The 70424-nt window shown below is 52.1% G+C and overlaps 2 protein-coding genes and 1 pseudogene across 4 annotated transcripts; 1 reads left to right on the top strand and 2 right to left on the bottom strand.

Moving 5' to 3' along the window:
• The first annotated feature begins 465 nt into the window (after nt 1-465).
• CSNK1G2 (casein kinase 1 gamma 2) lies at nt 466-25469 on the top strand. Of its 2 annotated transcripts, none has more exons than XM_081092236.1 (12): nt 466-764; nt 16454-16888; nt 22457-22497; nt 22608-22677; nt 22771-22919; nt 23054-23288; nt 23375-23460; nt 23533-23617; nt 23751-23899; nt 24187-24270; nt 24364-24470; nt 24593-25469. In XM_081092236.1, exons 2-12 carry the CDS (start codon nt 16705-16707, stop codon nt 24645-24647), a joined length of 1245 nt encoding a protein of 414 aa, XP_080948362.1. In that variant the 5' UTR covers nt 466-764; nt 16454-16704; the 3' UTR covers nt 24648-25469. The 2 variants fall into 2 exon arrangements, with proteins under 2 accessions (XP_080948362.1, XP_080948363.1); XM_081092237.1 differs by lacking the exon at nt 466-764 and adding an exon at nt 2531-2685.
• Nucleotides 25470-37430: 11961 nt separating this feature from the next.
• On the bottom strand, nt 37431-54783 carry BTBD2 (BTB domain containing 2; the record flags this gene model as incomplete). Its single annotated transcript, XM_081092235.1, has 9 exons — nt 37431-38504; nt 39163-39309; nt 39699-39786; nt 40043-40235; nt 42201-42398; nt 42681-42786; nt 43710-43866; nt 44987-45106; nt 54413-54783. The coding sequence occupies 9 exons, from the start codon at nt 54781-54783 to the stop codon at nt 38343-38345; spliced, it is 1542 nt and encodes a 513-aa protein (XP_080948361.1). The 3' UTR covers nt 37431-38342.
• Nucleotides 54784-63441: 8658 nt separating this feature from the next.
• Nucleotides 63442-64175, bottom strand: LOC308520202 (RNA transcription, translation and transport factor protein-like; annotated as a pseudogene). Its single transcript has one exon. The product of its transcript is annotated as an RNA transcription, translation and transport factor protein-like (transcript).
• Nucleotides 64176-70424: the final 6249 nt, after the last annotated feature.

Genomic DNA, 70424 nt, shown 5'->3' with positions numbered 1-70424 from the left:
CTGACGTCACCACTTACTAGGACCCTGGGAAGCCCGACCACACCGCGGCCCAACGCCCTGGCGTCCTTTACCCTTCCTGGCCCCACCCAGGCCGTCTCCCGCGGCCTCCCAGCAGTCAGCCAGAACCAGCGCTGACCACGCCCCCGGCGCCGCCCGGCCGTGACATCAGGTGGCGAGACCGTGACGTTACAGAAGCGCGGCGGGGCGGCCAGCCACGCCTTGCCATGGCAACGGCGGGGTGAGCCGGGGCGGGCGGCGAGAGAACCATCCCCCAAAGGCGAACGCGGCACGGCTCCCTCCCAGCTCGCGCGGGCCTCTGCAGCCGCGAGCCTTCGTTGACCCCCGCGGGCGGCGGCCTACCAACCCCGGAGCGGCCGCAAAGCGCGGCGGCCGTAGTTGGGCGCTACCTGCTGCCGCAAAACGGCGGGCGCGCCGCGGGTCCCCACCCCGCGCTGTGACGTCGACGCGCGCCCAGCGGTGGCGGCGGCTGCGCAGTGGGCGCCGCGCCCTGCCCGCGACGCTGGTGGCGTAAGTGAGGTCCGCGGCGACGCTGCGAGCCGGGCGAGCCGGGCGCCCGCGCGGCGGGGACGGCCCGCGCCCAACATGCGGAGGCCAGCAGTGTGGGAGCGGTGGCTCGAGCGGGCGCCGGAGCCGGAACGAGAGCCGGGTCCGTAGCGGGGGTTCGCGTCGCGTTGCTGAGGGAGCCCGGGCCACCCAGCTCGGCCGGTCGGCCACTGGGCCACGGCCACGGCGGAGGCCGAGAGGTAACGACGCGCGCGCCCTCGCCGGCTGCCGCGGCCACGCGCCCGGCCCTGCGGCCCCACCCCCGCGGCCCGGGACCCGACACCCAGCGGACCCCCGCACCCCGTCCACCCCCGCACCTCAGAGCTCGCTATCCCTACAACCCTCCCTCTGAACCCCCGCACCCCAGATTCTTGTGCCCGTACAACCCGCGACCCTCGCACTCTGAACCCTGTAACCCAGACCGCCACTGATCCCACAACCCGGACCCGGCTGCTCCAACATTTCCCTGACCCCCGCACTCTGACTCTCATACGCTCCTAGACTCTTCTTACCCCTCTTTCTCTGCATTCCAGGCCGGGCCCCCCCAGTGACCCCCAAATTTAGGCCCCGTCACCTTTACACTCACTGATCCCCAGATTCCAGGCCCAGCTGCTCACAGTGATCCCTCACTCCAGACCCCCACTGTCCACTTAGCGTCCCCCACACACCCTCCGCCTCTCCCCCCTGCTCAAGCTCACTGCCTACCCGCCTTGACACCCACTCCTCCAGCTCTCGCCCATCATCCCTCCCTGCAGTGGCATACATATTTCCACTCCCCTTTGTGGTCCAGCCGGGAGGGGGGGCGGCTTTGAGTAGGGAATGGGTGTGCAGCAAGGAGGGGCCTCATCTGGGGTAACCTGTTGCGGGGTGTCGCTCAGGAACTCCTGGTTTTCCGCCTGGCTTTGTCCTCCGCCGTCTGCCCTCACCACTGGCTTTGTTTTCTGGAAACACTTCAGATCCCGCCCGGAGGGGTGGTGGGAGGTCTGTGTGCCTAGCCTGATCCCACCATGATCCCTTCCCTGCCTGGGACAGCACTTCCCCTGCCCCCTCTGCCCCAACCCCCTTTCCGGGGTTAGGGGCTGGGGGTCTAAGAGAAAGCCTTTCGGTGGGGTCCTGGGCAGGGATTGTTTGCAGAAAATGGCCCTGGAGCGTTTCCTGCTAGTAGGTGGAATCCGGTGTTTTTTCCCCAGTCCCATCCACAGGGGCACCCGGGTTGGCTGCAATTCATCCAGTGGTACTCCTCCCATCTGGTGGGGCTCCAGCTCTCTGTCTCTGCTGGGGGGTGTGGTGGGGGGGCTCCATTGGCATTTGCAGACCCCAGGCTCACGGGTGTGAGATGAGTGGGGAAGCATAAAGGCTCCCATCCAGGGAAAACCACCCGCCAGGAGCTGCTCAGGTCAGGGAAGGGGTGGCCCCTGCAGGGCATGGATCACCTCTGTGAAGAGCAGATTGTGAGCCAAACCCACAGGTTTGAAAAGGGGAAGTTTGCTGTGGTTGCCAGTAGTTAGTTTCTGTTTTTCACTGTGTCTCCACCAAATTGTACTCGGAGATGGGAACTGGTCTGGACTCTTTAGGCTGATGGGCAGGGGCTGGGTGCAGTGTCCCAGGTTCTCACACTGGCCTCCCAGGCCTCCCTGGAGTCTCCAGGACCCCATTGTTTGTCCCCCACCCCCCACGCCTCTGCCCTGTGGATTCCGTGGCCTTGTCTCTCAGGAATGGAATGGGGGGGGCCGCTTGGGTCCCAGGGGATGGGCCCAATCCCACGTTAGAGAGCCAGTTGTGTCTGCTGCATGTGGAGGTATGTGTGTGCAGGAGTGGGGAGGCTCCAAGGAGCTGACTGGATTCTCCACCACAGCAGCAGGCGACAGCAGGCACAGGTCTGGTTTTTCCGTGCACCATTGGCAGTCAGCCCCTCTCTTGTGAAGTGGCTTCTTGTCTGGTTCCAATCCCTCTAATTTCTCTGAAGCAGATGGTGACGGGCATCTCATTACCTGGCTCTGGGCGTCCCTGCGCTGTGACAACCACCCTGTGCAGACTGACTTCTTTGAACCGCTGGTCTGGTTCCATCTGACTCTCCTTCTGATTATACAGTAATTACCACTGGGTGGCAAGAGGAAGCAGGTGAGGTTTTTAAAAACTGAAAAATCTTCCTCTGTGCTCATCCCAGCTTGGGGAGCTAGCATGCCAGCCAGTAATTTGGGAAGCAAGGCATCTGAGAGGAGTCAGTTGTGTTGTGGGGATTTACTGGTGGTGGTTTGAGCAAGGTCCCTGCAAGGCCAAACTTAGGGACCGTGGCATCTCCCTGGGATACCACTTGTCCCGTGGTTAATGTTGCCATCATTTCTGGGCCCCCACAAGCTGCCCTAGGCCACCTTAGGAACAGCAGGGTTCCTCATTGTCGTGGTTGTGGTGGGGGTGGGGTCCCTGTCTTGGCATATCTTTTCTGTGCCCTGAAAACCCAGAGGTGAGTAGGCAGGACAAGGAGTTGGGCTAGGAAGATGGGGCTGCCAGCCTTTAGGCCTCGGTGACATTGGGTGGGCTGGCCACCTCTGTTTTAACCCTGAAGGGGAAGGCAGGTCCTTGTGAAGGAGCCCAGCATGTGGTTAGTTTCTGGTTCTGGTGATGGAGCAGTCACGGGCTTCGTCCTCTGTCAGTGGCCACTGTCATGCCCAGTGGAGGCCTGTAGTCATGAGCTCTGGCTGCCCTGTGGGACTGTCCCTGTGGTGTCTCTCCATGCTGGCACAGCTCTGGATTCCTAAGCTGAGACCTGATTGGTCTAGAAGACTCCTGCTTTGGGCAGCTCCGCATCTGTCCCCTCCCATTTCGAGAGCTTTGTGGAGCCTTGCTGGGCCACTTCCTGAGTCCCCACTGCTCAGATGAGGAAGTCGAGGCTTGAGTAGCCTGCTGGAGTCAGGAGGATCTGGCTTTGACGAGGCTCCTTGGTAAATAGGGTGCTACAGTTCTGGGACCCACCCAAGTTGGGCCTTCACCCTGGCTCTCCTGTCACCCAGCCCCTCTTTGGATCTTGTCTTGGGTCCCCTCCCTTAGAATGCCTTAGGGCAGTGTGAGGTCCCTCATAGCCTTCCCCCGTTCAAGACAGCCTACTTGGGACGGATCCTTTCTCATCCAGCAATTTAGTGGCATCCACAGTTGGAGGCCATGTCATGGTAAAAAGCAGTCTTATTTGCTGTCAGTTCTTGTCAGCCTGTGTCCAAAGACAAATGGAGTAGCGCACCAGACACAGGGTGCAGTCTGCTTCTAGGTTATATCTCAAACTCCACGGAAGCATGTTGCCGTGGAGGAGGGAGGACTGAGGCTGGCAGATCACGTGCAGGCTTGAGAAGGCTCCCATTAAGGGCAGGGCAAGTACTGCTCACTTGGGGTACAGCCACCCCAGTTGACAAGGACCGGAGGACACAGGACTCGCTGTGCTTGACCCTGCAGGGCAGGGCAGGGCAGGGCAGGACTGGACTTCTGTCCTTTTGTCAGCTCCACCTCTGGAAGCAAGAGTCTGGCATAATGTTTTCAGAAGATTGGAGGAGCTGCCCGAGGACTTGCTATTGCAGGGCAGCATCGCTGTAGGGCCCCAGCACCACAGGGACCTTTTCTTGGAGGTAATTCTGAGATGGCGAGTGTGACTTGTTTCTCTGCTTGCTGTGGTCCCGCCAAAGGCAGGCTGGCAGGCACATGATGAGGCTCTGCTGGGCTAGACAGTGGGCATCCAGTGGCTGCCCTGAGGAGTAGGCCTTACCTCCAGGCAGAGAGAGAGGCCTGTGGGTAGGATGCTAGACCTCAATCCACAGGTCAGCCAGTACCTCTCAAGTTTTCCCAAGTTCACCTGGGCACCTGGGGGACTAGGAATCCCACACAGATGATTATGGGCTGGGAGCTCACAGAGACTAGCAAAGACCCCTGGGGTCTGATGGCTTCTAGAAAGGTTCCTGGACAGGTTTTTACAGAGCCTTTCCTCTGTGGTGTGTGAGGTCACCCTGGGTCTCAAGGACCTCCTAGGGCAGTGATGGTGAACCTTTTGAGCTCGGCGTGTCAGCATTTTGAAAAACCCTAATTTAACTCTGGTGCCGTGTCATATATAGAAATTTTTTGATATTTGCAACCATAGTAAAACAAAGATTTATATTTTTGATATTTATTTTATATATTTAAATGCCATTTAACAAAGAAAAATCAACCAAAAAAATGAGTTTGCGTGTCACCTCTGACGTGTGTCATAGGTTCGCCATCACTGTCCTAGGGACAGGGCTTTCCTCAAAGCAGCCCCAGTTTGACAACCATAGATGTCCCAAGGTCTCAGGCCCTGGGCCCAGAAAAGATATCCCGCTTTTGGGCCCAGATATTGGAAGTTTAAGGAAGAAGGTGGAGAGGGGACTGGGCTCCTCTGCACCCTTCTTGTCTTGTCCCCAACTTTAGGCTGTCAGGGGTGAAGTTATACCTGAGGCCCTGCTTTCTCTGGCTTCCTATACAGCAGCGGTTCTCAACCTGTGGGTCGCGACCCCTTTGTGGGTAGAATGACCCTTTCCGAGGGGTCACCTAAGACCATCGGAAAACACATACATAATTACACATTGTTTTTGTGATTAATCACTATGCTTTAATTATGTTCAATTTGTAACAATGAAATTGGGGGTCACCACAACATGAGGAACTGTATTAAAGGGTCATGGCATTAGGAAGGTTGAGAACCACTGCTATGCAGGCTGGGCACTGCATCCCACGTCCCATAGGACATCTGCTAGATGGGAGACAGCTGGAGAACTGATTGGAGGACTGCCCTCCCTATTCTAGGAGAGCAAAGATCATAATGGACAGGGCAGCTGCTCTGCTGTCCATCTCCAAAGCTGGGAGTTCAGCCCCACGGCTCTAATGTACTTTGTGGCTTGTGCCCCTTGCTTGGCAGGCTGCAGGGGGACTCCAGGTGTCTCCCAGCCCTGGGCCTCAGCTTCCCCATCTGATATGGTCACGATGGTACCTGGCTCGTGAGCAGTGACAGTTGCTTGGGTGGGACAGGTACTCAAGACCTTCAGCAATGCTGGTAGCTTGGGATGTGAACTGTGTGGGTAGTTGTATGCCACTAGCCACGTTAAAAAAACAAAAACCAACGGGTGAAACTTATTTTAACTAACCCAGTCAATCAATTTTTTATAATCCTCATCCAAGGATATGTATTTTTTAATATATTTTTACTGATTTCAGATAGGAAGGGAGAGGGAGAGAGATAGAAACATCAATGGTGCCAAAACCGGTTTGGCTCAGTGGATAGAGCGTCAGCCTGCGGACTGAGGGGTCCCGGGTTCGATTCCGGTCAAGGGCATGTACCTGGGTTGCGGGCACATCCCCGGTGGGGGATGTGCAGGAGGCAGCTGATCGATGTTTCTCTCTCATCGAGGTTTCTAACTCTCTATCTCTCTCCCTTCCTCTCTGTGAAAAATCAATAAAATATGTTTAAAAAAAAGAAAAAAAAGAAAAAGAAACATCAATGGTGAGAGAGAATCATTGATTGGCTGCCTCCTGCACACCCCCTACTGGGGATCAAGCCCACAACCGGGCATGTACCCTTGACTGAATTGAACCCGGGACCCTTCAGTCTGCAGGCCAATGTTCTATCCACTGAGCTAAACCAGCTAGGGCCTGAGGATATTTTTCCCACTGATATTTAGAGACAGTAGAAGGGTGAGGGGTAGGGGGAAAGAGTGAGAAACATCAATGTGAGAGAGCCCAGGGCCAGGGATCGAATCTGCAACCCAGGTATGTGCCCTTGACCAGAGTCAAACTCGCCTCCCTTTGGTGTTCCAGGAGTTGCTCTAACCTCTGAACAACACAGGCCAGGGCTTAACTCAATATATTTAAACATGTAATGGGTGAGAGACAGCTTATTCTTCATTGATTGTGTATTTTACACTGAGGGTTCATCACTATTTGGACAGTAAATATTCATTGGAATGCTTGGCTTTAAGAAATACACAGATTTGGCCCTGGCCATTGTTAACATAAAAAGCATTCAGACCTGTAAAGAATTTTGTGAGTTTATTTGAGCCAAACTGTCGACATATGCTGGGAAGCAGAACCTCAGCGAATTGAGATAATGCTCCGGAGAATGGGGAGTTCATACCTTGTTTTTATAAATTTACCATCAAAAGGAAAATATTTAAGTGGGTTACATGAAATTCACTGGTGATAGATTAGGGAGGTGGGATAAAGCAAAGCGGGAAACCTCTGGGATAGGATAAAAAGTGAAATGGGGGACATACACTTCTTTTACATAGATGGATACAGGATAGTTTAACATAATTAAAAGTTGGTGACTAACTTGATAACAATAACAATGAGGGAATGTCCTGGTGCCATTTGTTGTGCCCTGAGGAGTCTAGAAAAAAAAAAAGGGAAGTTACAAGTTACCCAGACATTTCACAGATATGTTATCTTAGAAGCAAAAAGACAAATGGGCTCAGTAAAGATCTAAGTTGATCTTTGTCAGGGAAAATACTGGCCTAGGACATGACTACCCACTATAACCTGTTTGTAGTTACATATTTAATTTTCAGACCATCTTTTGTGATTATTTTAGGTCTTTGAGTTTGCACAACCGCCATGCAGGCCTTCCCTGAACTAGTCAGGTTAGCATATGGCCCCTTTCGTCCACACCATGGTGGCTCAGTTGGTTGGAGCATTGTCCCATACATGAAAAGGTGGCAGGTTTGATTTCTGGTCAGGGCACATACCCAGGTTGCAGGTTCCATCCCTGGTTGGGTGCATGTGGGAGACATCTGATCAATGTTTTTCTCTCCCTCTCTCTCTCTTTTCCTTTCTCTAAAAAACCGACAATTTAAAAAAACAAACAGATTTGAGTGGAAAATGGCACCTCCCGAGAAGTCTGTCAGCCCTGCCATGGGTTCTACACTCCCCGCATAAGCTTCAGCTCGAGTATGCTGGGAGCAAAACAGCTTTGTAGAGGTGTGGCCAGATGTAGCAGTGTAGGTGCTCAGCCAAATTTAGTTTCAGACAAACAACCCAAAATGGCTTGATATAGATATATTTCAAATACTGCATGGGATACACTTACATTAAAAGCTATTCGTTGCTTATTAGGCTTTAGTGGTAACAGGGAGCCTGCATGTTTATGCCTGGGTGGCTGTGCTGAGTGTGCTGGGTCTGGGTTTTGATTTGGGGTGGGTGGCTGGCCGGCCAGCCAGGTGGGAGGTAAAACCCTTACAACTGAATGGTGGCTCCTAGCCCAACTGCTGGGTGTTCGCTGGGCATAGGTCCTCAGGCCACATCCAGCTACCGGCCCTCGCATCTTGAGGGGGGGCTGGAAATCTGGGTTTTTAAGTACCACCTCAGGTGACTCTGATGCAGCCTTCTTGGTATTGGTGACTGTTCCACCCCAGGGCTGATCTTAGGGAACCAAAGTCAAGGTGCTGCCTGTTCAACAGTATGGGAAAGCTGCATTGCCGCATCTGTGGCCAGAGACAGGGCTAGGCAGCTCCGGGGTCTCCAGGTTTTTATCTGGTCACAGTGTGCCTTGGCCCTCAATGTGAGGAGGGTGTGCCCTAAGGGGTTGGCTCTCTGAGTCTCCTGATATGTGAGCCCTATGTGTGCACAGGTGAACAGGAGCCCTGTGTGTTTACAGGTGTGTATAAGCCCCAGGTGAGTGGGAGCTGTGAGTCATCTTGACCAGGTTTAAAGCACTTGGGTATACTGTGTGAGCTCATGCCCCCTGGACCTGGGGGCTAAACCTGTCCTGGGTGGTTGTGGGAGCTCTCTGCGTACCCTCAGGCTTCACCCAGGGCCTCTGGGAAGGGTTGAGGCTGGCAGGTTGGTGTCAAATACTCACACAACCACGGCTCAGCCCCTCCTCCTCTCCCCACTGTCTTGCCAGTTTCTGTGCTTGTTACTTTCTATGGGTACACACCTCTGATTCCTTTCTGACAGAAGCTTGTTCAACATGGACCCAAGGGCAGGAGGTGTGGCTCTGGCAGTCACCCTGCGTGCCCGCTGAACTTCGATCTATATAGGGACAGGCCCTATTCTTCAGGCGGCCAGCCAGAGCCACACTCACTATGACTTATTATTGTTTTTTAATTGATTTCAGAGAGAGAGAGAGACATCAATGTGAAACATCAATCGGTTCCCTCCCACACTCGCCGGAACCTGGAATCGATCTGGGTCGTCACTCTCCATCCCATCCCCAGCCCCTTGGCAACCATGAATCCACTTTCTGTCTCTGGATTTGCTTGTCCTGGACAGTTCACATAAATGGAATCACATGCTGTGTGGCCTTTTAAAAAAATATATTTTCATTGATTTCAGAGAGAAAGGGAGAGGGAGAGAGAGATAGAAACATCAATGAGAGAGAATCATTGGCCGTTGTCTCAGCACGGCCCCCTCCTGGGGATCGAGCCCACAACCCAGGCATGTGCCCTTGACTAGAATTGAACGTGGGTCTTTTCAGTCCACAGGCCAACACTCTATTAACTGAGCCAAACTGGCTAGTGCCGTGTGGCCTCCTGTGTCTGGCTTCTCTCACTGAGCATCATGTGTCCAAGGTCCATTCATTCACACCATAGCAAGTGTCAGTGCTCACTTCCTTTCATGGCTGAGTATATTCCAATGGATAAAGCACACTCTTTATCTGTTTATTAGGTGACGGACTTTCAAGCGGTATCTGCCTTTTGGCCTCTGTGAGTCATGTTGTGTGAATACTGTGCACAGGTTTGTGGAGATGTGTCTTCGGTTCTCTTGGGTGTGCACTGAGTAGCTGGGTTTCCGGGTCATGTCGCGGTGTTGAACTGTTTGAGGAACTGCAGACCATTTCCCACAGTCACTGCCCCATTTTATGCCCCGCCCACCATGGATGAGGGTCCACTTCTCCATATCCCTCAAACCCCTCCCCTTCCCAACTCACATTTCAGTGGCTTCCTTCAGCCCGTTCTGTCCTGGACTCTGACCCTTTAGCATGGCATCTCTGCCTTCTCAAAGTCTGGGGACCCTGACCAGTTTCCAGAATCCTGCCTGTCCTCTGCCCTGCACTTTCCAGAAAACCAGAAGTTATGAGCAGGTGCCAGTGCCCCAGTCACTGTGGTGGCGCTGGCTAGGTCCTGCACTTTGAGACTTTCACAGACAGACAGACAGACAACATGCCAGCCTTTGGCCTTCGGTCGTGATGAGTACTGCAGCTGGGCACCCTTGACCGCTCTCCCAAGGAGGTGTGTCTTTAAGTGACCGAAAGAAGCAGGACCTGGTCCTGTAAGTAAGCAAAAGCAGAACCAGCAAGAAAGACCACAGAACCAGCGTCCTGTTCTTGGTGGTTGTTTTTTTTTGTTTGTTTGTTTTTTTAATTTTATTGATTTCAGAGAGGAAGGAAGAGGGAGAGAGAGATAGAAACATCCATGATGAGAAAGAATCATGGTGGATCGGCTTCCTCCTGCACGTCCCTCACTGGGGATCGAGCCCACAACCTGGGCATGTGCCCTTGACTGGAATCGAACCTAGGACCTTTCAGTTCGCAGGCTGATGCTCTATCCACTGAGCCAAACCGGCTAAGGCTGTTCTTGGTATTTTTTAAGTAGCGAAAACAAAGTGTGTATATTGAAGAAAACGATCCTTACAGCAAAGCATAAACACTGCTTTTGAAAAACCACTCAACAGCCAAGAGGTGGGTGCCATTCACACTTGAGATCCCTGAAAACACAAGTGTGTTTATAAATGGGACTTGGCATATTGTAGATCTTCATCCCCTGGGGCGTGGCCGTTAGGGCCTCTGTCACAGACTGTGCCCACTCTTGCCTATCAGCTTCCAGCCGGGTCGCAGTCCAATCCTGAGTGGCGCTTCCAGGGGCTCTGGGTGAGTTCTGGGAGGGAGGCTCCTAAGGAGAGTGCTGGTGTGAGGTCCCCAGCAGGTGTGCTGGGCCTGGGCTGAGCTGCCCTTCCGGGAAGACAGCTACTCAGCATCTTCTGTGTTGACTCAGTGGCCACCCTCCTGGCTTGGTCCTCAGTCCAGTGACTTGCCCAGTTCTGGGGGACATGTATGATTTGAAGGGTGTCTTACCCCAAGAGAGCTGGCTGGCCCTGTCTTCCTCCTATATATGGTCAGGTCCCTTGAGCGGGACTGGCCCCTAGAGGTGATGTGGGCCCACTCCAATAGATCAGGGAGCTCTGGGCAGGGTCACTTTCCATTTGTTCTGACCAGTTTGCAGGTGCCTTAGGGGCCCTTTTATTTCCTCCAGCGTAGGTTCCACCAGAACTCCTGGCAATGAGGATCTCCAACCCTGCATGTTCCTGAGCTTTGCACCTGCCAGGTGGGAAGCCGAGAGCATCCTCCTCACCCACCTTTTCCTACCAAGGCTGATTTGAGGAAATGCAAAAGCATTGTTTTCATTGTGCTCACTGGGAGGGAGGAAAGTAGAACTTGGGGAAGGCAGTAAGGTGGGTCCTGCCCTGGAGCCCCGCCCCAGGGACCATTTCCTGGGCTCTTGCCCACTTGTAGGGACAGCTTTGTGAGGGTGCACTCTTTGCTACTTTCTGTGCAGGGATTGTTTCCTGTCCTGCAGAGGGTGGGGACAGGGCTACACCTACATGGCTGTCACTGGTACTGCTTTGGCCATTCCTCTGGGTCCGTGGTCAGCAAACTGCGGCTCGTGAGCCACATGCGGCTCTTTGACCCCTTGAGTGTGGCTCTTCTACAAAATACCGACTAATGCGCATGGGCCACAAAATTTCAATCGCACTGTACGTGCGCGCCTGCACATGTTATTTTGTGGAAGAGCCACACTCAAGGGGCCAAAGAGCCTCAGTTTGCCGACCACTGCTCTGGGTTATGTGTCCTGGATAGAGAACCTCATTTACCTAAAATGTCAGTGTTTTCTTTTAAATCAAAGTCCACATTTCCCATGCTGTCAGCACTACTGAATGTTACTTCTTTTCTAACCCCAACAGGCTGAGAAGTGAGAGCCTTTCTGTTAATCTGAATGTCGTACTGGAAAGGCAGAGCGATGTGCATCTGTGAGGCCATCTATACCTCCTCTGCAGCTTTGCCTACTTTCTCTTGGATCTTTTGGTCTATTTTTTATCATTTGTTCACCAGTCTCTTATGAACTCAGTATGAGTTCCTGCATACTGCCCGCACAAAAGGCTGCTGTGTCTTTGAGGAGCTTATGGTTTGGGGGCAGGTACACAGTGACTGCATACGTGCTGCCCCATGGCAGAGGGGTTCAGGGTTGGGGTGGCTTCAGTGGTGACATTTGCATAGGGACAATGAGTGGGCACCACACTTGAGCTTGAGGGAGGGGCAGGAAGAAGTTGCTGAAGATGGAAGTTTGAAATTTTTGTTGTTGTTAATCCTCACCCTAGCATATGTTTTTATTGATTTTTAGAAAGAAAAAAAAACATAAATGTGAGAAATATCAATTGGTTGCCTCCCATATGCGCCTTAAGGATCAAACCCGAAACCTAGGCATTGGCTGGGAATCGAACCTGTTACTTTTTGGTGTATGGGACGACGCTCCAACAAATGGAGCCCCCGGCCAGGTCCGAGGTTTAGGTTTTAAAAAATAAACTTTATTTTAGAACAGTCTTAGATTTACAGAATTACTGTGAAGCTGATGCCGATTGCTGAGTCCCCCCATCTTCTGTCAGTGTGGTACCTGTGTCATAGCTGATGAGCCAGGATGAGATGTCATTAATAACTAAAGTCCATTCTTACTCAGATTTCCTCAGTTTCCCCTGATGGCCCCTCTGCCCCAGGGCTCCATCAGGATCCCACGGGACCATCAGTTGTCACATCCCTTAGGCCCCTCTAATTGGCATGGTTTCCCCTCTTCCCAGTGTGGGTGCCCTGGACCGTCGTGTCCTGCAGGACGTCCCCAGTCTGGGTTTTCTGGTGTGGTTTTTTTCTTCATTGCACTGAAGGGTGTGCCCTGGTTATCTGTCACCTCAGGGTCTCTGCTGTCCCCATGGCTCCCCACTGCTGACCCTGATCTTATCTCCCTGCCAAGGTGCTGGTCAGGTGTCTCCACTGAGAAGTTCTTTGAGGCCAGAAGTCCGAAATCGAGGTGTCGCAGGGCTGCGCTTCCTCCTAAGGCTGCGGGGTAGGGGTGTCCTTCTGCCTCCCAGCTTCCAGTGACTGCCCGAGTTTCTTGGCTTGTGGCGCATCTCTGCCTCCATTGTCACGTGCTCCTCCTTTCCTGTGTGTGTCTATCTCCTTTTCAGAAGGACACCAGTCACGGATTAGGACCCACCCTAATTTGTAAATAAGGTCACATGCCCAGATACCCAGGGTTAGGACCTATTTTGTTGGGGACACATCTCAGCTCACATCAAGGACTGATACGGTGCTGGAACCATAGTTACTCTGGGTAGCAGAAGTGCCCAGGATGGGCCTGGCCTGACCAGGACGAGGGGCCCACAGGTACCGTCAAATGAGATAGGACACCTCTGTCCCCTTGATGGACAGTTAGCTTAGAACCAGGTGTGAATGAGGGCTTGATCACGTCTCTGTGGGGAGAGGCCAGTGCTGTCAGCACCCTCTGAGATGCTGGAATGTGGCACACATGCTCTGTCCGGGCCCATGTGTGCCAGCCCCAGGCAGCACCACCAGTGTCTGTCTTCAAGCCTCATATCCCTTGGTGCTTCCAAGGCTACACTCACAACTGGGTCCACTGTGCACTGTGGGGCCAGGCGGCCTGTCAGCAGCCACCCCCAGCTTCCTTCCTCCCCCAGCCCTCATTTTCCTTTCAGCTTTTTAGGTAGAAATTTTCAGATGTACCCAAATGTGGAGAGGGTACAGTACTACCCATCCCACCCCCCAGGCCCCGACCCAGTCCAAGTTACCAGCATTTTCCCAGCAAACTCAGTCCCCTCCCTTTCTCTGCAGCAGGTTCTCTGGAGCCAGTACCTGCTGTCAGTATAGTTCCAGAGCTGCCACACCAAGACTGTTGCTTGACTTTGATTGCTGTGGTCTGAGTTTGCAGAGTTTGTAGCAGCAACCTTGCCTTTTTGTAATCTTAATTTTGAAAACATTTCAAGTCTGTTGAAAGCATGCAAGAAAAGTACCTGATGCCCTGTGCTCCTTGTGGGCTCACTGCCACCTGTGGCTGTGTTTGCTTTTCCTGAACTGTGTGAGAGCATCCTGCCACCTCGTGACCATCCCCTGTGATCTCTGGCCCTCTCCCAAGAACATCGATGTGTCTTGTCCACCTTTCCATGATGGGTGCAGTGATAGCTGTCCCTTCTCACAGGGGGACAGCTCCTTCCTCCATCGGGTCCTAGTCAGGACTTCAGGCAGGAACTCTGCATGCCCTCTGGGGCGGCACTGACTGGTGCTCACACCCCAGATCACTGATCGGACCACCTGCTTGGCACACTCAGTTCCGTGTCCATCTGCTTGCTGATGGCACTTCTCCCAGGTTCGGCTGTCTCTTCTCCCTTCGTCTGTAACTTGATGTTTAAAGACCCATTTCTGCTTAATCCTTTTTGACACTGGCCTTGTCCCCAGGGGCTGCGTGGCTGGTTCCTGTGCAATCATTGTGGGGTACTTCCTTCCTCTCTGCCATGACACGATGTTGCAGGTGCCTTGGGACTTCTCAGCTATAGCCCCAGGGTGGGCAGGTCTCCCGGGTCCCTCGAGTTTTGATGTTTAGATGCCAGGACGTGACACACTGGGTGCTCATGGCTCCTGGGGTGCCGTGTTCCTGGGCCCAGGTGAATCCTGGGGAGGAGGCCCTGCCTCTCCATGTCACTGAGTCCCCGGGCAGAGGTAGGTTCCTGATGTGGGGGAACATGGGGACATGTGTGTCCGGAGTTGCCGAGAAGGGGCTGTAGCCAGGATCATCTGAGTCTTGGTGCTTCCAAGGCTACACTCACCACAGGGCCCACTGCACTGTGGGAAGGAGGCTCCTGTACCTTCCTTAGACTTGCTCTGGCTCTGCTCTGGGCTGTGCTAGTGATGTCAGCCGGGGACTGTGACATCACTGACTGGAGATGGTCAGGGAAGGGGCCCCTGCAGGGGTCCCAGCCCCTGGCCCTGACAAGATGGAGGACCCCAAAAAGAACAGGGCAGGTAACTCACCTGAGGTGCGCATTGGTGGAGAAGCAGGGCCCTGACGTGGAGCATGAATGTATGAGACCCACTCAGTGTGGACACAGGCAGGACAGCAGCTTCCAGGGGCTGCCTGGGGATTGTGTCAGCGTGGAATTGAATTTGGCCATGCGGGTCACACGGAGCCCACACCGGTGAAGGGCTGTTGGGAAGCTGGGGGGTGGAATTGGGGGCCACTCTAGTGTGGTTGAGGATGAAGGAGGAATGAGGGGTCCCTTCCTCCAGGATAATTGCTTTTAACACCTGGGCCTGGACTGAGGTCAGACACTCCATTCTCCTGAGGCTTTAGGTCACCTGCTTTGTCCAGGTGTGTGCTGGGCTGGGCATTCAGCTCTGGTCCTAGCCCTGACTCAGACTCTCTTCCCTCAGGCAGGTGCTTGACTCACTTTGCTATCCCCCTGCAGGTCCCATCTGGCTCAGAGCATCCGGGAGAGGACCCAGAATGCCCCCATGTGGCTGGTGGGTGGGGTGAGCTCTTGTTTGTGGGGTGAGCAGGGGCTGGTGCCCTGGGGGAAGGATCAGGCCCCTCACCTGCCTTCCTATGCCCATTGTCCCCTGCAGGCAGTGTCTGCATATCTGCCCTGTGTAAGAGTGCTGCGTGGGGCCCAGACACACTGCGGTAGGGGTCACTGGGGTAATGTTGGGGACTCAGGGAGGGCAGCATGTGTACTGGACTCTGTAGTCCTGGCTGGCTGCTGTCTCCCCATAGCCAGCTGGGGCCAGGTGGGTTTGGCACATACAGAGTCTCCATGCTTGTGGGGCTGTGACCCTCCTCCTGTTGGTTGTGCTCAGGTCCAAGGGTCACATGCAGGTTAGGCACCTCCTTGTGCCTGGTTATGCGTGTGGTCCCTCTTGAGAGGACTGCCAAGCATGGGAGGGCGTGGACATGTGTGAGTTATGCACATGTGTGAGCATGGGGAGGGGTGTGCATGCATGTGGATGTGTAAGCACAGAAGGGAGTGTGCACATGTGTGTGAGAGCACGGGAAGGTGTGTGTGTTCACTGCACTCTGAGTCCCTGCTGTCTTGTAGTCTATGAACACGTGGCTGGGATTCCCCTCTATGAGGTGCCTGCTCCTTCTGGCTCTGAGGCTTGGGCCAGCTGTTCCCAGAACCAAAGCCAAGGGCTGACAGAGGGCTCTGTCCTTGGCCTGGTTCTCAGAGGCCCCCACTCTTGTTCCCTTTCATCATCCCCAGGGCCCTGTTCTGGCCTCAGGGTGAGGGAGCCCCAGGTCATGGGTTGAGATCCCCCTGGGGTCCTTGCCCCCAAGGCCTCATGGTGTCACCATGTCCAAGTCACTACTACTCCCATCAGCAGCTGGCCAGATCCTCAGTCAGTGGCGAGGAGGGGGCTCTGCGGTCTCTCCTCTTCCTTCTTCAGAGGAATGACCCCTTGGCTTGGGGGAGGGGCTGTGGGCAGGGTGGCCCTTGCTCCTTTCTGCATCCAAGTTGGGGCTCCCTGCCTGGTTCTGGGGCCTCTGTCACTTGATTAGACTTCACCCTTCCCAGTGCAATTGTCTTTGAGCTGTGTTGTGGGCCAGCACTCAACAATGTGCATCTTATACGACCTTGATACATGAATTCACAGTGGCCTCTGCCTCTCAAAAAGTCACAGGTCCCGCTTGTGCCTTCAGAGGTCTTTCCAGAATGCCATACTGCTGTGCCAGCTCTGTTAGTTAATGCCACCGTGCCAGGCTGTGCGCTGGACCCTGGGCTGTATTATGGGCAGGTGGGTAGGTGGGTCTCAATCTTTTAACCTGTGTCTCTGTTTTCCCCCCAGCTGGGAGCCACAAGATTTGAGGTGGCGGGACCTGTCAGCAGAATGTGTCCTCCCCCTGCGTGCAACTTTGAGGCGACCGAGATGAGTTCCACGGCCTGGCCCTTGCGAGTACCCACATCTCATTAGCCAGGAGTCCGCCAGGTGCCATGGTGTGCTAGCCCCAAAGAGCCGCCCGTGACCTCAGGTCTCCATAGACCCGGGATTTGTACAGCAGCAGAGTCACCGTGGAGAGGCCAGGGTACCACAAACTTATGGATTTTGACAAGAAAGGAGGGAAAGGGGAGTCAGAGGAGGGCCGGAGAATGTCCAAGTCCGGTGGCCGGACCAGCCACAGCGTCCGGAACTCGGGGACCAGTTCGGGGGTCCTGATGGTGGGCCCCAACTTCCGGGTCGGGAAGAAGATAGGCTGTGGCAACTTCGGGGAGCTCCGGCTAGGTGAGCCCCGCTCATTTGCATTCAGGGGATGGGGTGGGGGAAGGCTGCCCAATGAGTTCGCAGTCACTTGCAGATGACCTCCCTGATTATTGCGATCAGGACACAGGTAAGTGTGTGTGTGTGTGTTTCTGTTCCCCGAGGAGGAGGTTGGGAAGAGGGGTAGACTCCCGACCTCTCCCCTTTGTGTCTGAGGAACAGCTCTGTTGGGGATCCAAGTCCACATATGGGAGAGCTGACATAGAAGCCTCCAGTGTCTAAGCTGGTGCACTGTTTAGCATTTGGTTGTCAGGAGCTGTGGGCAGCCCCAGGTTTGGGGTTTCTGAGTCCATGTACCGTCAGGGGCTGGGGCCCAACTCTGCTGGTGGGAAGGGCATGCAGGATAGGCACTGGGCTAAGACTGTGGTGGGTAAGGAGAGACAAACACCTTCCCAGAGCATGGGCCCCACATGCTCACTCAGCCTGCACAGAGGGACCTGGGCAGCATGGTGGCCAACTCTTCAGCTTCCCCTGACAGTGCTACCCTGCTGCCCTGTTAGGGTGTACATGTGTGTGCACATACATGTCCCTGGGCCCAGTCTTGATCTGAAGTCTGTGGGGCTGGGGAGGGCTATACACTTTATGGACTCAGACACCGTCATGGGTTCTGTTCTTTGGTGTTTGGAGCAGCAGCCTAAACAGTCCAGGTCTGCACAGAAAGATGCGTGGGCATATATAAGGGTCTGGAGAGGCGTAGCGGCTTTTGGCTTGAAACTTTTTTTAAAATGGAGTATATGTTCTTTTCTGCCTGGCTTCTTTTGCTCAGTGCGTTTTTGAGAATATCCATGTTGTCATGTGTGTCTGTAGCTAGTTGCTCTTTGTTACTCTGTCCATTTGTATGATTGTTCGCCATTTTGTTCATCCGTTCTCCTGCTCAGGGATATTTGGCTGTGCCCAGATTTTGGCTATTATGAATAAAACTGTCCTGAGCATCCTTCTCCAAATCTTGTGTATGAGTGTTTTTGTTAAAAGCACTGGGTCACGGGGGACGTATGTCTTAAGAGAAACTGCCAGACCGATTTCCAGAGTGCTTGTACACTTTATTCTCCTTCAGGCGGCATATGGGAGTCTGGTTATCCCACATCCTCACCAACACTTGGGGTTGTCAGGCTTTTTTCCTTGTTAGTGGGTGTGAAGTGCTGTCTCTGGGATTTATTTGCATTTTCTCGATAACTAATGTTGAGCATTGTTCTCAGATATGTGTCTTTTTCTCTGTTGTGAAGATATTCTTTGGTTTCAAATTTGATTCTGTGTCGTTTAGGTGTGGTTTTCTTTGTATTTATCCTGCTTGGGATTCATTGGGATTTTTGGATCTGTATATTGACACTGTTTAATTAAATTTGGAAAAACTTAGGCCATTATTTCATCGTGTTTTTGCTGCCTCAGTTTACTGTCTTCTCAGACTCCAATGACATGTATGTTAGGAGTGTTGGATGCTGTCTCATAGTCCCTTAAGGTCTTTTCCATGTTCTTCCTTTTTCTCTCTTTGCTTCAGTCTAGATAGTTTTTATTGCCCTGCTGTAAGTTCACCCTTCTTTTTCTCTGCAGTGTCCAATCTTTTGTTGGGGCCATCTAGTGAATATTTTATTTCATTCACAGTATTTTTCACTTCCATTTGACTCCCCTCCTGTTCTCTTGAGACTTCCCATCTGCTTGTTTATTTTGCCCATTCTTTCTTTAAATCCTTGAACATACTTGTAACTGTTATAAATGCCTACGTATATGGTGCATTTCATTTTGTTTTTCCTTTTTGCAGTCCTATTTTTCTCGTGTCTGGTAATGTTTTACTGTATGTTGGACATTGTGGATGCCACATGTCACAGACTTTTAAGTCTGGGTTGAGGTTCGTCTTAAGACTTATCTTGACTCCATCAGGGACTGATTTTGGTTTTGTTAGGATGGGCTGAGAGAGCAGACATTACTCAAGGGCTGGAGTTGCCCCTCTTTCCACATGTGGGCTTTCTGGGTTCTTAGCCTAAGGTCGGGGAAGTTCAGGGAGGCCTCTCTGCTCTGGATGACTGCATCTCTAGCTCTTCCCATCCTGTGTGGCCTCTGGAATTTTCTTCCTGTTCATAGCCCCGTAGGAGTTGTTCTCTGCTAGGCCTTGCAGACTCGCTCGCCTTCTGCATGCATAGGTAAAACTGATAACATGAGCATTGGTGAGGCTCTCAGAGCCCGAGCACCTGAACTCCCCCAGGAGTCTATACACCCACAGACTTCAGATGCCGACGTGTGTGCACAAACACGTGTGCGTGCTCACGTTAAGCTCAGGCTGGACTCCAAGGACGTTGGCTCTCCTAGAACTCATATGCAGTCAAAACATGAAGTTTCAACAGGACAGAATAAAATGACCTTTTACCATAAAGGATTGGTTAGACTTCATGAATGTGTAAAATATCTTTCACAAAGCGTTGTGAGCTGGAACAGGCAAACCACAGACTGGGAAGAAATATTTTCAGAGCACCATTTGACAAAGCGCTGATGTTCAGGATACGTGAAAGGACGACAACTTGATAATAAAAGGACAGACATTCCAATTAAAAATGGGCAAGAGATTTGAACAGACACTTTGCATAAGCAGACAAATGGCCGGGAAGCACAGAAGGCACCCACATTGGCAGTACAAGCCAGCAAACCTACTAGAGGAGTGACTAGCCTGCCCACAGGAAGGCCCATAGGCAACGTTCACTACAGCTCTGCTTATAACAGAAAACGAAACAACCTACGTGTCCCCCGTGCTGACCAGGTGGGTCCCCTTGATGGGGTAAGGCTTCATTCAGCTGTCACCAGGAACCATGGACATGCCTCAACACAGGAATTCATCATGCCATGTGAAAGGAACCAGGAGGAGAGAACACACCAGATGATTCTGTCTTGGTGCAGGTGGGGGTGGACCAAGAAGGGGTATGAGTGGTGGGGACATTCTGTGCTTTGATAAGGGTAGGGGCTGCCGCGGGACATGCATTGGTCAAAGCTCATCAGATGGCACCCTTCGGATGTGTGCATTTCTTGGTAAATGTCACCTCCCACAGGGTAAACAAGAACTATATGTACACGCTAGAGGCCCAGTGCACGAAATTTGTGCAAGGGGCTCGGCTCCCCGCTGTGGCGGCTACCTCTGCCTCAGCCCCACCTCAGCCCCGCCGCTTCGGCTTCGGCTTCAGCTTCGTCTGGAAGGTCGTCCGGTCTAATTATCATATTGTGCTTTTATTGTTATAGATAGAACTTGACCTGCAGGCTGGAGTATCTACAAATCAGAGAGATTCATGACTGATAGATATGCAACAGAACAGATAGCAAATTGTTCATTGCGTAATATAGGCAGTGAGGATGTAGCTGTTCACTGAACAGTTCCTTCTGTTTTTCTGTGTTTAAAACTTCCATAAAAAAATGGTGGGGTTGCCCTTGCCAGTTTGGCTCAGTGGATAGAGCATCGGCCTGTGCACTGAAGGGTCCCTGGTTCAGTTCCAGTTAGGGGCACATGCCTGGGGTCAGTCTCAGTCCAACGTGCAGGAGGCAGCCAATCGATGGTTCCCTCTCATCACTGATGTTTCTATCGCTCCCTCTCCCTTCCTCTCTGAAATCAATAAAAATATATTTTTTAAAGTGGTGGGATGAAAACACAGGAGGGACATTTATTTTTTATCAAAACCCAAGAACCAGGTCTAAAAGGAGGCTCCCTTTTCCTTCTAATGGGTGTCTTTGGAAAGAAAAACAATGCCAATAGTAAGATTGCCAAAACTCTTCAAGTGTTCCTGGAATAAATCTAACAAAGATTGGGCAAGCTCTCTCAGCGACAGAACATCGCTGCGAGTTCATTCCCAGGGGTGGATGGGACAGTTCAGTATGAGATGTTACCTCCTCCGGTTTGGCTGCAGACTCCAGGACACCCTTCAGGGCTCTGAGAAAGTCAGTAAGCTGACTCTGAACCACCATGGAAACCAAGGACCTAGAATAGCCACAACAGTGCAGAAGACACACCCACGGCTGGGTGCCACGGTACTGTGGACACCTCAGCACACAGAAGGCAGTGACTGTGACCAGTGGAGCAGACTAACACTGTGGGGAACCCTGGCATCAGCCTCTGAGGTGGAACACATTGGTGTCTGCTGCCACGTGGGTGGGGTTGGAATAGCTAGAGTGAAGATGGCACCCTGACTGTCCAGCTGCAGCAGGCAGAGTAAGGGGAGGCCTAGAGGTGCGGACACACAGTGTGTGGCCATGTTTGTGGTGTTCAGGACCCGGTGATGGTAGTCTCAGGACAAAGGACAGGACAACACTGGGAGGGGCCATTGGACCAGAGATGGTGGTACGGTGTACACAGCACTGTGCGCAGCAACTCTCAAATGCACACGAGGGGCTGGATTGGGGTGTCCCCTTGTTTATATGGCAGGTCACCCAGCATTAGTGGCTGGACCATCTGGGACTCTGCTGGCGTTAGAGACTATAACAGGTGGAAAAGTAGTTCTGTGAGGTTGGGTGTTAGCTCTTCCTCTGTGGGCACCTGCAGGTCCTGGTGGGTGGGCTCAGTAAGGACTGCGTCAGGTGCTCTTTCTAACCTGAGAGGGGTGCAGGTCTTCCACCCTGGCCTGCTAGGCTCTGTTACCTGGGGGAGCCAGCCTGGCTCTTGCCTGCTGGCACCATGGGCAGGCTCTAATCTGACACAGCCAGCCTGGAAGTTGCGGGGGGCGGGGTGGGGAAGGGGGAGGAATGTGTGTGCAGGAGGAAGACACAGGGCACCTGGGGTAAGTCCTCTGCATGTCATGACAAACCTCTTGGGGTAGGGTGGGTTCTGGCCAGTGGTCCTTTACTCCACCTTCATGGGGGGAGGGGACGGGAGGAAGGTGCTGGAATGAACCATGGTTGTATGGTTGGGGGGCTGGGAGGGGAGGCAGAGTAAGGTCCACTGGTAGGAGGAACCCGATGGATGGGCATCGGAGGGACTGGTCCAGACTATTTGCCACCTCCTGTCTGCAGGACCCATGTAGAGGCATTGAGGAGACTGCACCCATGGGGGTCCTGGGGATGGAGTGATGGGGGGTGGGAGATGCTTAGGGGATATGGATGTCTTTGGTTCCCATTGCTGCAGTGGGTGTTGAGAAGGGCCATGTTCCATTTTTTGATGGGAAAATTGGGGCACATTGCTGTGCTTGTGGGGATAGCTGCTTGAGTGGTGGAGGCGGGGTTAGGGGGAGTGCTTGGGTGAGCTAGATGGGGCTGGCAGCGGCTGGGATCTGGAGTACATAGATGGTGGTGGGCAGAGGCTATAGAGAAGAGAGTGGCAGTAAGATAGGGTGGGAGCCCAAGATGTGAGGGTTCAGGGCAGATGGAGACACCTAAAGGGGTGCGGATATCTTGCAGGCGTCCTTTTCACTCCCAGGACCTGGGAGGACAGGGCCAACCTCAAGGGGGCGACCGGGGACAGAAGGTTCCCCTTGGAGGGGGTAGGTCATGCAGGGTCTCCTTCCTGCTCGGGTGGAGGAGGAATGGGGCTGAGTGGCCTTGCTGTGCTGACTTCTCTCTCCTCCACAGGAAAGAATCTCTATACAAATGAATACGTAGCTATCAAATTGGTGAGTCCAGGTTCTTCACACACAGCAGAAACTATCCCCATGTGGGGCCTGGGGCAGGAGGAGGGGCAGTGCTACACCCCAGGTAACCCTCCACCTCCCCGTCCCTCCAGGAGCCCATCAAGTCGCGGGCACCGCAGCTGCACCTGGAATACCGCTTCTACAAGCAGCTCAGCTCCACAGGTACCGCCACACAGGGGGCAGCGCCGGGCGGGCGTGGGGACCGTGGGGGCCTGCTGCAGGCCCCCTAGGCATCTGTGCATGCTCCACCCGCAGAGGGTGTCCCTCAGGTCTACTACTTTGGCCCGTGCGGGAAGTACAACGCCATGGTGCTGGAGCTGCTCGGGCCCAGCCTGGAGGACCTATTCGATCTGTGTGACCGCACATTCACGCTCAAGACTGTGCTCATGATCGCCATCCAGCTGGTGCGGGCTATGGGACCCCTGGCTGCAGGGCGGGATGTGGCAGGGAGCGGAGTGGGGCGGAGCCTGGGGGAGGGAGCTGCGGGGGGGACCCTGCAGGCCCTAGGCAGATGGAGACCCCTGCCCACTGCCCCCAGATCACGCGCATGGAGTATGTGCACACCAAGAGCCTCATCTACCGCGACGTGAAGCCCGAGAACTTCCTGGTGGGGCGGCCGGGCAGCAAGCGGCAGCACGCCATCCACATCATCGACTTCGGCCTGGCCAAGGAGTACATCGACCCGGAGACCAAGAAGCACATCCCCTACCGCGAGCACAAAAGCCTGACGGGCACAGCACGCTACATGAGCATCAATACACACCTGGGCAAGGGTAAGGGGCACAGGGGCCGGGGTTGGGGAGGTGGGGGGGAACGCGCTGACCTGCTGTTCCCCTGCTGACCTGCTGTTTCCCCTCAGAGCAGAGCCGCCGTGACGATCTGGAGGCGCTAGGCCACATGTTCATGTACTTCCTGCGTGGCAGTCTGCCCTGGCAGGGGCTCAAGGTGAGCCAGGGCGTGTGGGGGTGTGGGGTGGGTCGTGGCTCCCAGTGATGTGGCTGACCACTCTGCCTGCAGGCGGACACGCTCAAGGAGCGCTACCAGAAGATCGGGGACACCAAGCGGGCCACGCCCATTGAGGTGCTCTGCGAGAGCCACCCAGGTGAGGGCCTTCCCCAGCCAGTGCTGTGCTCCCTGCCCTCGCTGTCCCTGTTGCCGCGGCCGTCCTCCCCCACCCCCCACGTATCCCCGCCCCCTTGCCCACATCCACCCCCAGCCCTGCTGGCTCTTCTCAGAGGAGATGGCCACATACCTGCGCTACGTGCGGCGCCTGGACTTCTTCGAGAAGCCCGACTACGACTACTTGCGCAAGCTCTTCACGGACCTCTTCGACCGCAGCGGCTTTGTGTTCGACTACGAGTACGACTGGGCGGGGAAGCCCCTGGTATGTGGGGGCCGGGCCGGGCGTGGGACGGGCCTGGATTTGTGGAAGATTTTGGACTTGGAGGGCTTTACCTTGGATGTGGGGGTCCCAGGGCATGGGGGATGTCGGACCCCAGACGTGGGGGGTGAGACCTGAATGTGGAGGGTGGGACCCTAGACCTGGGGGTTGTGCCTTGAGCTGGAGGAGGACCCAAGTACCTGGAGCCTTGGTGCAGATTCAGGTAGGACCGTGGTTCATAGGGGTGGAGTGGTGCCCCGCCTCAGCACCCTGTCCTGCCCTCCTTGCAGCCTACGCCCATTGGCACAGTTCACACCGACCTGCCTGGGCATACTCAGCCTAGGGATAAAGCCCAGCTATACAGCAAAAACCAGGTGAGGTGCCAGGCCAAGGACCCCAACAACCCTGAGGGGGGCGGGGGGCGGAGATCACAGCCCACGTGACTTCTCTGCTACCCACTCCCCCAGGCACTGAATTCCACCAACGGGGAGCTGAATGCTGATGATCCCACTGCCGGCCACTCTAACGCCCCCATCACGGCGCCTGCGGAGGTAGAGGTGGCGGATGACACCAAGTAAGACCCTGGGCAGCGTCTGGGGGCTGAGATGCTTGGGTCCAGCTGATACCGCCTCTCTACCCTGCGCCAACTTGTCCCTCCCAACCTGTGTCCGCTTCCCACTCTCTCCGCCTCCCCAGGTGCTGCTGTTTCTTCAAGAGGAGGAAGAGGAAATCACTGCAGAGGCACAAGTGACCCGGCGGTGGTTCCCCACACCCTCCGCTGCAGCTCCTGGAGGAGCTCGTCTGGATGGCCCACAGCCAGGACACAGACTGTGGCCCGGAGCTGCTCACCCCTCGTGGGTGACTTCCTTCACATAAGACTTTGGCCGAAATTTCTACACCTGTGTCTAGTCCTCCCTTCCAAGAGCATTAACTATTTAAAACAAGGAAAAGAAAACACAGCGGCCGTCTGCCCTGCGCCCCTTCGCCATGTCTGCTGAAGTGAGTAGTGTGACCTGGAGGCCCCGGCCACTGCGCCGCCCAGCTTGCCTGCCCCATTAGTGTCATAAAGTCTAGCTCGTCTCCCTCTATCCAAAGGCCATTTTCTCGAGGGGGCACTGTGGGGCATTGCTGCCAGGGGTGAGCCCACTCTGGGCCTCCCCAAACCAAAGGGGAAGGTGCGGTGGGAGCGGCACCCCAACCAAAATGCTGCACCAAAGCTTGGACGGTGTGGCCCACAGGTGTTCCTGCTGCACCTGCTCCTGGAGCCTGGGGCGGCCACCTGTGTGGCCACTTAGGCCAGGGCTGTGCCCGGTGTGAGGGCTTCTTGTGTCTGTGCTCAGTGTCACTGAGCCGCAGGAAACAAGCGCCTTAAAGCCCCGTCTCAGCCCACAGGTGCGGCAGAGGCCAGGCAGTCACAGTCGGGCGGGCGGAGCCGCTGGGGCATTGGCGGAGGTGTGTGCATCTAGGTGTTGCTTTACAAAGTGTACAGAAATGGCACTTCTGTTTCTCTGATGCTTCCTGGAAGCCATAGAACTTAGGGGCTTTTTTAAAAAAATAAAGGAAAATGAAACCAGTTCTGAGTATAGTGTCCGGTCTTTCTGAGAGGCTTTGCTGAGACGAGCAGCAGTTCAAATGCCCGCATCGCTGGGAAGGGACAGCCTAGGAGGTGGTGTCAAAGAGGATTTGGGTAGCCAGAGAAGAATGGATGGTCAGGAACAAAGGAACAACTAAAGTGAGTGTAAGAGCTGGATTTGGTTGTGCTCTTGGTGGGTAGGCGAAAACCCCACTGTTACTGAATGACAAGAAAGGGAGAGATCACAGAGTGCAAAGCAGCAGGTGGCCTCGCCAATTATGCACACACAGAATAAAGCATTGAGTGGCTGGCTTTCCAGAAGAAACAAGGTACTTGTTATATCAGGATGGTAAGTTGTTTTTTAAATATATTTTACTGATTTCAGAGAGGAAGGGAGAGGGAGGGAGAGAGAGAGAGAAACATCAGTGATGAGAGGGAATCATTGATTGGTGGCCTCCTGCACACCCTCCACTGGGGATGAACCTGCAGCCCCTGCATGTGCCCTGACGGGGAATCAAACTGACCTCCTGGTTGGTTCATAGTTTGAGGCCCAACCACTGAGCCACGCCCGTCAGGCAGAATGATGTCTTGAGTGCACCCAAGCGCTGAGCGAGCGGAAAGAGGCTGTGAGTGCCGACAGGACAACTGGGTGGCTGTGGACTGAATGTGTCCTCCCACATTCATGGGTTGACACCCACTGCCCCTGAGGGATAGTGTTATGAGGTGGGGCCTTTGGGAGGTGATCAGGGTTAGATGAGGTTCAAGGGTGGGACCTCCACGGCACGATTGGTATCCTTGTCAGGAGAAGAGGCCAGGGCTCGCTCTCCACCATGTGAGGATGCAGCAGGAAGGCAGCCAGGAGGAGGAGGACCCTCACCAGGAACAGCCCTGCTGGCACCTTGATCTCAGGCTTGCAGCCTCTTCCACTGTGAGAAACGTCTATGGATTGAGCTGCTCAGGGCCACCCTGGCAGACTCAGATAGTAGCCAACAAAGCAATGATAAAAGTAAACATCCTTGAAAAAGTTTAATGGGATTTCCAGGTCTTGAAGACAATGGCAGACTCTTAACTGACTGGCCCAGCATTTTCTCCTCAAATAACACAGAACCACCAGAAGATAGACCAAGTGTGCTCAACACCCTGTTCCCACTTCTCCTGTGGGATCTGGGCCTCCTGCTCACTCCTGCCCCTCTCCAGGTCTCGTGGGGCATACAGGCAGGAGGGCTGGTCAGAGGCAAAGGAATTAGGGAATCCAGAATGTGGTCCTCCCACCTGCAGCTGGGAAACCCACCTCCCAAGTGGAAGCCGCAAAGCCCAGGAGAACAGCCAGACTTCCCCCAACAGCACTTGACGGTGTGAAAAACATCTTGGATTAGAAACTCATAAACTAATGGCAGAAACGGGCAAGAAAAAACTGGAAACAGCGGTTTGAACTCAGGAAATCTGAGAAATTATTTAAGAAACAAAGAATCAAATGCAAGGTGCCAAGACTCTGAGAAAGGTTTGAGGAAGGGCTTTGGAAGCCGAAGAACAAGAGCATGAAGAGAGGACCAGGAAGGGTGAGGCCTCAGGGAGGTGGTGGTGGCGGCAAACAGAAGGCAGGATACGTCATCCCAGTCTGAGGAAAATCAGAACTGGTGTTTAAAACTTGTTCAAGGAAACATTCCACCTACCAGCGGGTGGAGAAAAGGCCTGAATCTCCGAGGTGAAGGTACACCTGGGACATGAGAAAACCATCATGTACGTGACGGAGCCTAGTAAATGATTCTGTTTTAAAGGTGATAATCCTCAGGATCTACAGGTAAGAAGACAAAACAATTTACCAAATCAGGAGAATTTGTCGCCAGGCCTTTCAAAACACACATGAAGCACGGTGACTGGATTTTAAAGACATTCCTGATGAGAGCTGATTGTCAGCATTGTTCCCTTCAAAGTAAGGTATCCTTTTGTCTGGCTGCTTTTAAGAATTTGTTCTTTACATTTGTTATTTGATGATAGTGTGTGGTTTTCTTTGTATATACCCTGCTGTACACTGCTGAGCTGCTTAGGTCTTTGAGTTATATCTTTCATCAATTTTGGAAACTTTCCTGCTTTTATGTCTTCCATTTTTTTTGTTAGTTTTTTGGGTTTGTTTGTTGTTTTGGCCCATTTTATTCCCCCCCCCCCCCAAAAGCTTCAGATACCATATGTAGGACGATTTTACATGATCCCACAGGTTTCTGATACTCTGTTCTGTTTTTTTATTTTTTGGATTATTTTACTATCTTTGGATATACAGAGAGTAACTAACTGAACAATGGATTGATTTATGATTTTTCAACTTTATGATGGTGCAGAAGTGATACTCATTCAGTACTTTCAATGTTTATCTTTTTCTGGGCTAGCAGTATGCGGTTTGATCCTCTCCTGTGATTCTGGGTGGGGTGGCAAGTGCAGGTTATACATGTTCTGAGCATGTTCATGGTGGGCCAGGTTAGCTGTGATGTTTGGAATGCATTTCGACCTAAAATATTTTCAACTTATGATGGGTTTATTGGGATGTAATCCCATCATAATAAGTCAAAGAGCATCTGTTACTTCTCTTCTGTGTGTTTTATCTGCTCTTCATCTATCCAGTAAATTCTTTTTTTTTTAAATATATTTTATTGATTTTTTACAGAGAGGAAGGGAGAGGGATAGAGAGTCAGAAACATCGATGAGAGAGAAACATCGATCAGCTGCCTCTTGCACACCCCCTACTGGGGATGTGCCCACAACCAAGGTACATGCCCTTGACCGGAATCGAACCTGGGACCCTTGAGTCCGCAGGCCAGCACTCTATCCACTGAGCCAAACCGGTTAGGGCCAGTAAATTCTTTGTAGCTATTTTTAGTACTAGTTTCCACTTCTCCCTTTGTAGTTTCTACTTCTTGGTTGAAATCCATCTTTTCACCTTCCTGCCCCATTTTCTTCTAACGGATTTATAGCAGTAACTTTATTGTCCTTGCCATTTAATTTTAACAGCCAGGTCTTCTGTATGTCCATTTCTGTTGGCACTTTCCCCCTCTTGTTTATGGGCAATGTTTCCTTTGTGTGTGTGGTGAGACCACTTAGTGGCTGTCAGGACACAGCACAGTATTATTAACGTTGGTCACCACACTCTACATTAGATCCCCATGACTTACTCTTATAACTGGAAGTGTGCCCTTTGACCAACATCTTCCTGGTCCCTGACCCTCAGGGACCACCATTCTACTCTCTGGTTTTATGACTTCAGCTTTGTTTTTTTTAATTTATTTTTTAAATATGTTTTATTTTTTATTTTAGAGAGGAAGGTTGAGGGGTGGAGAGATAGAAACATCAATCAGCTGCCTCCTGCACACCCCCTACTAGGGATCGAGCCTGCAACCCTGGGCATGTGCCCTGACCAGGAATCAAATCGGTGACCTCCTGGTGCATGGGTCCACATTCAACCACTGAGCAACACCAGCAGCGCTCAACTTTTAGATTCCACCTATAAGTGAGGTCATTTGTCTTGCTGTGTCTGACTTACCTCACTTAGCATAATGTCTTTCAGATTCATCCAGGTTGTTGCAAATGGCAGGATTTCTTTTTTAAAAGCTGAATCCTATTCTTTTTACATACGTACATACGTAGTGAATTATATTTACTACATATGTGTGTATGTAAAACATATACTGCATTTTCTTTATTCCTCTGCCTATAACACTTAGGTTGTCTCCATATTCTGGTTATCCTATATAATAAAAGCCTAATATGCTAAGTGTCCAGTCATCCGTTCAACCAATCAAAGCATAATATGCTAATAATATGCTAAGGCTGCTTAACTGCTCGCTATGACATGCACCGACCACCAGGGGCAGACGCTCCAACTGATATTTTAGCTTGCTGCTGGGGTCAGGCCAATCAGGACTGAGCAAGATGGGCTGGACATGCCCTGGAGCCCTCCCATGGTCCCTCCTGGCTGGCCAACCTCCTGTGTCCCTCCCCAGCCCCAGTTGTGCACCAGTGGGGTCCTTTGGCCTGGCTTGTGCTCTCTTGCAATCCAGGACCCCTTGGGGGATGTCGGAAAGCTGGTTTCAGCCTGATCCCACAGGCCAGGCTGAGGGACCCCACTGATGCACGAATTCGTGTACTGGGTCTCTAGTTGTTAATCTCCAGTGAATGTGGGAGTGCAGGTATTCGAGATCCTGATTTCATTTCCTCAGGATATGCACCCAGAAATGGAATTGCTGGGTCATATGATGGTTCTATTTTACTTACTATTTTTTTAAAAAAAATACTATTTCAGAGAGGAAGGGAGAGGGAGAGAGAGAAACATCAATGATGAGAGAAAACCATCAATTGGCTGCCTCCTGCATGCCCCACACTGGGGATCGAGCCCACAACCCAGGCATGTGCCCTTGGCTGGAATCTAACCTGGGACACTTCAGTTGTAGGCTGATGTTCTACCCACTGAGGCAAACGGGGTAGGGTGTTTTTTTTTTTAAGAATAGTTTATTGCCCTAGCTGGTTTGACTCAGTGAATACAGTGTTGGCCTGTGGACTGAAGGGTCCCGGGTTCAAATCTGCTCAAAGGCACATGCCTGGGTTGTGGGCTCAATCCCCAGTTGGGGCTATGCAGGAGGCAGCCTGTCAATGATTCTCTCTCATCATTGATGTTTCTATCTCTCTCTCCCTATCCCTTCCTCTCTGAGATCAATAAAGAAAATATTTTAAAAAATAGTTTATTGATTTTTAGAGAGTGGGGAAAGGAGAGAGAGAGAGAAACATCAACGTGAGAGTGCAACATCTACCAGCTGCCTTCTGCACACCCCCTACCAGGGATGGAGCCCACAAGCCTGGCATGTGCCCTTGACCGAATCCAACCAGCAACCTCCTGGTGCACAGGAGGACACCCAACGAACTGATTTCTGTAGTGAATGTGTCCTTTTTTTTATTGTATTGTAATTATTATTTTTAATCCTCACCTGAAGATATGTGGGTATTGTTTTTTGTGCACAGGAGGACACCCAACGAACTGATTTCTGTAGTGAATGTGTCCTTTTTTTTATTGTATTGTAATTATTATTTTTAATCCTCACCTGAAGATATGTGGGTATTGTTTTTTTTAATTTTAGAGAGAGAGGAAGGGGGAGAGAGAGACATCAAACTCACCTCCCAGGCATGTGCCCTGACCAGGAATCAAACCGTGACCTGATTCATGGGTCAGTGCTAAACCACTGAGCCACATCGGCTGGGACACATAACTTCTATGTATATACAGTAGGTCCTCGGGTTAAGTCGGAGATCTGTTCCTACAGCGCAACATAACGCGATTTTTGCCGTAAGTCCGCACCCACCTACATAAGCACCTACGTCACTCACATGGAGCACATACACAGCAGTAATGAAGTGAAACAATAAAAAAAATTTAAAAGAAAGATAACAATTCCTGACCTTGTGGTAAATAAATAATAAAAAACATAAAGCACATATGTACATACGTCAAAATGACATAACTTTTTTTTATTTATAAATAAATGGGAGATGGCCACGTAACCACGAAACGATGTACTTCGAGTCTGACATAACCCGAGGACTGTCTGTATATGTATTTTTTAAAATTGATTTCAGAGAGGAAAGGAGAGGGGAGAGAGAGAAATATCAGTGATAAGAGAAAATCATTGATTAGCTGCCTCTTGCACACCCACTACTGGGGATTGAGCTCACAACCCGGGCATGTGCCCTTGATCGGAATTGAACCCAGGACCCTTCAGTCCTCAGGCCGATGCTCTATCCACTGAGCCAAACCAGCTAGGGCCACACAATTTTTTAAAAATCTTACTTTGGGTTACTGAGATTTGTACATTTGTGGATTGATCTTGATTTTTTCCCCCCCACTGTTTTTTTTTTTTTAAATTAAATCTTTATTGTTCAGATTATTACATTTGTTCCTCTTTTTCCCCCCATAACTCCCCTCCTCCCAGTTCCCGCCCCACCCTCCGCCCTCACTCCCCACCCACTGTCCTCATCCATAGGTGCACGATTTTTGTCCAGTCTCTTCCCGCATCTCCCACACCCCTTTCCCCCCCAAGAATAGTCCATTCTCTTTCTATGTCCCTGATTCTATTATGATCACCAGATTATTTATTCACTTGATTCTTAGATTCACTTGTTGATAGATGCATGTTTGTTGTTCATAATTTGTATCTTTACCTTTTTCTTCTTCTTCCTCTTCTTAAAGGATACCTTTCAGCATTTCATATAATACTGGTTTGGTGGTGATGAACTCCTTTAGCTTTTCCTTATCTCTGAAGCTCTTTATCTGACCTTCAGTTCTGAATGATAGCTTTGCTGGATAAAGTAATCTTGGTTGTAGGTTCTTGGTATTCATCACTTTGAATATTTCTTGCCACTCCCTCCTGGCCTGCAAAGTTTCTGTTGAGAAATCAGCTGACAGTCGTATGGGTATTCCCTTGTAGGTAACTGGGTTTCTTTCTCTTGCTGCTTTTAGGATTCTCTCTTTGTCTTTTGCTCTTGGCATTTTAATTATGATGTGTCTTGGTGTGGTCCTCTTTGGATTCCTTTTGTTTGGGGTTCTCCGCGCTTCCTGGACTTGTAAGTCTATTTCTTTCACCATGTGGGGGAAGTTTTCTGTCATTATTTCTTCAAATAGGTTTTCAATATCTTGCTCTCTCTCATCTTCTGGCACCCCTGTAATTCTGATGTTGGTACATTTGAAGCTGTCCCAGAGGCTCCTTACACTATCTTCGTATTTTCGGATTCTTTTTTCATTTTGCTTTTCCAGTTGGGTGTTTTTTGCTTCTTCGCGTTTCGAATCTTTGACTTGATTTTTGCACTCCTCTGGTCTGCTGTTGGGTGTCTGTATAATATTCTTTATTTCAGTCAGTGTGTGCTTTATTTCTAGTTGGTTCTTTATCACAGCATCGAGGGTCTCATTAGATTTCTTGAGGATCTCACTACATTTATCGGCGGTCTCACCAGTCTTTTCGGCCTTACTACGTTTATCGGCAGCTTCTAGATAGTTCTTGAGAGACCTTAAAAGTGTGGTTTTGAGCTCTATATCTTCCATTTCTGACATTTGCGTCCTGTTTGTCTCCGCATTTTTTTATCTTTTCTTGGTGCACCCCCTAGTGGTCTTTGTGCGCAGTCTTGTTGTAGTTAAGCCTTGATTGTCGGCAATACCAGGGGTGATTTGACCTCCAGGCTAACTGGCTATGAGAGTCAGCTGTGTCTGCAGTGGGAGAGCTTCTGTGCTGGATCTCTAGGGCGGTGCTAATCTAGCCTTTGCCTGAGGCTATCTGGCAAATGGCTCAGCACAGGGCTTGGGCGGGGCGGGTCCCTGGGGATCTACAAGGCTGACGGAGCAAGCAGTTATGGCTGCTCTCAGTTCCGTCCCTAGGGGCTCTGCCTCTCAGAGTCCCAGCAACCGCTGCAAACCTCGGAGAGAAAGCTGCCTTCGAGTTCCGACCGAAGCCAGACAGTCCCGCTTCTTCCGTTTGAGTCTGGGTCCCCAGAGATTCGCCCGGCTCTGGAGCTCAGAGTCTGAAACTCCCTCCCGATTGAAAACAACAACCGCGCCCTCCGCCGCCAGCCCACTCCGCATGCACTCCGCACCTGAATATTTCACTTCAGCACTGCGCCTCCTCTGAGTCTGGGTATGATATTCTCTTTCCTCCTAGTTGTAGAATTTCCACTCAGCCAGCCTTCCTGTGGTTCTGGATGATGTCCGTTCTGTCCTTTAGTTATATCTCTGAAGTGGTTGTTCGAGGCAGCAATCTCCGGCGTTAACCTATGCCGCCATCTTGGTTTCCCTCCTCAACTCCCCCCCACTGTTAAAATGTTTTAATATCAAGGTAAAATGAGACCAGGGTTTCACATGCAAGTTTCAGGACAGAAACACCTATTTCTAAAAAGGTTTACTTCCTTTCAAAAGCCTAAAAATGAACACATAAATTTTAGGGATTGTTTTTAAATATCATGCATGGGACATGTCCCATTTTAATTTATCTGTAGTTGACAAACATGAAAAAGTAACAAATTTCAAAATCAAAAGCCTCTAGTAGAAACATTCAAATTAAAAAGTAAGCATTGTAGCCTGGCTAGGTAGTTCAGTTGGTTGGAGTGTCTCCCGTACATCAAAAGGTTGCAGGTTGGAATCCTTGTCAGGGCACATACCTAGGTTGTGGGGTTCTGTCCTCCTATGAGAGGCAATTGATCTTTCTCCCTCTCCCTCTCCCTTATTTCTAAATATAGGGTGTCCCAAAATTCACGCAAGAAGTAATTTTGATAGAAAACAGGTTTATAATTAAAAATTGTAAATTTTTATTGATAAAGTATACAGTATAGGGTTATGTATGGACTAGCACATTGGGTAAATGGCCTCCACGGCTTTGCTGGCACATACGCAAAGCCGTGGTCTTCATTCATTGTCCCTGCTCCTGGGCCATAATTGGTTCTTGGTAATGCTTATCAAATTGAAGGGATTGAAATCAAAGGGCAACAGATATTAGAATCTGATTCAGTAAACCAAGTAAAATTAGGCTTTTATTTTTTGTTGTTGTTGTTAATGCTCACGCAAAATTCAAATCTTGCGTGAATTTTGGGACACCCTATATATCCTTGGGTGAAGATTTAAAAAAGTTCACTCTGGCCAGTTTTTCACAGTGGTTAGAGCGTCGGCCTGCAGACCCAAAGGTTGAGGGTTTGGTTCCTGGGCATGAGCACATACCTCAGTTGCAGGTTTGATTCCCAGTCCCAGTCATGGCACAGTGGGAGGCAACCAGTCGATGTGTCTCACATCAATGTTTCTTTCTTTCTCTCTCTCTCTCTCTCTCTCTCTCTCTCTCTCTCTCTCTCTCCTTCCCCCATTCCTCCCTTTCACACTCTCTAAAAATCAATGGGGGAAAAATCTTCTGGTGAGGATTAAAAAAAAAAAATCAAGCATTTTTATTTACTTATGGTTATAAAACCCAGCAAAAAAAACCTGTCCTTTCCTCCCTCACTTCAGAAAACCACCACCAATTTCTTTCTGGGAATTGATGGCTTTGACAGTACTTAGCCCTCCCTTGTCAGCATCCAGGTATCCCTGGTTCGATCTGTGTAAGTTAATGTTCCAGTTTCAGTTGCAGGAAATGCCCCACCATTTTTTTCACTACAATACACTGGCAAAGCAACGACCAGCACTGCACAGGGTAGGAAATGAGTCAGGAAGAACATAATGGCTTGACTGGAAAGCTAACTAACCATATGTCCTTGGTCTGCCAATTGAGTGAGGATATTAAGGAAATGTAAAATTCAAGGAGGAATTCTTTTTTCATCTTCTCCAGGTTACCAGCATGTTTATACTGGGAATAAATAATAGAGGAAGGTGAAAGCAGCCACATAAATGAAAACTCCCTAGAACTAAAAGCAAGCTAAACAAAATGCAAACTATAGTGGGCCAGATAACAAACTTTGGGGTTTTTTGTGGCGTAAGCAATCTCCAAACTGAAGTTCATAAATTAGGGAACAGTTTCAATGTACTAAGGAGCAATTTGCATAAGAATAGTATTTAAAAATATTTTCTAAGAGTTGTCTGTGCTTTGTTGTTAGAATTTGGTGCCAACAATCAAGAAATAACCAAACAAATAAGCCTCAAATATTTTCTTTTTACTATACCCCATGTCCAAAAATTACAAAGTATCTTTAACAGTTTTCTCTGCCATTTCTCATGTGAATCAGTAAAACGGGGTAAAATATAATTGTAATATTATACAATATAATTAACTTTCCTTCAATAGCTTAATCTGTTCCCAAGTATTTCTGTCCAAAATGTGTAGGTGTAAGAGGATGATGAACTTCAGCAGTTAAAATTGTGATCTCTGGAAACTCTTGAATGATTGATTTGGCACCATGAGGTGTGGAGAACAGACCAAGTAGGATGATAATACTGGGTAGAACTCCGTGTTTGATAAGAACCTTTACAGCTTCAGTTACAGTATTTCTAGTGCCTCTTCTCATTATGTTAGACCCCACAATTTCCCTTCTCAAACTTCACTCCTTCCTACTGTACCCTGTCGGAGTGGTCACCCTGTGTTATATGGCAGCTGATTCAGTCCCTCCTCCACAAGTCTGGTCAAAAGATCCCCAGAAAACATGAAGCCCCTTCTGCTGGCTGCTTGTCCTAGATCTGCAGCTCCGAGATCTGCTCATTCATGGGTAGCAGCTGAAGCCGAACGATAGGTTGGCTGTCCCTTAGGAGAGAGTTGCTGGCTGATGAGTCAGTGCCACTGCCACTGTTGCTCTCAGGGCGGAGGCTGGCGCAGCCCCAGGTTTGGGAGCCCCCTCCACTGGTGAGGAGAGTCAGCTTGGCCTTGGAGGCGCTAGCTCTCGCCCACCCCCTGCATGATCCAGGATCAGGTCACCAGGTCATGTACAGGTAGAATTTACTTGTTGGCTGTGACAAGGCATGGAGTCCAGAACTGTAAGTCCGTGGCCATATACCGGGCCCCAGGCTGTCCGTCGGATCGAAGTCTTGATTGACTTTGGAACATGCTTAGCTGTCATATCTTGTACAGCCTGTGTGGTGTTCTCCCACCCCCATCTGGGACTCCACTGACAGGTGCTAGGCCCTTGGGTGCCACATCTATGCTTTGCTCTGTTTTTCATTCTTCTTACTTTTTGCTGGTTCACCTTGGATATTTATCTTTTTTATTCATTCTCACCTGAGGATTTTTCCCATTGATTTTTAGAGAGAGTGGAGGGGAGGGCGAGAGACAGAGAGAGAAACATCAATGTGAGAGACACATCGATTGGTTGTCTTCTGCGTGTGCCCCGACCACGGCCGGGGATTGAGCCCGCAACCCAGGCATGTGCCCTCGACCAAAATCAAACCTGGGACCCTTCAGTCCACAGGCTGACGCTCTTATCACTGTGCCACTCCGTCAGGGCTAATCCTATCTTCTGTTGCTCTTGCCACTGGGTTCTTCATCACAGATACTGCATTTTTCAGTTCTAAAATGTCAAACAGACATTCTAACTGTTGAAATTCTCCATTAGTGTATCTATTTTGTTCATGTCCTTCACCATCTTGAATGTATACATTCTCTGATAACTCTAATTTCTTAAATACCTGAGTTTGTTCCTGTTTTCTATTTTTTCTTTCTCTAATTTTTTTATTAATATTTTTAAATATTGATTTCAGAGAGGAAGGGAGAGGAAGAAATAGAAACATCAATGATGAGAGAGAATCATTGATCGGTTGCCTCCTGTACACCCCCTATTGGGGATTGAACCCGAAACCCAGGCATGTGCCTTTGACCGGCATCGAACCCAGTACCCTTCAATCTGCAGGGTCTGAATATTATGCTCTACCCACTGAGCCAAACCAGCTAGGGCCATGCTGTGTAATTTTAATTTGGATGCTGAACATTGTCTTGACAGCTAAGAGACAGGCGGAGGCTACCCAGGTCAGGTTACCTGACCCTACACAGGTGCGGCCTGGAGACAAAGCTGAGTACTTCCGGTGCCTGCCACACGCTTGGTCCAGGGGGCAGAGTCCATAAGATCCTTGCACAGCTCACTGAGGCAGAGTCCCTACTGACATTGGGAAAGTGCCAGGAGGCCCCAAGGTGCCCCACCTGGGCTCAGTTCCAGTGTGGCCTTCCCTGCTGGTGGCCATGGCCATGCTGCTCACCCACCTCAGGGTCCCCCACTGTTATGCAGCAGCAGCAGCACGAGGCCCCAGAGGTTTCATGAAGAGGACAGAATTCACAGGGAGGCTCCCCAACCTACCCAGAGTCCCCCATGTACTATGGATGCCTCCTGATGGGGACTGTTGGGAGGCAGCAATTTCAGATGTAGGTGGGGGTCCCAGGCTCCCCTCTTACAGTGGGGGAACAGCCACAGGGAGCAGTGCCAGGGCTCAGAGCTACAGGGTCCTGCCAGCTCCGAGAGGAAGAAACATAGCAGGTCAAAGCAGGTGTTTCTTTTCCTTTATTTAAAAAAATCATTTGGGGGGGGGGGGGTGGTGTGAGGAGGGCACACCTTTCATGGCTTCAGGGAGAACACAGTTTCCAGAAAGAATCATGGGCAGAAATACATGGGGAGAACCTGGGAGTAAAGGGGAGGGGCTGCGCCCTCCAGCACCTCTGGGCAGAGCGCTTACTTGGGGGTTGGATGGGGTAGGGGGTAGGGAGACAGTATGTACAGGTGGGCAAATGGGCAGGGCCCCCTGGGCCCCATGAGCCAATGGGGGGCGTGACCACGTGGCTGGCCCATATCACTGCCCCTCCCAAGCAGACCTGCTGAGGCCTGTGCCCTCAGCTGCAGGGCTGGGAGGAGTCTGGCAGGAAAGCTAACCTGTAGGACTTGAGGGGTGCAAAACCCCCAGGGTCCTATCCCCTGGGGCTCAGGCCTGCATCCTGAGGCCCGAGCTCAGGGTGGCCTGAGCACCCCAGTGAACAGACCAGAATGAAAGGAACAGAAGCTCCCAATCAAACGCACGAGAGGTGCTCCCACACCCTACTCCTACCAGGTGAACAAAGGGGGATCAAGATGCATTGCCATGTGCAGTTACACAAACAAAATGACGGCCTACATGGTCCCACCGCCAGGCAGCCCAGAGCTGCAGGAGTGGTGGGTGGGATGCCACACCCAGGGGCTCCCCTCACTCCCGGTCCTGAGGGGTGTCTCACAGCCCTGCCTGCCTGGCCACCTCCTGGCTCCTCTGAACAGGCAGCCATGCTCACCACCACAGAGACGCCCAGAAACGTGGCCAGGGGTAGACACGGTGTGGGGAGTCTGCCGGGGCTGGTGTGGGGCGGGGTGGTCCACTGGTCTCAGGCGGCTTCGAGCTGCTGACCGCACGCCCACGTGGGGTCTGGGCGCCTAGGTGTAGAAGATCACCTCTGGGATCTGGCCGTCCTCCACGGATGTGCCGTTGTTGTTCCCGGCCGCATAGCAGAAGGTGAAGCATGTCTTGGCGCCCGTGGTTGGCGACTCGTGGGTCACCTTGCGCAGGCCTTTGGTGCCGTAGTGGGAGTCCGGGCCCTGTGGGGCGGGGCCTATTGTGATCAGGACGCCCTCCCCAGGACGGGCAGCCACCGCGCAGAGGGCAGGAGAGCCCCCCAGAGTGTCTGCTGTGGGCCCAGGGTGGCAGGTCCTCCAGCCCCTCTGAGCCCCACGCCCTCCGAGGTGAATGGGGGCTCAGGGTCCTGGAGAGAAGATTCTGGTTTCAAGGCTGAGGTCAGTGTAGAAGGTCATGGCAGACTCCAGGGTAGGGCTTAGGGGTCAAAATTAAGGTCAACGTGGGACAGAATTGTGGTCCTGGATAGGGTTTGGGGATCAGAGTCAGGTTCAGATGTTGGGGTCAGGGTCTTGGATAGGGTTCAGGGATCAGATTTGGGGGTCAATATCAGGGTCAGGGTCCTGGATAGGACGAAATGGGGCAGTGAGATTTCATTGTGTTACTCAAAACGGCACACCACAATTTAAAATGAATTATTTTTGGAATTTTCCACTTAATAATTTTGGACCCTGGACAACTAAAACCACAGATAAGGTGGGACTATTGTACTACCCAAACTAGAATTCTAAGCCGTTCAAAAATTAAACACAAAAGACAGATGAAGTAAAAAGAAAATGAATAGGGATCAGAGTTGGGGTCAGAGTCGGGGTTCTGTGTGGGGCAGGGCAGGGTCAGACACACCTTGAGCGTGGCACAGGCTGTGTAGTTGACGTTGGGCAGCACCTCCACCGGCTCCTTGAACATGACTCGGAAAGTGCTGGCGGAGCCGTCGCAGCTGAAGCCTGTGTCATTCTGGCCCAGCACCGTGTTGCTGTCTGTGTGGATGATCTGCAAGGGCAGAAGCCAGAGACTTCTCACCCAGGCCTCCCTCCCTCTGCCTCCACTCATGGGGCTCCACAGGGGTGTAAGGGAGGGCTAGACGCCACCCCAGGCCTGACAGCACAAGGTCCATCCAGCCTGTGACCCATAGGGTGGGGGCATAGTCCCCTCCGAAGGAATGACTCCAGGACATTCCCTCCATATGGGGTGTGACATGGCACAGACCCTAGCAGGGGAGAGATGGGGATCTGAAGGGGGGTCCTGAGAAGGGTGGGGCACAATGGGAAGGGTGGGACTGGGGTGGGACAAGGGGCAGGGCCTGGTCTGGGGTGGGATCAGGTGGGACCTGATGTAGGGTGGGGCCTAGATCTGGAGGTGGGGTTAGGGCTGGTGGGTACCTGGATGTTCACTTGATAATCTGTGGGCCCATGGATGGAGCCATATAGTCCAAAGCCAACCACAAAGATGCGCTTGTTGACCGAGAACCTGAGGGACAGCAACAGGTGCTAAACTCAACCAGAGGGCAGCAACCAGCCAGAGCACACAGGCACAGGGGCCTCCACCTCGGCGCTGGGGTCTGAAGACCTCCCATGGTGGGGCTGACTCCTAGAGCCCCTTCCTAGGGCCCCCAGCGGCTACGCTCACTACCTCACTCCTGACAACCAGCTCCCCCATCCCATCCCCAGCAACCCTACCCAACATCCTGTGCCCAGTGCCCACCCATTCCCACATCCACACCCACCTGATGCGGTCACTTGTGCCACTGTAGCCCCAGCGGCTTTCCACCTGCTGGAAGCGGTTGATGCTACACTCCTTCCCACGGAGGCAGCAGCGTGGCCGGTCGATGAAGTCCACACGGGGCTTGGGATTGACGGTGAAGTGCAGGAAGAGGCTCACCACCTCGCGGTCCACAAGGATGCCTGACTGTGCAGGCCCTGCAGGCACAGGGGGCAGGTGGATCGGGCTGGGGTGGGGTCTGGCTTGAGGTTGAGGAAGGACAAGGTAGGGAAGGCTGGGGTGAACCCCAGCACACAGAAGACACTGGAATGCATGGGCATCTCAAGTCCACAGCTCCTCAGAAGTCACGTTGGATTTTCTGCAAAATGTTAGGGGTCCAGGCAGCCCTGAGATAGGACTGTTCTGCTCTGGCACTTGGGGAGGAGTCGACGCCGACCTGGGGTTGATGCTTTGATTAGCTGGCTTACTGGGCAAAATGGCCCCAGGTCTCCCTGCCTGTACCAAGGCCACCTTTCAAGCCCACCCCTAGTTGACAGAACAGGTGGCACCTGCCTGTCCACACTCAGAGCCATCAGTAGCTAAAAGTGGTCTGGGGCAGCAGTCGCCAACCTTCCGGACCTCACGGACCACCGGTTGGCGACCACTGGTCTGGGGAATCCTGGCCAGGCAGTGCTGACAGACAGGGAGGTGACAGATCTGCCTTAGGCTGGGAGCGGGGAGGGGAGAATCCAGACAGCGGCTATGGAGGCCACATGCATACAAGGACAGGCAGGGCTGGGGCAGGAACCGGGGCCTGGGACCCTTACACATGCCCTGCTCATCGCTCTTCCACCTCCAGGTCAGAAGGCAGGACTCGGGCCTCAAGTTCTACAAGAATGACTTATTTTCTAACTCGGAATCCATTTCTGCAGAAGGTTGGCCACAGCACCACTCACAGCTCCCACAGCCCAACACATAACAGAGACCTTCCCAACGGGCTCGGCACACCTATGGGCCAGTGAATACGGACGATACAAGACTGAACGCAGAATGTTGACCACTGGTTTTTTAATCTCTGCATAGGAAATGCAGAAAGAGAAATACATCCAACCTCCACCATGCAGCCAGAGGGGATTCAAGTGTCTGCTTGTGTTTTCCAGTGGAACATAAGCCGGGGATTCTCTGAGACACAGAGGGACAGGGCCGGAGCCTGTGGGGCCCACCGACAAGGAGGGCCAGAGGCCCAACTCAAACACAGGACAGTCATTCCCAGCGCTTTCACGCTGGGGGGCAGGGGGCGAGGGAATGACACTTCCAGAAGGTGGGTCCTGTCACAGGGCCACCTGGGGGCTCTGGCAGCCAGCTAGGCTGGGGGATCTCGAGGAGAGTGGCTTTAGAGGTGAAAGCCAGTCTAGAGGGAGGTGTCTTAGTACGGGGCAGTCCAGTGCTGCACCAGGGGTTTCTCAGGGGACACCAGGCGAGGTACGAAGACATCTGTGGTGGTTATGACTGGGGGGTGCTCCTGGCCTCAAGTGGATGGGGGCCAATATGCACTGGCCACAGGCCTGCATCACAGAGCCCCATCCAGAACCTTCTAGGCCTGTTTGGCTCCAAGGCTAAGGCTGGCACCAGCCAGGAGACTGACATTACAGGGAGGCCCAGTCCTGGGGGATGGGGTTCCAAGTCAGCTGCTCAAATGGCCCCAAGATGTGGGCATCCACATGGGGTAGGAGGCACAGTCAAGGCCACCACATCAGCCCAGACCCCAGGCCCTGCAGCAGGGTCTCCACAACCCCGGCCATTTCCCACCCCTTCACAGGCTTGTCAAGGACACGGAAGCTGGAGCCCAGCCCCCGGGATGTGAGCCCAAGACAGGGACCCTCAGTGGCCGGTACACTCACACACGTGTGTGGACACAGGAGACACAGCGGGAAGGAAACAGCGAGATGTGGGATGGCTGCATGACATCGTGGGTCGTGCTGTGTTTACACATTTGTGAACAGTCCGAGCTTCCCATCAACATGAGGCGTGTCCTTAGCACAGAGGGCCACACTGTTCCTGGCGGGGTTCTCGGGCCGACATATGGCTGGTGCCAGACCCGGGGGGGCATGCAACTGAGTCACATTCAGGGTCCTGGGAGGTCACGCCCCTCCGGAGCGGCTCCTGCTCCCCCTGAGCGTTACCTGCGGCGAACTCCTCGATGGTCATCAGTGGGAAGCGGATGAGGGCCAGCGCCTTGCCCAGAACCTTCCGCTTATTCTCAGGTGTCACCTGCAGCTGCTGACGCTGACACTCGGCCTCAGACCAGCGGACAACAGCGCTGAACAGGCGCACCTCACGGATGCCCAGCGTGTCCCGCTCCAGGACGGCCACCAGTGTGTCTGCGGGGACAGGGGGCCACATCAACGTGGATGCCATGGTCTCAGCCAGGGAGGGTCGTTGGCACACCGCACAGCCTCTGCTTATGCTGGTGACTGAGCTTTCACCGGCTCGTGGCCACGCCCATCCCCCATCCTGTCACTGACAGCAGCAGAGTGGGGTGGACCCGGCAGAAGCCCTCTGGCCCGCACCACCTGGTCGTCTGAAGGGGGAGTGCCACCCTGCCTTCTGAGGATGGAGCCCAGGAGATCAGGTGACCTCTCCCAGGTGCCCACAGGCCTTACCCAGGTCAATATCCGTGAAGCCCTCTGCGGTGATGGCGTCAGCCGTGTTTTTGTCGATGTTCTCCAGGCACAGGCTGGCAAGCTGCGGTTCGTCAAACAGCCGGGCCTACGGGGGACAGCACTTCAACAGCCAGCCCCGACACAGGATCCGAGACAGATGTCCTGGTTCAAAACTTGTCACAAATTTCAAGTCTTAGGGCCTGGGTGCCCGCACAGTGTCAACCCCAGAGGCCGGGAGATGTTTTCCAAGTTTACAGACTTATGTAACCACTGCCTGTGGAGGGTCCAGTGAAGGAAGGGCCCTGCTGGGCCGGTAGTGGTTAAGGGATGAAGGCAGAGGCAGCAGACAGGGCTGACCCCGGGGAGATGGGCCCCCGGGGAGAGGACCACACAAAAGCGCTGTGCCCCTGCCCATCTGAGATTGTTCCACCAGGAATGGTACACAGGGCAGGGGGCCAGGGAGGAGAGAAGATTCTGACCACTTCTGCCCAGGAAGCTAACCCCTGTCTAACCGGTTCTCCGCCCAGGCCTGGTGAAGACACTCCACATGGCCCACATCTCAGCAGATGCCTGGGAGTAGGCCCCACACCACAGTTCCGACCCTGGCAGTTCAGAGCGACTCAGTGAGTAGCTGGTCAGGGCCCGGGCCCAGGTGCCACCTCAGCAAGGGATTTGCAATCTAATTTGTCTGTGACTCACCACAGAGAGGGCACCCCCCACACCCCATGCTCTCCTGTGCCCAGGCCTCCTGGTCCCCTACAGCCCATCAGCCCACCAGAGCCAGCTGACTGCACAGAGCCCAAAAGGGTCCTTCTCAAAAAAACATGAATGCCTGCCTCCCCTCACCTGAGCCCCTGAAGAGGGCAAAGCTAGTGGGAGCCCTGCCTGCCAACAGGCTGCCAAGGCACCGAGAAACTCACCTAGAAAACTCAGGAGGCCCCCAAGGCAAAGGGATGGGGCACTCCCAGGGCATCAAGACCTCAGACGTCCACCCACCCCCCCACCTGTGCCCCAGCCAGGCTCCTGCACCTGCGTCAGCAGCATGAAGGCGTTATCCGCCCGGAGGTTCTTCTTCAGGAACTCCACGCAGTGGGCCTCCAGGGCAGGCACTGCGTACTTCTTGGCGGTGTACAGTGTGGTCATGACCGTCTCGGGCCCAATCTGAACCTCATCCGAGTAGAGAAACCTGGGGGGGCGGGGGAGGAAATGTGGGTGGTCATAGGCAGGGCCCTAGGGACCCTGGTGCCGTCAGCCCCCCTGCAAGAGCCTCCAACCGGCCTCCAGCCGGCTGGGCTGGCCCCGAGGGACCTTCCAGAACCAGCATTTGCTGCCCTCCAACCTAAAGACATGACCCAGCAAAAGCCATTACCAGTGAGAACCAGCGAGAAGCTAAACCATCCACACGCCCACACGGGAACACGTCTACCACAGGCCTGTGCCTTTCCCATACGGGACACCAGGGCTGAAGGCCAGCACGGGTTTGGCGGGCACACAGGGACATCTCCACATCACCCAACCTGTACAGCTGGCCTGACAGCACAGCTCAATGAGGTCTGGACAAATCACAGACTCTCGTGGACACCATGACCACCTGCCATTGGCCCAACTAAATGTAGGTCAGAAGTGAAGGTCGGCAAAAATAAAACGGTGAGGCCATGGAGACATCAGAGTCCTGTACATGGCAGGTGTGCGTGCAAAATGGAGCCCAAACACAGCCTAGCAGCTGGGGCCCATGGGGTGAAGACCTGCACCCCAGGAGGCAGGGAGGCTGTCAGTACCCCATGGCACCCAGGATGGCCTCCCTCAGAGTGGCCCACCCCAATGTCAGCAGTGCAGAGGGGACAGACCCAAGGACCAGTGAGCCCCTCACACCAACAGTGACGGTGCCGATCCTCTCAGGCCGCTGAGCAGTGTTCATCCAAACCAAGAGAGAGACAGACGGAGAGACAGGGACAGTCAACCCTCAGGCAGGGTTTGGCAGACTGCAACCTGTCACCTGCTTTTGTTTTTTATTTTTTTTTATGAATATCTCTACTTATTTTTGTAAATATATTTTTATTGATTTCAGAGAGGAAGGGGGAGGGAGGGAGCGAGGGACATCAATGATGAGAGAGAATCATTGATCGGCTGCCATCCTGCATGCCACCTACTGGGGATCGAGCCCTGACCAGAAATCGAACCCATGACCTCGTTTCCTGGGTCGATGCTCAACAACTGAACCACACCCGCCAGGCTGTTTTCTGGCATTTTAAACCATCAGGCTGTCCATTCTGTTCCCTCAGTTGAGAAGCATCAGAAAGTCTTACTTGAGTAGCGCCAGGAAGGCAGCCGGCTCGACGTCGGGCAGTTCAATCTCGGTGGACGTAGTAGCCATGCCCCCATTGAACATGGCATCAAAGACAGCACTGCCCACGGCCAGCACGAACCTAGAGTGAAGAGCAGACCTGGTTACCCTCCGTTGGCCCACCTAACCCTGTCACCCAAGCGGGGGCTGTGGAAAGGAGGGGTGGGGATGTGTAAGGCAAGTGTCCCCACCAGACTCTCCCCATGAGGTGTTATCTCCAGGTCTGCAAGGCTCCTCTATCAGACCCCTCCCCAGGATCTCCAGGCAAATGCTGGGCTCTGAGCAGCCACCCCACTCAGAAGCCTCCAAAGTCCGCAGACATCACAGAGCTGGTCCCACATTGCACCTCCCGGCCTCTGCTCGGTGCCTGGGTCGCCCTCCCATAGCACCCGGCCAAACCCTGCCTTAGACTAACCTGGGGCGGGATGCTGGACCAGAGGCTCACCCCACACAAACAGACACCATGCCCAGAGCATCCTGGTGGCAGATGCTTCCAGAAGAAAGGCATTGCAGAGCAAGAGGGGCATTCGATGGACCAATAGCAACAGGGGGTGAAATCATGTCCCCCAGGGCAGACGGCTTAATGCCTCTGCCAGCTCCCTCCTCCATTCATCCATTCACTCGGTCACCCACTCGCTCAGTTATGCACACATGCACTCATTCATTCACCCTCACTCGCTTACTCACACATCTCCCCTGTGCTCGGGCTTTGGACACCAGGGCTCCTGCCTCCTTGGAAGAAGGCAGACACAGGTCAAGGGCGCAGATGGCCTGATAGGGAACCAGAAAGGAGAAGAACGCAGGGCGGTGAGGGGAGTGAGGGTCAGGAAAGGCCTGGCAGGGACAACTGAGCTCGCTGCGTGGGTGGGGCAGGGCGTCGAGGTCACGGGAATGGCAGGAGCACAGGAGGCAGCGGCTGTGAGACCTGTAAATGCTGCTGAGAGGACTCACCCACTCCAGCCTCCTGCCTGGGTCTTCAGCTGTGAGGACCCAGCCTGCCCTCCAGCCAACTGTGAACCCTCGTAGGACCCATCCACGGGGCCAGAGGATACGGGTGTGAGACCAACTGAGGACGGTGCCACCCACTGTGCTGTCCATCCTCTGTCCCCAGGGAAGCAGAGACCACTCCGGAGCCAGAGCTGGCGGCCGGCTCACTGCAGAGCGCCCATCTCCAGCTCTGCAAAGCTCCTGTATCAGGCCCCTTCCCAGGATCTCCACTGTGGCAAATGCTGGGCTCTGAGCAGCCACCCCAGTCAGAAACGTCCAAAGTCCGCAGATATCACAGAGCCAGTCCCACATCGCACCTCCCGGCCTCTGCTCGGTGCCTGGGTCGCCCTCCCATAGACCGGGTCAAACCAACCTGGGGCGGGATGCTGGACCAGGGGCTCTTCTCTCCCACTGTCTGTCTCAAGCTCACATCACGTGAGATGGGACAAACAGACATCAGGAGCCTCCTGATATGACACACCGAGGACACACATCACTGCTTAACATCCAAAGACACAAAGGGGATGAAACAGAAAGATGGAAAAGACATTCCAGTGAACGGAAGCCGGGAGAGCTGGTGGGGCTGCCTTAGCATCAGACAGAAAGGACATGAAGACGAGCAGTTCACGTGAACAGGGGCAGCCACCAGGACCAGGTAACGGTTACCAACGCCACCCCAAGGAACAGAGTCCCACAGCACACAAAGCAGAAACAGTGCCCAGAGGAGGAAGAGCACCTGGCCGGTGTGGCTCAGTGGTTGAGTGTCAACCCAGGAACCAGGTCACAGTTCGATTCCCGGTCAGGGCACATGCCTGGGGGGTGCGGGCTTGATCCTGGGGCGGGGGGGGGGGGGGGCAGCCGATCAATGATTCTCTCTCCCTCTCCCTTCTTCTCTGAAATCAATACAAATATTTTTAAAACATTTTATAAAAGAAGGAATCCATAAAAGTGGGAGCAGGGATTAAGGAAATTAAATGGGAAAATGAAGAAAACCAAAACTGTTGTTCTTTGAAGAGAAATCAATGACTAAAACTTGAGTTGCACTGGCCAAGAAAGAAAAGTGTGACACACGTTACCAAACTCAGGGACAAAAGTGGGACCGTCATTGTGGACCCAAAAGGAAAGGGCTTTTTTTAAAATATATTTTATTGATTTTTTACAGAGAGGAAGGGAGAGAGAGAGTTAGAAACATCGATGAGAGAGAAACATCGATCAGCTGCCTCCTGCACATCTCCCACTGGGGATGTGCCCGCAACCCAGGTACATGCCCTTGACCGGAATCGAACCCGGGACCTTTCAGTCCGCAGGCCGACGCTCTATCCACTGAGCCAAACCGGTTTCGGCAGGAAAGGGCTTTAAAACAACTTCATGGCAACCAGTTGAGACAACTATTTCCTGGAAAGACACAACTGCAAACTGCCTCATGAAGAAAGATAAAATGTTCCGCCCAAGAGCAGCCCAGCTCAGACGGCCCCACGGGGGTTCTAGCAGGATTTTGGAAACAGCACCACCGCTCGCACACGCTGCTCTGGAAACGCGCCCACCGGCACAGGGCCCCACGGAGCCCCGGCCCTGCAGGGCGGGCGATGGCGTGGCTGCTTGGAAAGGCGGCCTCTTACCAGGTCAAAGGTAAGCGTTAGCCTGAGAGGCGTCTGTCCACCCCGGCCTTTGCCTAAGAGAAGAGGAGCTGTATCTCCGCACAGATCTGGGCACGGGGTTCGCGGCAGCGTGTTCCTGACGGTGAAACCCTGAAGCAGCTCACACCCGCACTGGGGATGGACAAACGATGGTCCCACCACACGGGCATTCGGCAGGAGGAAGTCATTCTACTTTAGCAAGAAAAAGAAATGAGTCACTGAGACAGACACACGACGGCCTGGATGGATCTCAGCAGCATTCCGCTAAAAGAGCAAAACCAGAGGCGGAAAGCAGAGGGGTCAGCAGCTGCCTGGGCTCGGGATGGGAGTGGGAACCTTTTGGGGGGACAGGTGCTCTAAAGCTGGGCTGTGACAGTTGACAATCATATAAACTTTCGACACAGTCATCAGATCAAATAACCCAAAGCCAGCAAAACACTTGATAATACCCCACACCCACAATTCCTGAAACTGAGCAAATGAACAGAAAGAAGGTTCCGGACCTTGTTAACGAGAATTTGTGGGAAACCAATCTTGGGGCTCACATGTAACTGAAAATCACCGAGACTGCTTTGCTGTCACCCCTGTGATGGAGCAACACCCTGGGGTCCGAAGTGCAGTAAGAACCGAAAAATAGAAGAGGCAGAAATACGAAAAGGTGAGAAACGATTTGCCCATAAAAATTATTCTATATTTTAAAACTCTAAGCCTGCACTGCCAATGTTTTCTACTGGCCACACAAGGCTATTTAAGTTTAAATTAAAATTAAAGTAAATAAAAGGTTCCATTCATGGACTGCGACAGCCACATTACAAGTACGCAGGAGCCACCTATGACTAGTCCCAGAGAGCATAGATCTAGAATATTCCCCTTGGCACGGAAAAATCTAATGCATAGGGCCAGTCCAAAGTTCCCTAAACAATTAAGAACACCAAGAGAGTTTGGAAAGAAATCATTCAAATCACATAAAAATAAATATGCCCTAAAATCTAAAGCTTCCCAGCAATAATCAGGTAGAAAAACATAATAGAGAAAAAATTATTCATAACAGAGAAATAAAAACAAAACACCTAAGCAAACACTCAGCAATAAATGTGCAAGAGCTATACAATGATGAAAACGACAAAAAAAAATTTTAATATAGTACTGTTTTTTAATATACTTTTATTGATTTCAGAGAGGGAGAGGGCGAGATAGAAACATCAATGATGAGAGAATCATTGATTGGCTGCTTCCTGCAGGCTCCCCACTGAGGATCGAGCCCGCAACCCGGGCATGTGTCCTTGACCGGAATCAAACCTGGGACACTTCAGTCCACAGGCTGACACTCTATCCACTGAGTCAAACCAGATAGGGCACGACAAAATTTCTGTAAGGACCCCTGAATAAATGGATAAAGATATTATATCCCCAGATATACTCCATAGTTTAACTATTAGTTCTCCCCAACCCAGACCAATTCCCCACTAAATTGCTTCAGCACTTGACGATTATCAAGATCATTAAGGAACAACTAGACCAAAGGCCAGCAAACTCGGCCCTCCACTTGCTTTTGTAAATAAAGTTTTATTGGAACACAGCCATGTTCATTCATTTATGTGTTATTCTTTTTGCGTTGTGAAGGCAGAATTAAGCAATTGGGATGGAGACCATGCATCCCACCAAAAACATTTACTATCTGGCTTTTACATATGTCTGCTGCTGCTGTGCTAGAAGGTGCATTCCACAGGGCAGAGACTTTTCTGTTAGCATCATGCTTCAGTGGCTGTGGGCTGAAGGGATGAACCGATGGGTGACTGATTCTGGAAGAGCCCATATACTGGACCAGCTGGAAGTCTTGACACAAAATAAAATCGGGAAGAACTTCCTCAGCATTCTCAAACCACACCACGGAGCCACTGTCGTAGAAAAAGGCATCACTGGACTGAGAACACAGAAGCCAGTCAATGCCACGAAAGAAACCCCGGACACATTCTAAGTTCCTTGGTATGGCCCTAGCTGGTTTGTCTCAGTGGATAGAGTGTCAGCCTGCAGACTGAAGGGTACGGGGTTCAATTCTGGTCAAGGGCACATGCCCGGGTTGCAGGCTCTGTCCCCAGTAGGGGGGCGTGCAGGAGGCAGCCAATCAATGATTTCCTCTTATCATTGATGTTTCCATCTCTCTCTGAAATAAATAAAAATAGATTATAAATAAATAAATAAACTCCTTGGCATGGCTACATTTGCCATCAGGTTAATTTTGTGGGACCACCAAATTAGTATGTCCACAAATGTGCTACCCTGAAGACATTCACTATTTCCTCAGAGCTAGTCCTGAGAGAGAATTACACATTTTATTCTGGCAGGTAGGGCCTACATGTATTTATTGAATACCTACTGTATGCCAACCATTCTCCTGGGCACTTGGGATGCAGAACAGAAGGAGATAGGCAAAGCCTTGCTCACAGAAAGCCACGGACAACATAATATAGACTTCAAGCTTTGGAAAGTTAGAAAAAAGAGCTATGAGAAAAAAAGCACAACATGGGGTGATGGGGTAAGGGCTACAAAGCTAAGCAGAGCAGGAGACAGGACATGAGCTTATCCAGGGCCAGGGCCAGCCCGTTCCACTGTCACAAATGCCAACCACCGTACCAGGGCCCCAGGCCCAACTGCACCCAGAGTTCAGGGGCCAAACTGAACCCCAGCCATGACCACCCTAAGCTGGGACCTGGGAGCTGGTGGGCCAGTCCACACCTTAAAATTAGTCCCTCTCTTACTGCTTTTTATTTTTTTATTATTTTTCAAAACATATTTTTATTGATTTCAGAGAGGAAGAGGGAGAGAAAAATATCAGTGATGAGAGACTCACAGATGGATTGGTGCCCCCTGCACGCCCCACACTGGGGATAGGGCCCACATCCTGGGCATGTGCCCTGACTGGGAATTGAGTCGTGACCTCCTGGTTCATAGGTCAACACTCAGCCATGGAGCCATACAAGCCCTTACTGCTTTTTAAAGTTCACCTCAGCTTTGTCCCCAAGTCACCAGTTCCAGCACCAATGTTCTGCCCCAGAACCCCTTCCAGGATCCCATGTGGCAGGGAGTTGCCCCTTGGGCTGCCCAGGCTCCCCCTGGTCTTCACACCCTGGGCAGTCTGGAGGAGCAAGGGCTGAGTCCTGCAGACCTCCCTGCGGGGCTTGCTGTGTGTTTCCTCCTAATTAGAAGAGCCTGGTTCCCTGGGGCTGCTGCCCAAAGTGCTGCGAACTGGGATTTCCTCTCCCAGTGCGCAGGCCAGACTTCCAGACTCAAGGTGTCACAGGGCGACGTTCCCTCCAGGGGCCCCAGGAGGGTCCCGTCCTGCCTCTGCCAGCTTCTGGGAGCTCCGGTGTCCCTGGGCCTATGGCCACTTCCCCGTCTCTGCCGCTGTCCCCACATGGCCGCCTGCTGCCCCTCGTCAGGGCGTTGTCACTGAGGTTAGGGCCCTCCGGGGCCAGGAGCTCATCCTGAGACCCTAACTTACATCTGCAAAGTTCCTTTTCTAAATAAGGTCCCAATTACTGGTTCTGGGAATCGGGATGTGAACATATCTTCTGGAGGGTCCACCACGAAGCCCGCTGTATCAGGGCTACAGTTTTGGGGGGAAAGCACACCCAGGTGAGGCGCCCTTCTCATCATATCCCCTCGGGGTCCCTGACACACATACAACAAACATCACCCCGCGATGGACCCTTGACCACCTGGCTGAGGAAGGGTCCACTTTCCACTCAATTCTTTTTTTTTTTTTTTTTTTAAGATTTTTTAGAAAGGGAGAGGAAAAGAGAGAGAGAGACATCCACCAGCTGCCTCCTGCACGCTCCCTACCAGGGACCGAGCCTGCAACCTGAGCATGTGCCTTGACTGGGAATTAAACCGGGAACCTTTTGGTGTCCGGGATGATGCCAAACCAGTCACACCAGCCAGGGCTCCACTAGATTCTTTACGTCAGGTCCCCAACGCCAGCCGCTCAGGAGGGTGGGACGAGGCCCAGCCGGAGGATGCCCCCCACACGACCAGGAACTCTCCAGACCACTCTTCTCCGGGCTCACTCGCATGTGCTCGGTGGTCGCTCTCCATCAGTGTGGCCTCCAGGACGCTAACTCTACACTGGGTCATGCCCCTGCCTTCATCTAAGGCCCCGGATCCTTTAGAGCGGCGGTCACCAAAGCGGCGGTCCGAGGAACACGGGTGATCCGTGAGGTCCGCAAGGCTGGCGACCACTGCCTTAGAGGAGCCACGGGCCACTGTGACAAGCACATGGTTGGGTCACAGAGTCAATCCTCCCAGCAGCCCAGGACACAGGCATCTGAGTGGTCCATTCCAGTTCACAGGTAGGGAAACTGAGGCACAGTGAACCCAGGGTCACTCACTGGGCCGTCAGCCACCTAACACGGCAGATAACATTTTAACACGTTGTATGAAATAATAAACCAAAGACTAAAAAGAAAAAGAACTAGAACCTTCCATTGGGGAACCCATCGAGCAGGGCATCAACGCCGGGGCAATAGGACAAGAAAAGTGCCATCCAGACTTCAAGTACACAGGGTCAGGGAGCTTTCAGGCCCTGGGGGGACTGGCATGGGTGCCAGGGAAGCCAGGCAGAGAGCTGCTGGCATGAGAAAGTGACAAATCCAGGGGGTAGGCCAGTCTGATGGTGAACGTCGGGATGCAGGCATGCACCCCCACACCAGAAGAGCCTGCACCCCACTTTCAGGACGGCTCTCTGCTGTCATTCCTAAGCACCCCTCCTGCTCTGTCCACATGACCCACCCACTCCCGTCATCATGGAGCCCTGCACATCACAGACCGCCCCCCCCCCCCCAAGGCACAGCCCTGGTCACACAGCCTCTGGCCAGCTCTCCCGGGTGTCGCAGTCCCTCCAACACAAGGTGCCACCCCACGCCTGTCCTCCCCTGGGACAGGACGCGCAAGCCAGGAGTCCAGGGGACCCCGCCATGGTCCCCACTCTCCCTCAACTGCCAAGTCACCTCCTCAGCACATCACAGGGTGTGCCTCCCCCAGAGATGAACCCTTTGCATCCACTTCTGCTGTCCCCACCAAGCCTGTCCCCATTCTACCCGCCAAAGCAGACTCGGCCACTGCAGCCCACGGCCCCTCGCTCCCCCTGCGTAGGCCTCGCGTGGCCTCCCTCTTGCCCAGCTCCTCTGGGCTCCAGGCCTCACCTCCCTGAGTCAGGAGCCCTCCCTCCCCCCTCTGCCCCCCACCGCCGCTCAGCACCACGTGCTCAGGGGTGCCTACCCCGGAGCAGGTCAGCCTGTCATCACCCCAGGCCGCGCCTCCTCCTGCTCTCAGAAATCCTCGCGAAGTGTCACACCTGTCCTTCAGCTGTCCTCCATCTCCCCCCAGAGCCCAGGCTCGGGCCAGCAGCCCCCTCTCCTGCTTCCCTCCAGGGCTCCTCGGGCCCAACCTTTTGTCCCCATTTTGCCACCAGCCAATGGACCTTCCAGCACAACTAAGCCTGTCCCAAGGTCCCCCAGTCCCTCCAGCAAAAACCCTGAGGTTCCCTCACAGGCAGGGCTGCCGGCCGCACTGAGCAGCCCATCCCCAGGCCTCCTCAGGGGGCGGGTGGGCCGGCGGGTGGGCCGGCGGGTGGCCTGGAGGGAGGAGCATTTAGGGGCCAGAGGCCTGAGGAAGGCCAGGGGTCTGGAAGGGCCGCCCACACGGATGACAGGGAGGGCGGAGCCATGGGGGGTCCTGGGGACCCTGAACCTTCGAGGACAGGAATCCAGGCCAATCATATATGAACAGCCATGAAGCCAGGAGGACTCTCAAAGGCGCAGGGTAACCGTCACAGGTCCCGGAGGTGGGAGGACCCTCGCAGCAGGTTGGGGGAGCTGCCAGAGGAGAGCAGGGAAGCCCCCACCCGCCTCCCCGGGAGAGACCCCCCAGCCTTCCCCACTGAGGTCCTGGGGTGCAATGGGGATCAGGATCAGAGGGGCCAGGAGTGGGCAGAATGGTGTCTAACATCAGCCCACCCAGCCCATGGTCTGGGGGCTGCACCCCGGAAACTAGCGGAAGGATGGGGCCTAGACCAACAATGCCCCCTTTTCCAGAGGGGAGACCTGGGGGTGGGTGCAGGGGCTGGGGAAGTCAGGGACTGGGTCAGAGGGCTGGAAGGGGTCAGGGACTTGGGGGCGGGGGGCAGAGGCTGAGGGGTCACAGCCGGGGAGGGGGTGAGGCGGGGGCCTGGGAGGGGCTATGTGGTTCCGAGTCTGGGGGGCACAGACGGAGAGGATGGGACGCTGGGCGGAGGTCACGGGGGCAGGATGCCAGGGCCAGGGCCGCGGGTGCGGGATCTTCGATGGACGCGGAGCGGGGGAGGGGGGGACGGGCATCCTGGGGCCCGGGACGGCTGCTGCCTGGAGGCCGGGGGATGGGGGCCTGGCAGGATCGCAGGGCCCGGGATTGACGCGGCCCGGGGGAGGGAGTGGGCCGGGTCCTGGGGGGCCCGAGAGGGTGACGGGTCCTCGCAGGGTCCTGGGTCCCGCTGGGGGGCCTCGGGGTCTCGGGGAGGGCGGATGCTGGGATGGCAGGGGCCGGACGGCGGCTCCGCGCTCCCGGAGATGACGCTGCGGGTGTCGGGTCCGGGATGGCGGTCCCGGGAGGGGGGTCCGGGCCGGGTGCGGGGTGCGGGGTGCGGGGTCGGGGCGGCCCCGGGGTGCGGTCCCGGGAGGGGGTCCGGGCCGGGGTCGGGGGCGGGGGCGGGGCGGCCCCGGGCGGCCCACCTGTGCGCCGGGATGCGCTGCGCGCCGAGCCCCTTGCCCACCAGGAAGTGCACGTCGCACAGCACCTCGTTGTTGAAGAGGAAGGCGAAGCGCTCCTGCACCGTGGGCTTGCTGGCCTGCCAGTTGTACACCGGCTCGCGCAGCAGCGCCGCCGGCTCCTCGGCCGCCCGCTCCCCGCCCGCCACGGCCTGCGCGCCCGGCCCCGCGCCCGGAGGGGGCGCCCCGGGGGCGGCGGGGGCCGAGGCGGCGGCGGCGGCCGCGTTGCCGGGGGCGGGGGCGGCGTTGGCGCTGGGACCCGGGCCGCCCCCCGCGCCCGCCCCGACACCCCCCGGCGGGCACGACGCGCGGCCGCCGCTCCCACCCGCCGCCATCTTGTCGGTGCGGCGCCGCGGGGCGGGCGGGGCGGGCCTGTCTGGCGGGGCCGGCGCGGGAGGGGGCGGGGCGAGGAGAGGGGGTGGGGCGGGCGGGACCAGTCGGGGACGGTCCACATCCGGTCCTGCAGACCCCATCCTCAGACCTGTGTCCCCACGCGCTAGATGTCCCACTTCAGGCCCACACCCCGATTCTAGACCCCTCACTTCGGGCTCCAGACCCAAATCCCGCCTCCAGGACCCGTCCCGGACCCCCGACCTCAGACCCCGGCCCACTCGCTCCGGACCCCAAACTCCCGACCCCAGACTCCATGTCTAAAATCATCAGACCCCGATCCAGACACTTAACCCGGTCCCTGGGTCCCAGATCCCAAATCAAGACCAACCCAGAGCTTGGGCCCCAGATCCGGGACCCCAGCCCTCAGCCTGAGGGGTCTGCCTGCCCGGGGGAGGGGACCCCACTGCACAGGGGGCCGAGGGCGCCGAGGAGGGGTGATGCTGCCGCATCGCGGGGTGCTCTGTGCTTCCTATGGGCCGGTCCCATGGCCCTACAGCCCAACCCCTGCAGCCTCGCTCATGCAATACAGGTGTGAAAAACAAAGGTGGGCGCTTGCAAATGCAAGAAAAAATACAGGGGAAATGAGTATCCGCTCTCCCGTGCGTATTTGTCTTCTTCCGTGTTTGTTTTGTTTTGTGTTTTACAAAGAGCAGAATCTTTTCCTGTAGTTGGTGTCACCCTGAACAGATACCCTTTGGTAAGGGGCTATCGGCTGTTTACCTGGGGATGCGGAAAAATGGCTCATCCAAATAAAACCAGGTGTGGCTAGTGATTCGAGAAAGAGTGGAAGTCCGGATTCTTGCTTTTTGAGGATAATTACAGATTCAGACTTTAGTCATTTTTTTTTAAATCCTCACTTGAGGGAAGATATGTTTTTATTGATTTTTAGAGAGAGGGGAAGAGAGAGAAATATTGATCCATGGCTTCCTGTACATGTCTCGACTGGGGGTTGAACAACCAACCTATGTATGTGCCCTGACCAGAAATCGAACCTGCAGCCTCTGGTATACCAGAAGACACTCCAACCAACTGAGCCACACTGGCTACAGCTACACACAAAATTTTGGTGGAAAATTGATTAAAGGCTACTTCAGTGGTCAGGAAGAATTGATAAGTGTATATATATATATATATATATATATATATACACACACACACACACACACACATATATGTATATATATATATATATATATATATATATATATATATATATATGTTTTTATTTAAATTTCAAAGAAGGGAAGGGAGATAGAAACATCAATGATGAGAGAGAATCATCAAACAGCTGCCTCCTGCATGCCCCACATTCGGGATAGAGCCTATAACCTGGGTATGTGACCTGACCAGGAATCAAACCCGTGACCTTTCAGTGTATGGAACGATGCTCCAATCAACTGAGCCACATTGGCCAGGGCCATTGGTTGGTTCTTGCATGTGCCCTGACTGGGATCAAACCTGCAACGTTGGCATTTCGGAGACGACGCTCTAATCAACTGAGCTACCTGGCCAACTTGTGTAATTTCTTACTCGTTTCATCTGTCAACATAACATTTAAGTTCAGATCATAATAGTAATATCAATAGTATTAAAATAACTTCTGGTTGAAAATTAAGATCTAAGCTCACAGCAGCTATCATGGCATGAATGACTGGCCAGCTGATCAGTCCAGGGCCTGGGCATGTGACCAGTGCTGGTCAATGAGAGGAGAGGGCAAGTCTGCATGGTGGGGGCTCCAGGGAAAGTTTCTGCAGACTAACGCCCAGAATGGCAGAATCGGGAAACGGAAAGAATAGGGTCTGAAATGACATTGCTCAACTGTCCTGACGTCCTGAGCCTGGACGCTGCCTTAGCTTGGGGCTGTTTGTTCTCTGAGCTAATAAACCTCTTTATGAAGTTAAGCAAGTAGAGTCAGGTTTTCTGTTCCCTGTGGCTAAAAGCACGTAACTGATTCAGCTGGTCCTGCTGGCCCCTTTGAACACCTCTTTTTAAAATATATTTTTATTGATTTCAGAGAGAAAGAAAGTTGGGAGAGAGAGGGGAGAGAGAGAGAGAGAGAGAGAGAGAGAGAGAGAGAGAGAGAGAGGAGAGAGAAACATCAATGATGGCAGAGAATCATTGACCAGCTGCCTCCTGCATGCCCCCCACTGGGGACCGAGCCTGTAACCCCGGCATGTGCCCTTGACCAGAATCAAACCCAGGACTCTTCAGTCCGCAGGCCAACACTCTATCCATTGAGCCAAACCAGCCAGGGCTGAACACCTCTTTTTAATGACAGAGAGGGATGTAACTTTGACCTTGCCTCCCTTATAATAATCCTTGCTGCTATGTGATTATGTCTATACTAGTAAGCAGCTGCCTGGTGAGTAGTTCCAATTATCTGTGAGCACATACAAAGGTTTAGAGCAGCAGTTCTCAACCTGTGGGTCGCGACCCCTTTGGTGGTCAAATGACCCTTTCCCAGGGGTCGCCTAAGACCATCCTGCATATCAGATATTTACATTACGATTCATAACAGTAGCAACATTACAGTTATGAAGTAGCAACGAAAATAATTTTACGGTTGGGTCACAACATGAGGAACTGTATTTAAAGGGCCAGAAGGTTGAGAACCACTGATTAGAGGCTTCACTCCGTGAACAGGCAGGAATTGGCTGGGAAGGGAGGGAATGTGTATTAGTTTCCTAGGGCAGCGGTAACACATTTTCACAAATGTAGTGGCTTAAAACAATACATTTATTATTGCACCGTTCTGGAGGTCAGGAATCTGAAATGAGTCTCATTGGGCTAAATTCCAGGCATGGGCAAGCTGGTTCCTTCTGAAGGCTCCAGAGAGAATCATTTCCTGCTTTTTCTGGCTTCTAGAGGCGGCTGCATTCCTGGGGCCCTGGAAATCATCTCCTCTGACTCCGACCCTCCTGCCTCTCTCTTATACGAAAACTTTTTTTAAAGATATAAATTTTTGTTGATTTCAGAAATAAAGGGAGAGGGAGAGAGAGATAGAAACTAATGAGAGAGAATCATTGATCGGCTGCCTCCTGCGCGCTCCCTATTGGGGATCAAGCCCCCAACCCGGGCATGTTCCCTTGACCGGAATCGAACCTGGGACCCTTCATTCCGCAGGCTGACACTCTATCCACTGAGCCAAACTAGCCAGGGAATTATAGGGACACTTGTGATGACACTGGGCCCCCTGAGCAATGGAGGACAATTTCCCCATCTCAAGATCATTAACTTCATCCCATATGTAAAGTCCCTTTTGTCATGGAAGGGACATTTTTATAGATTCTGGGGTTGGATGTGGACATCTTTGTGGGGAGGGGGGAATTATTCTGCTGACCACAGAGTGAATGGACCATCATTTTTATGATTCTATCGGATGGCTGGGCATGTTCTGTGTTGATCTCACCTACAGTAACTAATGAGAACGCATACAGACACTTGGAGGATTGGGGGGGCTGGGCTGGAAGGTGCAAGATGGCTTCATTGGCTAGTTCTCCACACACTAGCCCAGCCTTCAAGAAGCTACACTGGTGCCTGGCAGGTGTGGCTCAGTGGTTGAGTATCAACCTATGAATCAGGAAGTCACAGTTCAATTCCTGGTCAGGGCACATGCCTGGGTTCTGGGCTCCATCCCCACTAGGGGCCGTGCAGGAGGCAGCTGAACAATTTCTCATCATTGATGTTTGTATCCTTCTCTCCCTCTCCCTTTCTCTCTCTGAAATTGATAAAAATATGTGTGTTCGTTTTTTGTTTTTGTTTTTTAAAGAAGCTACACTGGCTTCCTTATGTATGGAGGTCTAATTCCCACACCTCACTTCTGCCACCTTCTATAGCTCAAAGCAAATCACATGGCCATGCCTACCCTGGTGCAGAGGGGTGGAGAGCAGACTGCCCCTCTGGGTGGGAGAGGCCTCAACGTCCCACTGCAAAGGGGCATGCTGTTGGAATGGAAGGAATTTGAAGTCACTGCACAGCCCACCCTCGTCGTTTGGTCTAGTTGTTTAAGTTCATGTTCTCGGTTGGTGTTCTGACTCCTGTTACTTCTCCCTTGGTAGCTTTCCGCCATCAGTTCTTTCCTGGTAATGGGTGTTGGAGAGGTCAGCTCTAAGCAGCTCTAAGCAGCTCTAAGCAGACAGAGGGGAACCTCGGAAGCCATCCAATGTCTGAGGGATTCATGGAGGGTCCCAGCAACCGCCCACCTGCAATGGAATTCGTACGTGGCCGTTAAGTTGAAATTCAAATGCACACAGGCTGCTCAGGCGCCACCAGATGGCACCGCATTCGTTGTGAAATTGGAGGGCTCTGGGCTCACCACGCTTGGAAGGCTGGTGAAGCAGATGATATCACCGAGTTTGTAACTCTTCGTGAAATTACTGATTCGGGCAAATTTACCAATGATATTCAGACCCTGAGATGCATGGATGGGGGGCAACAGAACGATTGTACACGGTGGATTCTCATCACACACAATACTGTCGGTGTTGCTAGCGAGACTTCTCAAACAGCCATTGTCAATAAAAAGGGGGCCGAAGGACAGACAGATGGATAGACTAGGAGCCCAAGACAGACCATATCCACATCTGGAGGGTTGATTTACAACCGAGGAGGCAGCGCACTGCAGTGCCGAAAGGACGACTTCTCAATAAATGATGCTGGGACAACTGGATATCACTATTGAAAAAATACAAAATGTGACTCCTACCTCACACCGTACACAAGACAATCTGGGGAGGACTACGGACCTGAATATGAAAGGTAAACAGTAACATTGTAGCATCTGATACAGGTGCTCGCTTCGGCAGCACATGTACTAACATCGGAACGATACAGAGAAGATTAGCACGGCCCCTGCGCAAGGATGACACGCATAACCCTGAAGGTTCCATTTTTTTTTTTTTTAAAGAAAAGAATATGATACAGGAAAATACTTTTATAACCTTGTGGTGAGGATTTTTGAAATAGGTCACATAACAATAAAGGAAGAGAGTGATGCACTGGGTTATATTAAAATGAAGAACTGTTCAAAGACACCATTAAGGAAGTGAAAGGCAGCTGAAACCGGTTTGGCTCAGTGGATAGAGCATCGGCCTGCGGACTGAAAGGTCCCAGGTTCGATTCCGGTCAAGGGCATGTATACCTGGGTTGCGGGCATATCCCCAGTAGGAGATGTGCAGGAGGCAGCTGATCGATGTTTCTCTCTCATCGATGTTTCTAGCTCTCTATTTCTCTCCCTTCCTCTCTGTAAAAAATCAATAAAATATATTTAAAAAAAAAAAAAAAAGCCGAAGGAAGTGAAAGGCAAATCACAAAGGAGGTATTTGTAATCCATGCAACTGATAAAAAGGTCAGATCTAGAATTTATAGAGAATTCCTCGAAGTCACTGAGAAAAAGTCAGGCAGACAAGTTGAAAACTGGGTTACACTTGACTAGATGATTCAAAAAGAGGGAAATCTGCCCTGCCAGTGTGGCTCAGTGGTTGAGCATCTACCCATCAGCCAGGAAGTCACAGTTGGATTCCGGTCAGGGCACATGCCCAGGATTTTGGGCTCGATCCCCAGAAAGGAGTGTGCAGAGGCAGCCAATCAATGATTCTCTCTCATCATTGATGTTTCTCTCTCTCTCTCCCTCTCCCTTCCTTTTGAAATAAAAAAATATATATATATTTTAAAAAGACAAACATAGCCCTGGCAAGTTTTGCTCAGTAGTGTCGGCCTGCTTACGAAAGGGTTCAGGTTCAATTCCCAGTCAAGGGCATGTACCTGGGTTGCAGGTTTGAACCCTGCCTCTGGTTGGGGGGTGTTCAGGAAGCAAACTATATGTCTTTTCACATTGATGTTTCTCTCTCTCTCTCTCTCTCTCTCTCTCTCTCTCTCTCTCTCCCCCTCCTCCTTCACTTTCTCTAAAAATCAATGGAAAAAATATCCTCAGGTGAGGATTTAAAAAACAAAAAAATACAAATATACCAACATTAAAGGACAGATTGCTTCTTTAATTATCTTAATACAACTACTTTAACTACTGCACAATTCCTTTCCAGTCGTACATATTTTTTTAAAAATATATTTTATTGATTTTTTACAGAGAGAAAGGGAAAAGGATAGAGAGCTAGAAACAGCAATGAGAGAGAGAGACATCCATCAGCTGCCTCCTGCACATTCCCCACTGGGGATGTGCCCGCAACCAAGGTACATGCCCGTGACCGGAATCGAACCTGGGACCCTTCAGTCCGCAGGCTGACGCTCTATCCACCAAGCCAAACCGGTTAGGGCCAGTCGTACATATTTTTAAATTAAATTTATTGGGTTTCTATGTTACAAGATATGTGTATTGCACCGTGTGCCCCACCACCCAAAATACATATTGTTTTATATCAGCTCATAAACCATTTTGTTTATTTTTCCCCATTTACCATTATAACCCAAACATGGCCAATGTTTTTTCACAGTTACTGTAGCAGAAGCATAACATTCTCCCTGTGGCTGTAATATAATTTTATCAAGCCACTCTCCCGCCACTATACGTTGGCTTACTGGCTCTGCCTTTTCAAAAGAATTACGTGTTATTCTTGATTCCGTCTCCTCTTAGCTATGAGAATTTATTCTAACCATTAGCCCTCCCTTGCATTTGATTCTTTCCTTGTCTTCACACACCGTCTCTTCTGTCCGCAGGGATTTTCAACCTTATCTATCCCCAAATATATCTCAATCCTGGCATATGCCCTTCTCTGTAAATATACTTGATTATATTTAGAACTGAAAGCTTTCTGTAAGAATCCCTAAATTGGAAGCCACTTTTAATTTGTAAGTATCCATGTTTAGAAATCAGCTATGATTGGAGAGGGGCCTGCCAGGCCTCCCTCTTGCAAGTGTCAGAGCCTTGAAAAAGGGGGAGCTGATCATTTTGATGAGAAAGCTCCTTCCTCGTTAGCAAAATCAGCCTGAAACACAAAAGCTGGTGAATTGACGACCACGCTATTTCCAATCAGCGTTTTCAGGACTCATGGGTGGTCCTTAAGTTACTTTGATAATTTACATGATCTGTATTTATTTTTTAAACATCTCACGCTGCCCTGGCCGGCGCGGCTCCATGTTGAGGGATGACCTATGAACCAGGAGGTCACAGTTCGATTCCTGATCAGGGCACAGGCCTGGGTGGCAGGTTCAACCCCCCAGTATGGGGCGTGCAGGAGGCAGCCAATCAATGATTCTCTCTCATCATTGATATTTCTATCGCTCCCTCTCCCTTCCTCTCTGATATCAATAAAAATATATTAAGTAAATAAACCAATAAATATCTCACGCTTCCATGTCCAGCCAGGAAAGAAATCAATGCATCTATCAATACAGGTTTTTATGTTTCAAGTTTTAAAAAATATTTAAAATTTCTCTCAGCACGAACTCTCTTACCCCATGGCATACATTTGTAAGGTCACACGCGTTCGCCAGGCCATGAGGAAGAACATCATGTGTAGTACCAACCAGATGAATTTCTGGAACAGGCACAGCTTCTGGGGGGAATGGAGGGAACTTCCTGGGAGGCAGGAATGTTCTAGATTTTTTTTTTTAATCCTCACCCGAGGACTTTTTTTTTTTTTTAATTATTGATTTTAAAGAGAGAAGCAAGAGAGAGAGAAAAAATCTATGTGAGAGAGAAACATGGCGACCAGTTGCATTACATATGTGCCCTGACCAGAGGTCGAACCCACAGCCTTTTGGTGGATGGGACAATGCTCCAACCTGCTCTGCTCTCGATCTTGATGGGGTAGGGGGATGCAGGGCCCTGCGTAAGTTATGCATCACACTGCACTCAGGCTCTGTGCGGGCCATTGTAAGTAAAGCATATTGCGGTGAAGGTCAGGTGACATGATGTTACACTTTCACCTTCAGGTCTGGCATCTTCTCCAAGACACAGAATTCGCTGTGAGTGCAGAAAGCGAGCCCATGTTGGCCCCAGGATGCCAAGGGGAGGTCACCAGGCCTTTTTTGCTTCACCTTATTGACATTTCTTGCTGTTTGCTGATCAAACACCTTTCCCCAGGAGTCCTTGAACCACCGCAGCCCCCAACCCAAGCCAGCAGTGGCCTCTAGATGGCGCTGTTTACACAGCCAGGAATTAATTAATTTTCTGCTTCTTTATTTTGTTTTCTTATTCAATTGTTACTACATATGTATTTCTTGCCTCCCCCCCCCCCCCTTTCCCAAACTTTATTAAAGAAAAAGCAATGGCCCTGACTGGTTTGGCTCAGTGGATAGAGCGTCGGCCTGCGGACTGAAGGGTCCCAGGTTCGATTCCGGTCAAGGGCATGTACCTTGGTTGCGGGCACATCCCCAGTAGGTGGTGTGCAGGAGGCAGCTGATTGATGTTTCTCTCTCATCGATGTTTCTAACTCTCTATCCCTCTCTCGTCCTCTCTGTGAAAAATCAATAAAATAAATTTTAAAAAAAAAGAAAAAAAAAAGAAAAAGCAATGATTGTAAATCTCTAAAACATAGTCAATTTTCTGGGACTCTTCCCTTGAACATGTGATGTTTGATTTTGAAACGCATACCACGTGTGCATGGTTCCCAACTGTACTAAACAGGTGAGAGGCTGAGATCCTAACAGGTTCCTCTTCCAACTCTCCCCAGCCTGTGGTCTGTCTTTGGATCAGCAATAATTGCCTGAGCAGTTACTGTGGCTTCATTCATTTCTGTCTGTAGCTCTCTGAGCTCTTCTACATGCAGCAATCGCAGAATTTGAGCAGCTTCATTAAGAACTGCATCTCCTGTGTCAAAACCAAGAAGATGCTTGTCTAAAGCAACAGGAAACCCCTCTTTCGCTTGATTTGCTTTAGCAACTGCCTCCTGTGTCAGGCGTTCCTGGGCCAAAATGCGAATTGCCAGGTAATCATCACGACGCTGAATCTAAAGAAGGTTAGCCAAAGCCATTACACCAGCCTTAAAATCAGGATTATTAACATCCAAATTGATCAATGGCTCTGCATTTTTAGCTGCATTGTCAGCATTGTTTGTATTATCAGATACTGAGTCCTTATATTTTTCAGCGTTATCTCCATATTCAAGTCTAACGGCTAAACCAAGAAGCCAGTCAATTGCTTCTTGTCGATATCTTGAATCTTGAAAGGACAGCTAACATCTGTGAGATACTTTTCAAAGAACTTGGGCCAGTCACTGCTGTGGATGTTTCTTAAATTACCTCTGCCTTCAATCTTGTAGTGTCTGATTTTCTGGTCTTCAAGCCAAACAATAAAGTTTCTAAATTCTGTTTCATCTTTGCAGTTGAAGCCGGCAGGATCGTGGTAGTCGAGGGCCATCAGCTTGTGGCAGAACATGGTCCTGGCTTCCCGCTCTGTCCCCCGGGCTCCGGCCGGGAGAGGAGAGAGAGGCGAGGAGCAGCTGGCGACGAAGCTCCCCTTCTTGCCATTTTATTGTTCATATTTTTAATCTTTTTTCCCCTTCTTAATATGTTTTTTTAAAAGAATTGTTTATTGATTTTTAGAGGAGAGGAAGGGAAAGAAGTATGAATTTGAGATGCAACATTGATTGGCTGCCTTCTGCACACCCCCCACCAGGGATTGAACCTGAAACCCAAGCAGGTGCCCTTACCAGGAATCAAGCCATTTATAGTCTCAAACATGCATGACATTGGTGCATGGGACTACATCCAACCAGCTGAGCCACACAGGCCAGGGCTGTCCTTCTTAAACAGGAGCCTTTAATATTTCATATAATACTGGTTTGTTAGTGATGAACTTCTCTAGCTTTTTCTTGTCTAGGAAGATCTTCATATGTCCTTGGATTCTAAATGAGAGCTTTGCTGTGTAGAGTAATCTTAGATCTATGTCCTTGCTTTTTTCATCACCTTGAATATTTCTTGCCAATCACTTCCGGCCTGCAAAGTTTCTGTTGAGAAATCAGCTGACAGTCATATGAGAGGTCCCTTGTAGGTAACTAACTGCTTTTCTCTTACTGCTTTAAGATTCTCTCTTTGCCTTTAACCTGTTGCATTTTAACTATGATGTGTTTGGGTGTGGGTTTCTTTGGGTTCATCTTGTTTGGGACTCTATGGGCTTCCTGGACTTGTATGTCTGTTTCCTTCACCAGGTTAGGGAACTTTTCTGTCATTATTTTTTCAAATAGGTTTTCAATTTCTTGCTGTCTTTCTCTCTCTCTTCTCTTTCTGGCACCCCCGTGATGCAAATGTCAGTATGCTTGAAATTGTCCCAGAGGCTCCTTACACTATCCTAATTTTTAAAAATTCTTTTTGTTGTTCTGATTGGGTGTTTTCTATTTTCTTATGTACCAAATCACTAATTTCATTCTTAGCCTCATCTATTCTACTGTTAGTACCCTGTAAATTATGCATTTCAGTTAGAGTATCCTTTATTTCTGACTAATTCTTTCTTTACGGTTTCCATGTCCTATTTTATGCTGTTGAACTTCTCACTAAGTTCATCTACTCTTCCCCTAAGTCCAATGAGCATCCTTATAACCAGTGTTTTGAACTCTGCATCTAGTAATTGCTTGTCTTCATTTTGCCTAGTTCTTTTTCTGGAGGTTTTTGTTTTTCTGTTCTTTCATTTGAGACGTGTTTCTTTGTCTCTTCTTTTTGGCGGCCACCCTGTGTTTGTTCCTGTGTTAGGCAGAGCTGCCACATCTCCTCAGCTTGGCAGAGTGGCCTAGTGTGATAGGTGTCCTGCAAGGCCCAGGGGCAAAGCCTCCCGTCCACCCGATCTGGGCTCTCCGGCTGTGCCCGTGTGGCTGTGTGCACCCTCCTGGTGTAGTTAAGCCTTGATTGCTGTTGGCATGTCCGTGGGAGGGATTCACCCCCAGGACACTTGGCTACAAGCACTGGCGGCTAACACTGTGGAAATCGGCTGTGCAGTGGCCCACCCCATGAAGTATGACTTACTTCAGCAGGCTTTGTGCTGAGTCTTCCCTATAAGTGTGTTGCTCGTGGAGGTGGTTGGGTGGTCCTTCAACGTGACCGGAAGCTGTTCACTGGGTGCGCTGGCTCTGGGGCCTCCCAGGAGGTGAAGGCCAACCTGTGTTCTACCTGGGGCCACCTGGCATGAACTACAAAGTGACCTGCAGATGGTTGTTACCTGTGCTGGGCTGGGAGGTGCCCAGGGAAGGCCAACCTGCAAACCAAGACCAGCTGCCATTAGTGCTGGGCCTGGAGCCACTTAGTGAGGGGTATGGAGCACACTGAGGCCAGATGTTGCTTGTTGGAGAGATTTTAGCAAAGTCTGAAGCATGAGCCAAGATAGGCCATTAGCATGGAAAAGCCACTGGAAACAACTTGGGTGAGCCTGCAAGTTGGGTGGGGCAGAGTCTCAGAGAATCCACAGGGCTGGGCGAACAATGGGAGCCAGGTTGATGGAGACTCAGATATGGTGCCCAACCCCAGGAATTTAAATTTATTTCTATAGCTTCTACAATTTCTCTAAAACCCTCGTTGGCCAGCAGGTGGGACAATGTCATTTCCCACCCCACCACCCTGACTCTGGGACACCAGGGCTGTCACACAGAGATATCATTCACACCAAACATGCATGACGTTGAAGAAAAAATATTGGACAGTTAGCAAAATACTGGGTGGGAGAGCAACTGCAGGGACCAGGATATGTCACCCCAAAATATGCTATGCTGGCATAAGAATTGTTTTGAGCTGAAGGCATTTGAATTCCTAAAATCTGTTATCTGCCTAGCCCTAACCGGTTTGGCTCAGTGGATAGAGCGTCGGCCTGCGGACTGAAGGGTTCCGGGTTTGATTCCAGTCAAGGGCATGTACCTTGGTTGCGGGCACATCTCCAGTAGGAGGTATGCAGGAGGCAGCGGATCAATGTTTCTTTCTTTCTTTCTTTCTTTTTTTTTTTAAATATATTTTATTGATTTTTTACAGAGAGGAAGAGAGAGAGATAGAGAGTTAGAAACATCGATGAGAGAGAAACATCGATCAGCTGCCTCCTGCACATCTCCCACTGGGGATATGCCCGCAACCCAGGCACATGCCCTTGACCGGAATCGAACCTGGGACCTTTCAGTCTGCAGGCCGACGCTCTATCCACTGAGCCAAACCGGTTTCGGCTGATGTTTCTTTCTTATTGATGTTTCTAACTCTCTGTTCCTCTCCCTTCTTCTCTGTAAAATATCAATAAAATATTTTTTAAAAAAAAATCTGTTATCTGCCTAAAAGCAGAATCTCTTGAATGAATGAATGAATGAATGAATGAATAAATAAATAAATAAATAAATAAAGGTCATAAATCCCTTCCTGTGGTCGGCTGTAATTTTCTCTTCTTGGAAAAGAGAAGTGGGAACCACTCCCAGACAGACTTTGTCACAAATGCTATCCCTCCTGTCTGTCCTCCGAGGGCCCCTTCACTGGCCCTGAAGTTCGTTGCTCGGCCGTAAGCGGCCATTGCTGCCCTCTCTTCCCTATCACTGTATCTGTAAGTTCTCAGGCCTCATGGTTCCTTTGGGCATTCACTTATTTATGTAACGCCCCAGCATGTAAAATTAAGAATTGAATTAATAAATATGTAAATTAAGAATGCCTCCTGTTAAAATGTCTTTTATTCGTTTAATTTGCAGGCCCCCAGGTATAGAACACAGGAGGGCAGAGGGCAAGGTTCCCGTCCCCCGCACACCGGGAGTCTGCCCGTGAGACCCGCTGTGGGCCGATGCTGCGAGATTCCACTGGGCCTACGTTAGTGGGGGTCAAAGGCGGAAATGCTTTTGACAGGCCAACCCCAGGCATCCTGGCCCAGGAGGGGCACCTCCTTCATGTGGGTCAGTGACCCCAAATAAGTAGGGCCCAGGCTAGGCAGCCGATGCCAGTGCGGTCTGCCTGGATTTATTTTTAAAATTTTTGTTAATTGATTCTAGAGAAAGAAAGGGAGAGAAACATCAGTTTGTGGTTCCACTTACTCATGCCGTCATGGGTTGAGTCTTGTTGTGCCCTGACCGAGGATCACACCCGTAACCTTGGTGGAGGGAGGAGGCTCTCACCACTGAGCACCCCAGGCCACTCTGCCTGGTTTGCATCTTCGGGCCATTTATAGTCTCACACCCGGTCAGGTCCGACCGGGATTGGCCTGCGCACAGAATGGGGTGTCCGCCACAGGGATGTGGACAGTGTGAACGCCTTTAGATAACGCGGTTCTGTCCTTAGCGAGGAGGCCTGGTTTGCTTTCCCCGCATTGAGCAGGGACCGAGTCCGAGCGCGCAGCCGGGGAAGAGCGCAGCGCTGGGCACATGTCACCGGGGACGGCCGGAGCCAACCCCGCAGACCGGCTCCGGAGAGGCTGGTCGCTGTCCGCTGTCCTCTGGGGGCGGCAGGACGCACCGCGTGAAGGGGGGCGGGGGGGCCTGGAAAGCGGGCGCCGCTCCTGCCTGGCTGGCGGGTGACTGGGGTCCAGCCCTGCCCCACCTGTTTCCCTCCACGGGCCCCTCTGTCCACCACATGCTGGCGCCACCTGCCAGCCCCATCCCAGGCTGCAGAGCCAGCCCCACGGCCCCGCACAGCCCCAGGGCGGCCGCGGCTGCCCTTCCCGCGGTTCCAGGGGCTCCGGCGGCGGCGTAGGGCCGCGCTCCTCTCACCTCGGGCTGGGTGGGCTCTTGTGAACGGTCTGGCCAAAGAGTTTTGAGCGGACGGGACGCGACTGGCCAGGAAAAGTCCCCCCAGAAGCCCGGCCCTTCTGTCCCCGCGGAAGGCCCGTGCCTGGGGGCGGGGAGATGCGGACAGACGGCCCCAGCCATCTAGGAATGGAGCCAGAATGAGCCTATGTGGGGTTTGTTTGGTTTATTTTTACTGTTTTTTTTTTTTAAATTGTAGTAAAAATATACTTAACATAACTCTACCATCTTAACCACTTAAAAAAATGTTTTTGTGTAAGTTTATTTGCCCCAAATTGATGACGATGCCAGGAAGCAAGATCTCAAAATGCTCCCCGTCTTAACCACTGTTACGTGCACTGCTCAGGGGCATTAGGTCCAGTCATCCTCTTGGGCAATCATCCCACCATTCAGCTCCAGAGCTTTCTCATCTTCCCGAACTGAAAGTCTGTCCCCGTTAAACACGAACCCCCAAATTCTTGCTGTTCCCGTGGAGAAATCAGCCCTCCCCAGCTTCCACCAGCAACCCGGCCACGGCAGGGGGGGACCTGCCGACTGAGAAGGCAAAACAAACCACAGACACGACCCTGCGGTGGCGGTCACATCACCTGACAGGGCAGGACACAGCTGGGGAGCTTCTGGAGACCTGCGGGGGGCCGCCCGCCCCAGGGGGAGGGGCCGTAATCGCTTCCTCCCCTCAGTGTGGACACCTTATGTACTCACTTACAGATTTGTTAAAACCCACAGCGCACACACATTTTATATATTTTCATTCTGGGAAATAAAGTGGTTCAAAATACATATTGCTTTTATGATCAGAAGGCAGGGAGGGGGGGAGGCAGGGATCGAGCAGAGAGAGGCGGACAGGCAGAGGAGATCCGAATGAAATAAAGAGAAACTTCTAGAGAACCCCCTCCAACTGTAGACACATGAGCTGTTTTCCTGTGGGCAAGTGACTTGACAGCTCCATCCTGCTTCCCCATCTGGAGCTGCCTCCTCCTCCCTGCCCCAGGCCCCAAATGCAGGGGTGCAGGGTGCTCCATTCCCGCTGGGTCCTGGTCCCCTGCCTCCGCACCGCGATTTCGGGTGGAGGTCCTGGCGACCCCACCGAGATGCCAACCGCTGCTGCGAAGTGTATTAATCCAGGTGGCCAGTACAGAGAATGAAACCCAAAGGGAGCTTGCCAGCAAGGGGTGTGGAAGACAGGAGGATGCCCACACCCCATTTTACAGATGGGCAAAGTGAGGCCTGGGGGCGAGCCCTACCTCACACTAAGGGCACAGAGTGGAGGTTAGAAAGCCATCCAGAGACCTCAGTCACCTGGCCTCTCCCTCCTTCCATGAGCTCTTATTGAGCACCACGTGTGTGCCTAGAGGGACAAACAGACAGAGGACATGAGAGCTGGGGACCATCCAAGGACCCAGGGCAAAACACAGGACAACGCCGAGGTTGAGCAATTTCTCCTAAAAACGGAGGGATGGACCTGTGTTCCCCATTGGGGCCCCAGCCGCCCTGCCAGGCTAAATAAATTTATATCAGTGAAAATGTAGCAACGGAAGCATTCTGTTTCTCATTCTCACTGGCCGCCTGTCACATGCTCCAGAGCCACCCGTGGCTGCAGATGAAGAACATGTCCATCAGGCCAGAAAGTTATTTTGAAAGACCCGGTTCCACAGTCCAGTCTCCCTGCTTCCATCTCCCGGTGAGAACAGAGGGCGAGCTGAGTTCCCTGAGGTTAAGTACATGCACTGTTTGCTTTGAGACCTGAGGGGGGCCAAGTAAGGAACTGTGAACACGCACAGTGGATACAAGTGGAAGTGGCGATTTCCCAATAAGATGTATTGTAGCAACGTCGATGTTGCGGTTGTGACATTGTAACCGTTTTGCAAAATGCTACTACTGGGGAGAACTGGGCAAAATGTTATTTCTTGCAACTGCATGTGAATCTACAATAGCTCCTG

The sequence above is a fragment of the Myotis nattereri genome, assembly GCF_964212035.1.
Source record: "Myotis nattereri genome assembly, chromosome: 5".
Classification (NCBI taxonomy): domain Eukaryota; kingdom Metazoa; phylum Chordata; class Mammalia; order Chiroptera; family Vespertilionidae; genus Myotis; species Myotis nattereri.
This window is presented reverse-complemented; position numbering and strand designations above follow the sequence as displayed.

Bases quoted from the DNA above. Each gene is read 5' to 3' on its own strand.
- CSNK1G2 (XM_081092236.1), top strand. From the start codon at position 16,705: ATGGATTTTGACAAGAAAGGAGGGAAAGGGGAGTCAGAGGAGGGCCGG. The intron at 23,289-23,374 runs GTAAGGGGCACA...GTTTCCCCTCAG, and splicing joins CAATACACACCTGGGCAAGG to AGCAGAGCCGCCGTGACGAT. The intron at 24,271-24,363 runs GTGAGGTGCCAG...CCACTCCCCCAG, and splicing joins AGCTATACAGCAAAAACCAG to GCACTGAATTCCACCAACGG.